The sequence below is a fragment of the Lycium ferocissimum genome, chromosome 3 (genome assembly GCF_029784015.1).
Source record: "Lycium ferocissimum isolate CSIRO_LF1 chromosome 3, AGI_CSIRO_Lferr_CH_V1, whole genome shotgun sequence".
NCBI lineage: Eukaryota > Viridiplantae > Streptophyta > Magnoliopsida > Solanales > Solanaceae > Lycium > Lycium ferocissimum.
The window spans coordinates 59,734,929-59,796,848 of record NC_081344.1 but is presented as its reverse complement, the minus strand read 5'-3'; the positions used below and the strand labels follow the sequence as shown (position 1 = coordinate 59,796,848).

At 36.7% G+C, this 61,920-nt stretch overlaps 1 long non-coding RNA gene across 2 annotated transcripts; it reads right to left on the bottom strand.

The window, feature by feature from the left end:
* Positions 1-2,388: 2,388 nt before the first annotated feature.
* Positions 2,389-27,354, bottom strand: LOC132050321 (uncharacterized). 2 transcript variants are annotated; one of them, XR_009413381.1, is made up of 4 exons: positions 27,045-27,354; positions 5,710-7,169; positions 4,428-5,629; positions 2,389-2,585 (listed from the first exon to the last, which is right to left on the bottom strand). It is a non-coding gene; the product is annotated as an uncharacterized LOC132050321 (long non-coding RNA). The 2 variants fall into 2 exon arrangements; XR_009413380.1 differs by lacking the exon at positions 27,045-27,354 and having other exon boundaries at positions 4,428-4,863; positions 4,969-5,629; positions 5,710-6,750.
* Positions 27,355-61,920: the final 34,566 nt, after the last annotated feature.

The following is a 61,920-nucleotide window of genomic DNA, read 5'->3' as shown; positions in this document are numbered from 1 at the left end:
TTTTGGCTAGTAGCTAAATACCTTTACTAAGGTCATGGAACCCATGACGTGCGTACTGGTGATTGGGGATCGTGAAAGATATACGCATAATGGATTGTTAGTGGTTTATTTGTTCTTCGTTTTCATCATATAGTTAGTGGTTGCAAACATTAGCTAACGCCATAAACTTTAGTTTATTTGGGAAAATAGCTAGGGTTAGGTAAGAACAAATAACAAGAACTCGTGGCTTTAAACCTTATTTAATAATTCACTTAGGAATAAGAGGAATTTACTTGGCATAATTAACCGTTCTTCATGCATACTTTCTTATCTTTGGAAAAAGAATAGAAAGAAATAATCTTTTCTTATTGGGAAATAATTTAGATTCACATAGAGGTTAAGTGCATCCATACGAATAGTCCATTAGAAGTATATCAAGATCGATACCCATGACCATACACTTTATCCTGGATTTGGGGACACAACTTTGGTTCTTTTTTACCCATATATTCACAACTTTAAATTTCACCACTTTTAAATTAGTCCACAAACCAAATCAACTATAAAGCCCTTTTCCGGAATACACCAGACCGCAAGATTAGTATAATACTTGTTTAGTAAACTTTTCACACCATATTCTTATGGGGATTCGACCCCAACCCTCACAGTTACTATATTTGACAACGTCCGCGTTATACCATTAATAGGTGTAATTTGAGCGTATCAATAACCTCGTATCCAAGACTAGAACCGGTAACGCGCGATGAATCTCAATGCACAAAACCACGAGGTGTAACATATACCATGGCTTGCCATCGGGTTCCGCTTCTACATGAGAGCAATAAGCATGTTCTTCTTTTAGAGTTATTTCTAGTGGGTCAATGTGACTGCTTTCAGGATACTGTATCATGGATACTATAGTAACAAAAGTGTTAATGATCTCATTTGGAGCCCTCGACATATGCTTGAAGTCAATCTTCTTGAACTTCTTGCACAACTTCTGAGCGAGGTTCACGTATGGCAATATCTTTGCATTCTTAGTAGCCCATTCGCCTTGTACTTGGTGGATCAACAAATTTGAATCACCTATGACCAATAATTCCAGGATATCCATATCCAGCGCCATTCTGAGGCCTTGAATGCAGGCCTCGTACTCCGCCATATTGTTGGTGCATCGGAATTTGAGCTTCGCAGCCATCAGGTAATGTTACCCTATTTCTGACACCAACACTGCTCCGATTCCTGAACCTTGTAATCGACTGCACGTCGAAGAACAATCTCTATCCTGAATAGGGCTCGGCTATGTCTTTTTCTATCGTCAGTACTGCCTCGTCTGGGAAGTGGGTTCGAAATCATCATCTACTGAACTTTCAGCTAGTAAGTAGGCCAATGTTCGTCCTTTGACGGCCTTTTGTGCATGTATACAATGTCGAATTCATTCAATAGCATTTTCCATTTGGCCAACTTCCCTATAGGCATGGGCTAGCGAAAGATGTACTTCAGTGGATCCATCTTGGATATGAGGTGAGTAGTGTATGAGGACAGGTAGTGCCTCAGCTTTTGGGCTACCCATGTCAAGGCACAACATGTTTTTCCACCAGTGTATGTCTTGCCTTGCAGGTGGTGAACTTCTTGCTCAAATAATAAATTGCTCGCTCTTTCTTGTTGGTTTCATTGTGTTGTCCTAACACACATCCGAAAGCATTAACTGATACTGACAAGTATAGCAACAAGGGGCTCCGCAACACTGGAAATTGAGGCTATGGCAACGCAGGAAAAATCGTTGCCATAAATCTATCAATCGTTTCCACAAATCTGTCAACCGTTGCCACATATCTACCGCAACGGTCTACCGGGCGTCTCATCTGCTCACGTGGCCATAGATCTGCAATGAGGGTTACTGCAATGGTTGGCTAGAACCGTTGCTATAGATACCCCTATAGCAATAGTTATTCTGCCTTTCTAATGCAACAGTTATTCTATGTTAATTGGAACGGTTGTGAACCGTCCCCATAGAGCTTTATGCGATGGTTTTTAGGGCTATTGCAACAATTCTTGAATGTTATCACAATGGGGATTATCCTTACTGCGACGGTTTTTATCTATTGCAACGGTTGTTTTTGGATTAGAAATGATCAACAAAATTCATTGCAACAGTTTTAAACAGCTATCGCGACGGTTTGTGTGACCTATTGCGATGGTTTCCACGACCTATTGCAACGGTTCTCATGTCTTTTTGGACCTGTTGCAATGGCTTAATTGAAAAATCAGCCCTGGTTATAAATTAATAATTACATATATAATAAATAATAATACACTACAAATTATATAAATCACAAACTGAAATTTTTCATAAACATTCATAATCTAAAATATCCAACATTCATAATGCAAAATATCCAACACTCATAATCCAAAATACCCATAAAAGCAAAATGTTCAAACCCCAACTGCTTAGTTAAGTTTTACATTTCAAGAGTTAGGATAAGTTTCAAAATGTACGATAGCAAAAAGATTCTTAGAACATCTAAAGTTTCATAAAAAATCTTCTCAGGTAAGGTCAAGTTCTTCACTGCTTTCTTCTTCCCTTTCTTCATTTTCAACACCTACAAAAGAGAATAAATCATGTAATTTAAAACTTATTACAAAATACAAAGATACAACTGATATTACAACTTATTATAAAGAGATGAAAACCAATTTAAAACTACAATTTAAATAAAGAACAGATACATATCAACTAAATTTCACCAAATGAAGAAAAAGAGACACGTTGTACAATATGCTTAAAACCACAAAATTACACAATCAGCTCTGGGAAGAATTAAAAAATTATTCGAAGATCTTCAATACAACATTCTGCACGGAGAAATGTTTTTCCATTCAGGTTTCGCAAATGATTTGCATTCAAAATCTCTCGAAATGGAACTTACAAAAATTAGGGAGGAACTGGGGGAATAAATCTGACTTGTACCCCCGTGCCTATAGATGGTCGTCAGATCTGTGTTTGAAGTTTGGCTAGTTGTATCTTTGCTAATTGATGCCTTGTGATTTTTTGGGCAGCTGAGTACACTTTGACTAACAGTACCAATAATTAAATAGTAATGGTATAACAGTACCAATCATTTGAAGCTTTCAGCAGAATAGTCATATTAAAATGCAAAGCAAATGAACAACACCAAGACAGCTAGAAGTAAACTCACTACCCATGTTCCCACAAGAAGTTAGTATTTAGGGAGTAGTATTATTATAACTAGTAACCACAAATGTATATAAAATTCATTTGTCTCCACAAACTTGAAGCCATGAATTAGTCAATCTTCAAAGTAGAGTACAAAATACTATTCAACAACTTAATTCCAAACCAATAAGAGTCAATCAACTATATTTCTCCACAGCAACTCAACAACTTAATTCCAAACCAATAAGAGTTAGTCAACTTTATGAATATTCAATTTCCATCTATTTTATTCTTGATCTTCAAATCATCCACATCATGTAGTGAAGCTGCATAACTAAAAATCAAAAGAAAACCTAATGCAGGTGGTGTGCAAAAGCAACAAATAAAATGACATCAACTTAGCATTGAACACTTCCTTTCTTTTTTCAGCTACTGGATTCACTTCATAGACAAATTCCTTAGACATGATATATACTAGTGTTCATCATTTTGTTTTTTAGTTTCAGTTACCGGTTACATGTTCATATACAAATTCTTTAAGACATCATATATATTTTTCATCATTTTTCTTTTTCCAACTACAAATTTCATGTTTATGTACACCTTAAACATCATTTAAACTTTTCGTCTTTTTTTATTTTTTCAGTTGCCTAATTCAGTTCATGCACAAATTAATCAGCTGAACTAACAGATTACCATAAGTTAACACTGCCAGCAAAAGCAATCGATGACACATATATATTGGTGAAAAATAAAAAACTTTAGCACATACAGATCAAAGGTAACAACTCATAACCCAAGAACCAAAAAGAGGAAAAAGAACCCTGAGGTTGTTAATCAACATAATTAAAACTACACCAAATGCTACTCCTACTGTATGCACTTCTCTGTAAGTTATAGACCTTCAGAATTGATGAATCAGATAAATGAAAAAGAACTAGAGAACTGATGGTCCCTTTAAACCTTTACAAACCAACTAGAAAATTGTCGGCAATCCGATGAACTAACAAACAAAAATCAGTCGACATAAGAAAATAAGAAAACTAGTAGCCATAAGATTTCTTCAAGTTTAGGCAACAAAGTAAAAATCTTGAACATAGATATTTAGAAAAATTATCAAACAGATGGCGTGCACAAATCAAGATCACTCAGTTGCTTCAGATAGAGAATAAGAAGAAAAAAAATTGAACAGAGAGAAAAAACTTGTAGAAGTAGAAGCCGAAGGAAGAAGGATGAGAAGAAGAAAGAGATAGGAATAAGTATTGACCTTGACTATTACTACCAGCAGATGGATGATTGATTCGTTGCATAGCAGCTTATGATGTAGAGGAAGCTTCTCCCGGCAAACGAACACTGAATCTTAGCATGCTAGGATGAACTCGTAATTCTGGGTTTAGACGCTAAAGTTGCGCAATGACTCTCATTGTAATACCTTGTTCCATGGTATCCATTTGCGCGTTGAATTCTTCCTGCATACATTGTTGCATCCTCTCTTCCATTTGCTCCATTTTCTTCTACACTTCATCAGTAATAGTTGAAGAGGATCCAAAATCTTCTGCTTTCTGTTTCAAGAGAGTCTTGGTAACCCTAGGTCCCTACAATCTTACTCGACCTGGATGATCAGGTCCCATAACTGATGCATATGCGTCAGCTGGTTGACTGTCATCTTCACTTTCTTGGGTTTCTATTCTCTCTATTTCAGCCTACGAATTAGATTGAAGAGCAGAGAGTTCAAGTAAATTAAACTGATCCAATATTTAAGAACAAGAAAATGACCTTGATAAACTTTGAATTAGAAAATCTCGTACTATTTGGCTTGTCGTATCTTCATCTGTGTCCTTGTATACTCGGCCAGGTTTCCTTTTTCTAGTAGCCACAAAGAATTCCTTACTTGACAAAGCATCAGGAATTTCCTTCTTTTTTTTTCTAGTTACATAAAAGTTAGCATAAAAATCTTCCCAAGTAAAATCAACAAGTTCATAGTAAATGAACAATAAGAGAAAAAATCAAAATTTGTTTTGCCAACAGTGTGTGGATACCTCAACCCGATTCTCTATTTTTTATTTTTTTTTGGATATGTCCTGCAAATAAATGAGTTAGTGAAACAATGTGAACCAAAAATATAAATATGAAGGGAATAAATCAGATATCTTTTGCTTTTTGTTAGCACTGGTTGAGTCTTTAAAATCCTTCTTGTTTCTTTCAGATGTGAATACTACGCTAATTTACAGGAAAAAAAAGTTGTCCATGATTTATAACTTACCTGAAATGTGTCTCGGTGTTCCAATATTCAAGAAGAACCTTAAATTGACATTCTAAAATATTTTTAGGCCTTTTTGCCATTCGAAGTTCATCATTGGCGTAGGCATAGTAGTGTTTCTTCTTCAACTAATTCTTATAAGTTCTCCAAGCTGATTGAATTGAATCCAAAGCCCATTCTTTTGCAACTTCAGGAATGTCATATTTCTCCTACAATTTGGAGCAATTGGGTTAGCACAAAAAAAGTGAAGTATTTTCAACTAAAAATCGGAACATTGAGAACTTCAAACCTTGGTATATTTCTACATATCATCATGTGTCTTCAATTTCTTCCAATGAAGTACATTTAGAGGGCAAAAGGTCCCATTCCTCGCCAATGTTCTGAGAAAGCTACACAACTCTTTTACAATTGCTTCAGTAGGACCAATGGGTTGGTCTAACTCATTTAGCATGATCAGTTTGCGCTCATTTCGTCCATGTACACTTTGCATTTGTGTTCCACCTCTTGTTTTCTTTTCGTGAGTGGAAGGGCCTGCAATAATAAGAACCAAAGTATTTATAATTATGCAAAAGGAATATTATGAATACTTCCAATAAGAAGTTGGAGAAGGAATAACTTTTCTAGGAAAAGAAAATAAATTAGAGAGGGGAAAGCAACAGATCAACCAAACCACGAAATGAAAGAAAAGTATCAATAGCAAAATTGAAGTGGGAAAGAGGAAGGTAGCCACCCCCACCACTTCATTCTAGACAATACAAATATCAGTTTTATAAGTTAAAGAGTAATTATAATTTCAAGTGCATATAGTTGAAATTTATATATTCTTGCCTCGTTCCTCAGATTGGTCATTTGCTTCAAGATTGGTAGAATCATGTGGATCTTGTTGAGTGCGTTTGTTCCTGAACTGCATGCGATGGAGGAGTGGCAGAAAGTTCTAAATCTTGTTGCAATTGTTCCTGTGCTGCTTGTGATGCAGGAATGGTAGAATCCAGCAATATTTGCTGCATTTTCTCATGTACTGTTTGTGTTGCAAGAAAGGTAGAATATGGAGACACTTGTCGCGCTTGTTCCAAAGACTTGAGATCCAGCTGAAATGTATTTTGAGTTCTGCTTCTGCTTGTGATGCTTTTTATTTGACTTTATAACTTGAACAGCTGGAATGTACTTTGAGTTCTTCTTGTGCTTGTGATTCGAAACCTTTCGATTTAGCAAAGATGCAACTGATCCAGGTGGAACGTAGTTTAAGTTCTTCTCTTCCTTGCTTTTTTTTGAACACCCTTCTTGATTCATGATTATTCAAGTCTCTGCAAATAAATGTAGTAACATCAGAAGCTTACTAGTGAAGCCGCGACTCTCTTAAATGATTCACTAGATTTCTTCCAATCACATATTGAAAATCCTGCAAAATTGTAGCATTTTAGAATAACACTCTAAATGAAATAACAAATGAAAAATGATTAATAAGATATAAACAAGAATAATCATAAAATATGTTTGAAACAAAGGTATTTATCAATCACTCAAAATAAAAAATAAAAACAACGACAAGCATATATTTAAAAGAAATTCAAAACTCCCTTGTCTAATCATCTGCCTGCATCTAATCCCAATCAGTATCATCAAAGTCATCCTCCTCTTCCGATGTTTCCATGATTGTATCTTCTGAATGTTGTGCATTAGATGGAATATCAACAACATCAGCAGGCACATCTTTTCTTGACCATCTAAAGTCACCTTGATCTAATTTAGCTGAGGAACCAATGTCATCATTAGGCTCCCTCCAAAATGTGTCTCCTATATTAGGACAATTCTGCGCGCTCTAGATCATACAAATCAACACGGACTTTTATTCTTGCATAACAAACATCTTTCTCAACTGGATCAGCCACATAAAAAACTTAATGAACTTGTGATGCCAACACAAATGATCATCTTTACTGCATAACTTGTTGAAGTATACCCGAGTTAACCCATATTAATCTACTTTATTACTAAACCAATCACATCTAAACAGTACAACACTAAAATGACAAAAATAATCACAACACTAAAATGACAAAAATAATCAATCTCAATGATATCTTGAATAGCTCCATAAAAATAACCTCTCCATCTATGGAATTTTGGTCTCTAGCACTAGTAAAACTATCTGTTGTTGCTGCTAAAGTCACTCCACTATTTTGAGTCTTGCGCGGGGCGTCCCAATTTTTCGTATGAAATTGGTATCCATTAATGAAATATATGCAGTGGATCTCTTGGCCACCACATTAGGCCCAAAAGTACTCTAGGAAAATATTATATCTGAGTCCGTAAGCTAGTTTGTTAGCTAGAAGTATACGGGTTGGGTTCGTATAATTTGGGGAAAAATATTATATCTGGGTCGGGTTGGGTTAAATTGGTGGGTAAAAAATTATTTGGGGGGAAAATGTGCTGAACGTCTAGGATGATGCCACATGACAACCGTTTAACATAAGGGTATAATTGACCTCATAGTATAACGGTAGGGGCATAATTGGCCCTATAGTATAACGAAGGGTATAGATAAACTATTTTCCAAAATTCAGAGGTAATTTTAGCCCTTTTCCGATTTTAAATTCATAGCTTAGATTCCGTAGCTATAGATATAGTGTGTTGTAGTGATTTGCTGGGACTAGGTGAATGCATTCTGTCGATAGCGGCTTCTGCTAGGGCAATTTCCTCCCATTGTTGTTGTGCTTCCTTTCGTTGCTTCTGAATTTCTACTAGACTGGTCCCTTACCAGCTACTGGTTTCCCATTTGCAGATCTGGATTCCACCGGTGTAACTTTGTTTCCTGCTTGCTTTGCCTGACCCGAAGATTGCGAAGGTTGCGATTGAACTCCTTTCGATGTCCCAGCTGTTGCTGTTCCATTAATTGGAGTTCCAATTTGTTCTTGACGAGTTGCTCTTTCACCTTTTTGAGCTGCAGCGAGTGCAGCTTGAGACTCCATCGCCATGATAGCCTTCTGAGATGGACCTCTTGCTCTCTTGCCCATGGCTGGCGCAGGTTATGCTAACTTGCGCCTAGAGAGAGAAACCATCGAGAGAAAGCTTACACAAAGTAATATTCTTCTGCCTAATATATCTCTTTGGTAATCTTGAACTATTAGTCCTTAATCTATGGTCTTCAGTCGGTGGTAGAAGCAGCAAGATATTTTCATATCTCAGTTGATTTTACAATTCCTGAAAGCATCTAATGCTTATTGTATTCTTTGTTTATCCCTAGTTACTTCTGGGAAACTCTGAGTATGGCCCAGAAATTAGTTAATGGGAGCCTATGGAAAATTAGAAGCATTTATGTCTTGAAATGTTTTAGATTAGCCTTGGACTAACCTCTAGAAAAAACATGATGAAGAAGATAGGTTGCTAGGGAAAAACCTTGATATTTTAACTGGTTTTGGGCTAATTGAGTTACACGGCCAACATTTTGATTTTCTACATGACCACTACTGCAGATTTTTACAGAGGAGAACATAATCCGAAGTAAGCTATTGTATAGGGATATGTAAGTAATGTAGGTGGCTTAACAGTTGATTATCAAAAAAGGAAAGTTGCAGGCTTAACTATTATAGTGAGTAAATATCTCAAAAGGTCACTTAAGTTTGTAGAATTATTTAGTAAAGTCATTTAACTTAATTTTGTATCAATAAAATCACTTAACTTATGAATTTTCTTTTACAAAGTCACTTAACTTAATTTTGTATGAATAAAATCACTAACTTAGAGATTTTTATCTTACAAAGTCACTTGACTTAGTTTTGTATCAATAAAATCACTCAACTCATAGATTTTTATCTTACAAAATCTCTTAAGTTAGATTAATTTTCCCACAAAGTCATTATAACCAAAAAAAATAAAAGAGATAATTACATAAACATCCCCTCAAGTTTGGTTATGTGATACTTAGGGCCTGTTTGGAAAGCCACCCAGGTAATTGGAATTGGGTGTAATTGGATGTAATTACACAGTTTGACCTGTTTATTTGACCAGGTAATTACATTAGTGAAATGGTGTAGTGGAGGCGTAATTACACTCTCCAATTCTCAAGGGGGACTGAGAATTGGGTGTAATTACACCCTGTAATTACAGGGTTATCTTTTAGTTTATTTCTTTGTAATTTTATTTTAATTTCTTTTCTTTTTTATTTATTTTTTATTTCTATTATTTAATTTCCTTTTTTATTTTATTTTAATTTCTTTTCTTTTCTAATTTATTTTTTACTTCTGTTATTTAATTTCTTTTTTATTTTTACTTTTTAATTATTTGTATTTTTTAAAATATATTTTTTCTTTTTATAGAGTTTATATTTCATTTCCTTTCTTCTCATTCCCAACCTTTACTTCTTGTGGTTCCATGTAATTGCTCGTATTTTTTAATTTTTTATTTTATTCATTTAGCATAACCGTGTTAATATTATAATTTTTGAAACTATATCTCTTAATATTAGAAAGAATGAGTCATTAACAAATTTGGCATATAATAAGTGACGTTATTAAAGTAGAATTTCATTGTGAATGAGGTTATAGACATACTATATATTTTCCCTTTCTTTTGAATTATGGGAGTATTTACTTATGTTACGTTGAAACTTAATTATGTAACGTTTGAATTTGACATAAGAGTATTATGTTAAAAAAATTCTTTTGGATTTTGAATTTAAGTTATATTTTCGATTTTAAAAATATTTGCTTCAGTACTATTGACTTGTTATTTCACATTGCATGTTGTTTATTTTTCACTTACAGTTGATAGAATTATTGTCAAACATTTGAATAGTGTTATGGCATTATATTTATAAAATATAGAAAATTCAGAAGAAAAAAAAACTAAAAACTTCAAGAAAAATGTTGTCAGTGGGGGGGTAGGGTGCGGGGGGAGGGGGTGGTGTATGGGTTACAGGAGTGGTTGGGGGTGGGCGTGCAAAAAACAAAAAAAAAATGGAGGGTGTGGGGGTGTAGGGGTGCGTGGGGTAATGGGTGGGGTGGGGGGTATGGGGTTGGGTTGGAGTTCGTGAGGGCTGGGGGTGGGAGTGCAAAAAACAAAAAAAAACAAAAAATCAAAAGAAATTTTTTTTTTGGAGGGGGTGGGGGCATAGGTGGGTGGGTGGGAGTGGGGTGGGCGTTGGGAGGTGGGCGTTGGGGTGTGGGGTTGGGTTGGAGTTGGTGAGGCTTGGATGAGTATTATCCGAAAAATGTTTTCTATCAACCAAACGAGCATGAGAAAATAAGTAAGAAATTCACTTATTTTCTATTACCCAAACGAACATGAGAAAATAAGTGAAAATTCACTTATTTTCTAGCTAAACATTTTCCTCCATACCGAACACACCCTTAGTAATAATTGTTCTTGAAAACTACAAATACCTCAATTACAGTATACATATTTAATAAAAAGAAAAATTATATCTTACGACATAAATAAGGGTAGAATAATTTTTTTTTAAAAAAAAAAACCCCCTTTTTAATTAATAATTTTAAGAAGCATGTAAAAGAGAGACACGGTAAATAATTTGAGTGAAAGGAAGTACCATTTATTATACCTTTCGAGAGCGCCTTACGTTATTGCGTTACTTTGTCGTTGCATTTAAATGCAAGAGTTGTGATAAAATTCCTTCTTTGCTTATTACTTGGACTGGTACACGAATTGTCAAAATCAATTTTGCAAATCGTGTGCTTGTACACCATTTGCAAAAAGAATTTTGGCAAATCGTGGACAAGTACACGATTTGTTCTTTAATTTTTTTTAAAAAAACTTCACAGACATAAACGTAGACGGAAATAGTTAATGAAAAATGGGTAAATCGTGTAGCAGTCCACGATTAACCCGTTTTAGTCTATCAGAAATTCCACAACCACTTTTGGAATTTTTGGATAAAAAAAGTGTCATTTTCGCGTCGGACTCCACAAAACTTGGATCAGATTCTTCAAAATTAGAGTCATTAGCAGTAAAAGGGGATCAGATTTTAGTACTTCGAGGTAGCTATTCTTTTTGCTAGAGTTTTTAGCCCGACCCCCCTCATAAGTGTTTTTGTAAATAAATGGAGAAGACAAAATCAACACAAAATGTGGTAGACAAATAATAAGGCTACCATTTACAATTTTTTGTAAACTTAATGATCTATTATATTATGATAAAATTAGTCTATATAACAAAATTATTTTTCTAATTGGATGTCCATTTGAGTAACCACCCAATTTCTTGGGTACTAAGTAATAATTAGTACACTCCACCAGACATAGGCTGACTACCATGTACATCAATTAGTAGATGTTACATGTAAGACTTAGACAAAGGCTTTAAAGTTGTTACATGTAAAACTATTACCGTATCATACCAAATTATTACCAATTGGTGCATAGAAACACTATCATAATAAGGACTAGAACAATTTTTTTTTATCATAACGAGTCCTTTTTATCATGCTTTTTTTCTGAAAAATTAATTCAAATAGCCCGTCACTCCACCGTTTTGCCATAGAACAGACACGTTAACTCCCATTTCTACCTTTTCTTATTGTTATTGTTGTCAGTTTGAGCATTTTTCTTTTTAGCGAAGACATTATACATGTATCATGTAATAACATCACAATATTCTTCGGGAAGTGTAACAGGTGCACTATTTTTATATTTTTAGTCCCTTCAATTTACCCTTTTTAAGTTTCAGTGTCGTTGTAGTCCTTTTATTGTGATCCTTTGTCAATTAAGAAGCTTATATCTTTTAAATTGCAAGGATTTTAATATTATATACACATCGAATATTTTAAATTTAGACGTTTGGGTGAAGAGCTATTTAAATTAATTTTTCAAAAATTAAGCACGATAAAAAAGGACTCGTTATGATGATGTCCAAGTCCTTATCATGGCAGCCTTCGTACGCACCAATCGGTATTAATTTGGTATAATACAGTAACAGCTTTACAGTCTTTATGTAACAGCTACTAATTGATGTACACGACCTATGTCAGGTGAAATGTACTAATTATTACTTAGTACCGAAGAAATTGAATGTTTACTCAAATGGACATCCAATTAGAAATAGTTCTATTATATAGACTAACTAGTAAAATAGCCCGCGCTTTGCGCGGTCATAGAAAAATATACATTTGCTTTTAAGAATTTTTTTACTGAATTTGCTGGCGCGAAATGTCACACCCCTTTTGTTCCACCCGCTTAAAAGGATTTAAAAAGAGTTTTTCCAATTAAAATAACGTTTTGAAAAGGGATTATTTTATTTATTCAAAGTCGCCACTGGGAATTGAGTTTTGGTGTTCCAATTCACCTTATGAATCTCTAATCAAAAGGAAATGACTCTATTTTTATTGGTCTGCGAAAATAAAAGTCCGGGTAATTAAGTGATTGGGAGAAGGTATGAGGCATTCCCCGAGTCCCCTAGTTCTAGCACGGTCACTTTATCAACTTGTGCTGGGCTTAAATTATTTTGGATAACACGTATTTATTAGTTATGCCTATGATTCGCTTAAAATATTGTTGAACTTTTATTAGTCTTAACTAGGGGTGGCAAACGGGTGGGTCGAGTCGGATATGGGTCGGGTCGAAAATGGGTTGACAAAAAACGGATCAGTTATCCGACCCGCCCATATTTAACACGGTTAAAAAATGGGTTACCCGTCGGATAATATGGATATCCATATTATCCAAATTATCCAAAGCTACTTCAAAGATGTTGGCTTCATGTAGCCAATATGGAGAAGATTAATTTATCATTTTGTCCACAAATCCAATCCCAGTACATAGTTGCACCTCAACATTTGTGGGAAAAGTAGAACTTCGAACCTTTTCAATGACACGACCTCAAAGAAAATATTTTTTGGAAAATATCCACCCAACCCCACCCCCCACCACCCACTCCCCAACCAAATCCCAGCCCCACCCAACGATCACCCTCGAACGCACTTCATCTCTTGTGCCCTACCCACCCCAACTCCATCCTATCCCACACCACCGCTCCACCCACCTCACCCACCCCCCTCCCAAAGCGTCTATTTCATATATGACTACTTTGTACTTTGAAGACAACCCCAAAAAGTGACTATGTTTGTAAACTAGCCATTTTTTAAAAGTGACAAAAATGGCTATTTTTGTAAATTGACCATTTTTATAAAGTGACATAAAAATGGTTATTTTTGCAAAAATTTATTTCTTGGAAAACGACCGAAAATGCAAATTTGCAAAAATAAGCAACTTTTTTGTCATTTTTCAAAAAATGGCCACTTTACAAAAGTAGCCATTTTTGTGCCACTTTAAAAAAATGGCTACCTTACAAAATTGACCACTATCTTGGAAATGGCACATTTCGAAAATGGTTATTTTAATACTTTCACAAAGATGCTATTTTAAAAAATGGTTACTTTTGCAAAGCGCTTAGTTTTTAAAGTAACTACTTTCACAAAATGACTATTCATGAAAATTGACTACTTTCAAAAAGTGACTATTTTTAAAAAGTATCTACTTTCACAAAGTGGCTATTTTCTAAAAGTGACTAATTTTACAAAGTGACTATTTTCTTAAGTGAATACTTTTGCAAAACGACTATTTTTGAAAAGTAGCTACTTTTCGCAAGTAATATTTTGAAAAAGCGGCTACTTTTGTAATGTCATTACTTTTGCAAAGTTGCTATTTTTGAAAGTTACTACTTTCACAAAATGTCTAGTTTTGCAAAGTTGAGAGATAGGGGTGGTGGTGGGGAGGTGAGAGGTAGGGTTGGGGGTAGGTGGTGATAGGGGTAGGGGGTGGGCTGGGTGGTTATAGGGGTGGGGAGGGAGGTAGTGGGGGGTGGGGGTAGGAGGGGGTGGTTAAGGAACTTGTTTTCTAGAAAATATTTTTCAAAACATTTTGACCAACCAAACATGGAAAATGGGAAACATTTCTTTCATACCAAACACACTCTATATGTTGTGGGTTTTATCCATTTTACCCATTAATTTACCCATATTTTATGTGGATAATATGGGTTGACTCATATTGGACCCATATTAAATGGATAGGGTATCCAACCCATTTAAAATGGGTTGGATCGGGCGGATAACCATATTTTTAACCCATTTTGCCACCTCTAGTCTTAACTAAGACGCGTAGTTGCGACCTTAGCCTCGACATACATCGGTCAAGACGCGTAAACGTGACCTTAACTTGTGTATCGCACCTAGAATTTTGAGCCTATTCGCCTTTGCTTAAAACATGATGATTATTTGGTCCCTTTTCCATTCTTTAACAATGGGTTTTGAAGCCAATTCGCAACTTATCTCACTCTCTTACCAATGTTTTTACCACTCTTTTCTTTTCGAGTTTGCAATGGGTCTTGAATAAATTCATATCCCATCTCGCTCAAACTCATCATAATTAATTTAGTTAGGCCTTAATATGGATGTTGGCAACATTATCAGACCAATTATTGTTCTATCGTAATTAAACTTAAGTACAAATTGATTCAAACCCTCCACGCATGGCTAATGACGATTACAGATAAAAGTATGTAATGATGCAGCAACGTATACATACAAATCATCCAAAAGAAATCCAATGACCCAAAGCTGAGTAGCAGCTGTTCTTTTTTGTTTTTTTTTTTAATTTCTTAACTACATGACTTTAATGGATAGCCTAGATAAACTACGAAACAAAGCAGCAATCGTTATACTAGTTAATTCTTCACCTAAATCTCAATCTTTATCAACATTCATCTTTTGTACTAATTCTTCTTTTAAAAAAAAAAAAAAAAAAAAAAAAAACGTTACTGTCCTTAAATCATTTCATAGTTAACAAATGTGGGGTCAACTAAACCAATACAAGTATCTCTTATGTTTTTTAAAAACAAAAACAAAAACAAAAAAAAAAATTAAAGTAATATTCGGTCCACTAGCGAATACAAAACAAATTTAGTCTCAAATCCTATTATACCCTCTTTTGCCATTAATGACACATTTGAAAATAGAAACTTCATCATCACACCCCACAGTAATAAATGTGGAAAAAAATTAACATATAAACACAACAAATACCTCATAATTTCAATATACAAAAAAAAAAAAAAAAAAAAAAAAAAAAAAAGCCAAACACTTTACATAAATTATATGAAGCAATTGAGAGATTTTAGAGTTAACAGTGTAAAGGTGGATTTCAACACTCGATTGCAAACCAACATGCATATTCACGTACAAAGAAATAACTTCATATGTATATATTTAATGAAGGAGTTGTTGAACAAATGAGAATGAGATTGAAATTGAACCTCAAATGTCTCTGCAAATCAAAACAGCGATCTTAGATGACTAAACGAAGCTCAACCGGAAAACCTTTGAACTCGGCGGAAACCTCAAACGAAAACCTCGTACTCGAATAAAACATTTTCGAAACACCTACATTGCACTAAGTATTTTTCCTCTCAATCTTTTTTGTTGCTCACTATTTTGCTCTATTTTTACTGTTTTTCTCTGCTTTTTTTTTTCTTCTTCTGATGTGTTTGGATTGTGTACGTAGGGTGTTTATATAGGGTAGTATGTGTGTGTGTGGAAGAGTTTGAGTTGGAGTGGGAGACTGGGAAATAATTATGGTTGAAGGGTTTAAGGGATAATTATGGTTGAGGGGTTTAAGGGATAGGGATTAGGACTAGGTTTGGTTGGGGTAAAACAGAAAAGTAAAACATTTGAGTGCTGGGACGTGCATGGGGGATTTAGGTTTGCTTTGGGTAGTTTAAGGTTGGGGTTTAATGACGTGAGGAAGTGAGTATTGTTGTCTGCTGAGAATTTTTAGGAGGGGTATAAGGTTGCTGGTTGTGGAATAAGGTGGGGACATGTAGGTTTGATTATGGGTAGTTAGGATTTGTGGCCCTTTTTTTTAAAAAAAAAAAAAAAGATAAAACATGAAAAATACATGAAAATTAGCCAATTTTTTTTAGACAATAAATATAGCAGAATTTAAATAGTTATACTAAAATAAATATAACTAAGAAGATAATTAAATCTTTAGCTTATTTATCAAATCATAAATTAGAAGAACACATATTTTTTGTAAATTATCTTCTTTTAGTTCAAGTGAGTATATGGATGGAATGATGAGTTGGAGAATCGAAATGTCCTTTCGAGGTTTTAACCGTGGCTCCTGTTATTACATAAAAAGAATGAAAAATACAATAAAAGACGAAATGAAATACAAGATCCTATCTGCTCTACTTGTCTTGAGCCTTCCTTTAGACCTTCACTTGGATCTTCAGTTATCACCTCACCTTCTTTCAGTGGGTACCTTGATCTCAAAGTTTGATCTTGAAGTTAGAATTTGAGACTTGAACTTGCAACTTGGAATGAGTTGTTGATGTTCTTCCAAATGACAGTTCGTAGAATATTCTTGAATTTTTTCTTGAATAGAGGTTGAGAAGATGTATCTTGAGATGTTGGGTCTCCTTATGTGACAAAACTGACTCTAATTGCCTTCGAGATTGAACATTCTTCTTTCTCTGACAAAATATGGAACTTCATTCTTGAATATCATCACGCTTGCGGGCGAACTTGCAAGCCATCAAAGACAAACAAAAACGAACAAAATTTTTCTGCCCCAGTTTGTACTAGGAAAATTTTGTGAGTGTTAGCAAAATCATAAACCACTTGGGACTATACTTGGAGGAGTCAACCCGAAATTTAAAAATATGACCGTATTCGGAGGCAGCCAACCTAAAATTTAAAATTATGATTGTATTTGGAGGTAGTCAACCTGAAATTTAAAACACGACTATGTTTAGAGGTAGTCAACCTGACATTTAAAAATATGACTTTATTGTGAGGCAGTCAACCTGAAATTTAAAACATGACTATGTTTGGAGGTGGTCAACACACATTTAAAAATATGACTTTATTCTGAGGCAGTCAACCTAAAAATATGACTTTATTTGGAGGTAGTCAACCTATGAAAATATGACTTTATTTGGAGGTAGTCAACCTATGAAAATATGACTTTATTCGGAGGTAGTCAAACTATGAAAATATGACTTTATTCGGAGGTAGTTAACCCCAAAAAAATACGTGATCGTATTCTTTAGTCAACTTTGAAAGCGACTAAATTATGAGGTAGTCAACCTAAAAGCATGAGAAAAGCAGGGATTTTTGTTCTCTAAAATGCAACCAGGGAATGTCGTACCCTGTGAAGGCATGAAAAGAAAAAAGTAGGGGTTTTTGTTCCCTAAAATGCAACCAGGGATTGTCGTACCCTGTGAAGGCATGAAAAAAAAGTAGGGGTTTTTGTTCCCTGAAATGCAACCAGGAATTGTCGTACCATGTGAAATCATGAAAAAAAAAATTAGGGGTTTTTGTTCCCGAAAATGCAACCAGAGATTGTCGTACCCGATGAAGGCATGAAAAAAAAAGTAGGGATTTTTGTTCCCTAAAATGCAACCAGAGAGTGTCGTACCCTGTGAAGTCATGAAAAAAAAGTAGGGGGTTTTTGTTCCCTAAAATGCAACCAGGGAGTGTCGTACCCTGTGAAGTCATGAAAAAAGGTAGGGGTTTTATTTCCCTAAAATGAAACCAGAAAATGTCGTACCCTGTGAAATCATGAAAAAAGTAGTGGTTTTTGTTCCCTAAAATACAACCAGGGGATGTTGTACCCTGTGAAGTCATGAAAAAAAGTAGGGGTTTTTGTTTCCTAAAATGCAACCAGGGATTGTTGTACCCTGTGAAGACATGAAATAAGATTTAGGGGTTCTCATTCCCTAAAATGCAACCAGGGAGTGTCGTACCCTGTGAAGTCATGAAGAAAGGTAGGGGTTTTATTTCCCTAAAATGCAACCAGGGAATGTTGTACCCTGTGAAGTCATGAAAAAAGTAGGGGTTTTAGTTCCCTAAAGTCCAACCAGGAGATGTTGTACCCTGTGAAGTCATGAAAAAAGATTTAGGGGTTTTAGTTCCCTAAAATGCAACCAGGGAATGTTATACTTTGTGAAGTCATGAAAGAAAAAAAGTAAGGGTTTTTAGTTCCCTAAAATGCAACCAAGGAATGTTGTACCCTGCGAAGGCATGGAGGAAAAAAAAGTAGGGGTTTTTGTTCCCTAAAATGCAACCAGGGAATGTCGTACCCTGTGAAGCATGAATAAAGTAGGGGTTTTTGTTCCCTAAAATGCAACCAGGGGATGTTGTACCCTGTGAAGTCATGAAAAAAAGTAGGGATTTTTTTTCCTAAAATGCAACCAGGGATTGTTGTACCCTGTGAAGTCATGAAATAAGATTTAGGGGTTCTCGTTCCCTAAAATGCAACCAGGGAGTGTCGTACCCTGTGAAGTCATGAAAAAAAGTAGGGGTTTTAGTTCCCTAAAATGCAACCAGGGGATGTTGTACCCTGTGAAGGCATGAAAAAAGGTAGGGGTTTTAGTTCCCCAAAGTCCAACCAGGGGATGTTGTACCTTGTAAAGTCATGAAAAAGATTTAGGGGTTTTAGTTCCCTAAAATGCAGCCAGAGGATGTTGTACCCTGTGAAGTCATGAAAGAAAAAAAGTAGGGGTTTTTAGTTCTCTAAAATGCAACCAAGGAATGTCGTGCCCTGCGAAGGCATGAAGGAAAACAAAAGTAGGGGTTTTTGTTCCGGTAAAATGCAATCAGGGAATCTCGTACCCTGTGAAGCATGAATAAAATAGTTTTTTTTTTGTTTTTTTTTTAAATGCCCAGTTTTTGAAACTGAGGAACTTCGGAACTCTTTTTTTTGGGGGGGATTTTTCTTAATTGAAATTTCTAAAATACACTGTCCCAATTTTGAAACTGAGGAACTTTGAAATTCTTTTTAATATTTTTTTTTTTTTTTTGAAATGATTTTTTTTTTCAAAAAAAAAATGTCCCAGTTTTGATCTTTTGGGGATATGAGAATTATTATTGAGTGAAACCGAGCCCCATTGTAGGACTGCTTACGTATCCTGCCTTAGCAAGAATCAGGTCGAACGTAGTTCATAAAAAGCTAAGATTTTTTATTTTATTTTTTTGCTTCTATTTTTTCTTTTTCTTTTTTCCCTTTTCTTTTTCAAAAGGGTGTCTCTTATAAGGAGCACCAGAGGATGAAGACAAAAAAAATCAATTCATCGGTTTAGCATATCTTGATTTTAGTTGGCACCAACTATTAGTATTATGCATCGGAAATTGCCATTAATTACTCTTGGACGAACCGACTGTCAACTTAGAAGTGAGTCCTATAGTTTCTTATGGTACCTCAAACATACCTAAGTATTGACAAGATCTATTTATCTTATATCAACTAGAGGTTTTGAATTCTTCCTATCCTCATGTTTCAAGTGCCCTTACCACAAGTAAAGTCCTAATTCACACTCAATAGAAGCATTTAGATCTTAGGACGTTCAAGAAGTAAACTCACACTCAGAAGGATATTCAATGCATGCAATTGAGATACCATATGCTTGGCCTTCATGTAAGTATGCACTAATGTGAGAACACTCAGAATGGGATCAAGTAGGACTTGTTATTGGCTTGTAATATAGGCTTATAGATGGATAGGACATTTATTTGGGATAATGTGACTATTTTCCCCTTGAGCATACATTATACTTCAATTTTATTTGCATTTTCGCACTTGATCATCATTTGCTTTGCTGCTGATTTTTTTTTTTTAAACTTTTCTCCTTTCTTTTTTGTTTTGAGCTTTCCTCCATTTTTGGAGCTTTTCTTCTTCTTTTTCACAGCTCTTCTTTTGTCATTGTAATTTACTTGGACTTTTGCATTTTCACCTTTCCACTTTGCCAGCTTAGATTTTGTTAGTGCGCTCAGGGAGGTGGGGCCAAAAGAGGGATAGTGCACTTATGCACTCAAAAGGATATAGGCTAAATTGTGGTTTATCCAAAGAAAAGGTTTTAGGCTCAAAAGGGTAACACTAGGGATCACATGTCATTTGGTAGACTTGAAAGACACAATCGGGTCAAAGAAAGCCTACAATCCTTTCTCAAACCAAGTGTTGCTCAATATTTCGCCTCAACAAACATTCCGGCCAAGTTCTAGATCAACAAAGCAATGTTATTGAATTTTCAATCTAAGGCTCACCACACAATGCACATGAAACGATGAGGTAAGATTCATTTTAACCCTAACTTTTAGCAAAATAATTTCTCAAGTGTCACTTAGGTATAATCAAGAGGTACCAAAAGAATATATGGTTCACAACAAAGTTGGTCCTCTCTATCATCCTCATTCTTTTAACACTTATTTTTTTTTATCAAGCACACTTCTAAAATATGTTGGTACCTACCGAGTCAAGATATTTTTTTGTTCATTTTTTTGTGGGACCGAACCGTAAAGAAGAGTTGCCTACGTATCTTGTTGAAACAAGAATCAAGTCAGACGTTGTTGAAACAAGAATCAAGTCAGACGTAGTTCATGATGAGAATGGAGAAACTTGTTTTTTTTTTCCTTGAATTTTCTCTTCTTTTTTTATTTTTATTTTTTATCTTTAAAAGAAAAGAAAGCCTTTTTTTCTATAATTTTCCAAGGAATGAATAAATAAAAGAAAATATTTTTGGTATTTTTCAAATGTTGGAATTTTCTACAAAGAATAATCCTAAAAATAAGGTAATTTTTTTTTTTTTTTTGGATTTTTTTGAATAAGGAAGACACTTTTCTTTTTTTCATAATTGAATAAGGATCACCGAACCCAAGAAGGGCTGCCTACGTATCTGATCGATGTGAGAATCAGGTGCGCGTAGTTCGTGAAGATAATGGAAACGTATTATTTTCTTGAATTTCTCTTCTTTTTTTTCTTTATAAGAAAAGAAATTTTCTTTTTCAATATTTGAAGGAATGAACAAAGAAGGAATAAAAGAAAATATTTTTGGTATTTTTTAGTGTTTGAATTTTCTACAAAGAGTAACCCTAAAAAATAAGGTAAAATCTTTTTGGATTTTTTGAATAAGGAATAAAACTCTTTTTTTTTTAAGAATATTTGAATAATGATCACCGAACTCGAGAAGGGGTGCTTACGTATCTCATCGAGATGAGAATCAGGTGTGTGTAGTTCGTGATGACTACTACAATAAAGGATTAGTTTTAAAAAAAAATTATTTTTAAAAAAAGACTCGTTTTTTTGTTTCTTGGGACTTTGTTGTGAAAAGATAAAAGACTAGACTCTTTCTGGTTTTTTATTAAAAAAAAAAATGGGTATATAATAAATCTCTTTCTTTGTTTTACTAATCACCCTAAAATGCAATCAACAATGAACAACCATTCCAAATAATATTGCAAATAGCACATATGATGCACATGTTGGTCAAGAGAAATAGGTACCTGTCTTAGACGGACTCAACCCCTGTGCCGAGCCCCACTAGGTCAAATGCAAGTAATGCAAACAAAGCGCGGCCTACTGGGGATACCATGTCTGTGTTTCATTTCTACTAAGGTTAAACCTGATGGAGAAAGGTATCTATACTGGCTGTAATATGAGCGGACGACTCGAGTCGGGCGAGGGACAACATACAAGTAGCAGCGCTTTCCGGCTTTGTTGTTGGTCCTTCCCATACTAAACATGTGTAATTATAAATCCTTCACCAGGGACCAAAGGCCCACTAGCTTTATCTCAACAGAAGTGGGGTGCGTAGTCGCAATTACCATTTTTGTGGCAAAAATGTATTATTGAAGACTCAGATGGGGTGCGCGAAAGAAGAAAAATTTATTGCAGTTCAATAATATCAAAGCAGTAAATAAGTAGGCATAGAGCACATTAGTCCCATATATACAAAATATCCAAGAAATAAAGAAAGCCAAATGCAAGTCAATATATAAAGCTCAAATTCTGGTTATCCCCAGTGGAGTCGCCATCTGTCACACCACTTTTTTTTCACCCCGCTTAAAAGGATTTAAAAAGAGTTTTTCCAATTAAAATAACGTTTTGAAAAGGGATTATTTTATTTATTCAAAGTCGCCACTGGGAATTGAGTTTTGGTGTTCCAAGTCACCTTATGAATCCCTAATCAAGAAGAAATGACTCTATTTTTATTGGTCTGCGAAAACAAAAGTATGGGAAAGAAATTCTGTTGATCGGGGAGAAGGTATGAGGCATTCTCCGAGTCCCCTGGTTCTAACACGGTTGCTTTATCAACTTGTGTTGGGCTTAAATTATTTTGGATAACATGTATTTATTAGTTATGCCTATGATTCGCTTAAAATATTGTTGAACTTTTATTAGTCTTAACTAAGACGTGTAGTTGCGACCTCAGCCTCGACATACATAGTTCAAGACGCGTAAACGCGACCTTAACTTGTGTATCACACCTAGAATTTTGAGCCTATTCGCCTTTGCTTAAAACATGATGATTATTTGGTCCCTTTTCCATTCTTTTACAATGGGTTTTGAAGCCAATTCGCAACTTATCTCACTCCCTTACCAATGTTTTTACCACTCTTTTCTTTTCGAGTTTGCAATGGGTCTTGAATAAATTCATATCTCATCTCGCTTAAACTCATCATAATTAATTTAGTTAGGCCTTAATATGGATGTTGGCAACATTATCAGACCAATTATTGTTCTACCGTAAATTAAACTTAAGTACAAATTGGTTCAAACCCTCCACGCATGGCTAACGACGATTATAGATAAAAGTATGCAATGATGCATCAACGTATACATACAAATCATCCAAAAGAAATCCAATGACCCAAAGCTGAGTAGCGGTTGTTCTTTTTTTTTTTTAATTTCTTAACTACATGACTTTAATGGATAGCCTAGATAAACTACGAAACAAAGCAGCAATCATTATACTAGTTAATTCTTCACCTAAACCTCAATCTTTATCAACATTCATCTTTTGTACTAATTCTTCTTTTTTCAAAAAAAAAAACAAAAACAAAAGAACGTTACTGTCCTTAAATCATTTCATAGTTAACAAATGTGGGGTCAACTAAACCAATACAAGTATCTCTTATGTTTTTTAAAAACAAAAAAAAAAAAAAAAAAAAAAAAAACAATTAAAGTAATTATTCGGTCCACTAGCGAATACAAAACAAATTTAGTCCCAAATCCTATTATACCCTCTTTTGCCATTAATGACACATTTGAAAATAAAAACTTCATCATCACACCCCACAGTAATAAACGTGGAAAAAAATTAACATATCAACAAAACAAATACCTCATAATTTCAATATATATAAAAAAAAAAAAAAAAGCCAAACACTTTACATAAATTATATGAAGCAATTGAGAGATTTTAGAGTTAACAGTGTAAAGGTGGATTTCAACACTCAGTTGCAAACCAACATGCATATTCACGTACAAAGAAATAACTTCATATGTATATATTTAATAAAGGAGTTGTTGAACAAATGAGAATGAGATTGAAATTGAACCTCAAATGTCTCTGCAAATCAAAACAGCGATCTTAGATGACTAAACGAAGCTCAACCGGAAAACCTTTGAACTCGGCGGAAACCTCAAACGAAAACCTCGTACTCGAATAAAACCTTTTCGAAACACCTAAATTGCTCTAAGTATTTTTCCTCTCTATATTTTTTGTTGCTCACTGGTTTGCTCTATTTTTACTGTTTTCTCTGGGTTTTTTTTCTCTACTGCTTCTGATGTGTTTGCATTGTGTACGTAGGGTGTTTATATAGGGTAATGTGTGTGTGTGTGGAAGAGTTTGAGTTGGAGTGGGAGACGGGGAAATAATTATGGTCGAGGGGTTTAAGGGATAATTATGGTCGAGGGGTCTAAGGGATAGGGATTAGGATTGGGTTTGGTTGGGGTAAAATAGAAAAGTAAAACGTGGGAGTGCTGGGACGTGCATGGGGGATTTAGGTTTGCTTTGGGTAGTTTAAGGTTGGGGTTTAATGACGTGGGGAAGTGGGTATTGTTGTTTGCTGAGAATTTTTAGGAGGGGTATAAGGTTGCTGGTTGTGGAATAAGGTGGGGGGACGTGTAGGTTTGATTATGGGTAGTTAGGATTTGTAGCCCTTTTTTAAAAAAAAAGATCAAACATGAAAAATATAAAGACATGAAAATTAGCCAATTTTTTTAGACAATAAATATAGCAGAATTCAAATAGTTATACTAAAATAAATATAACTAAAAAGATAATTAAATCTTTAGCTTATTTATCAAATCATAAATTAGAAGAACACATATTTTTGTAAATTATTTTTTTTTCCCTGAAAAATAAATGACGAAACTTATCCTAAAATGTGACTCTATTTTTGTAGTTTTCAAATTTTAAAAGTAAGACTTAATAAAAATGAAATAAAAATTAAAATATTTAATTAAACCTAAAAGAAATATTTAAACGCCAAAAATGATGTAAAAATTTATGTTTGGTCAAAAATTAGGTGTTTACACGAAATGAAATGCATCAATAAATTCATTTTTTTTTTTTGTAGATTCCATCAAAATAGGAAAAAAAAATAAAAATCTCAGGTATATCCATACAAATATTAATTTTATCCATACAAATTTTTGCAACCTTATGTGTTTTACTTTGTTTTTTGCTTTCTTTTTTCTTACTCTTTTCTACCGTTCTTTTTATTACCTTTTTTCCTAAAGATAAAAGAAAGGGTAAACTGACTTTGTCTTTTAAGTCTAGGAAACTATATCAACAATCTTTCATCAAAACTATTGTAAGCATAAGTTGCAAAAATATAGAACACGAAAAAAAACAACTTTTGAAACGCCAAACAATTATTAGGTGCTCTTGACTGTAAAACCTATAATCCATCTATAACTTACATCCATGAACCAAGTAATCACCATGTGTTCAAAGGTAAAAGCCTTTTAGCACACGGTGTTATACCAAGTCAATAGATGCATAACGTATTTGCATATAGAAGTTTAACATGATTAATTAACATGCATTATCTCCTCATTAAATCACTTAATTATATAAGTTGCGTAATTTGGTGTAAACACCGGGTGGATATATAAGTACTTAGAGATTGCAAATATGTATTTTCGAATACCACAATGATTGCTTATTCAATACATTTGAAATCTGCGATAGAAACATAATTGGAGCACATGAGTTTGTGATCTGCTAAATTATAAAGATACCTGTACGATATACTCACACCTTGCACCTATAGGAAAGCATAAGACTATCATTAGTTCAAATAAACAAACTAAAAGGATTTATACTTTATAAGTATTTAGCTGAAAACAAAAAAGAGATGAAATCCACTTACCCGTATGAAAGCAAAGCCAAAAGATAAGTTTATATATAGAGTTGAGTTCAACATTTGATGGTAAAAAATCCTTTGGAATTCCACAATTAAGGATGGAGTCTTTCCATTTTCTAGACTAATTGAAGGAAAGAATGTGTTCGTGCTAAAATTTCTGCATGGGCTGTAACGGTTATCTGGGTTTTAAAAGGCAAAGCAAAGGTGAATCTTTATGGGCATGCAAGTAAGTACTCAAAAATTAATGAGCAAGTAACTGCAAAACGTAAATAAGAAATGACAACGTAAATTCTTTCCATATGGCCTGCTTGGAAGGAAAAAAGGATATAATAGAAAAATTAGTTTGCTGCCTTAAGTGATATGCCATTTATTTGTTACAAAACGTTTCATTCATCGAAGTAAATACTTAAACACATTTCACATAATAAAGAAAGTTTAATGAGTGATTAGTATGCTTTTTTTACTTAGCATATAAATGTGAAAAAATAGGAAAAATGCCAAAAAAAAAAAAAAAAGAGAAAAAAAATAAATAGGAATGGTGGCCATAGAGAGGTGCCACATCACCTTGTCTATGCCTAGTTTTATATTATATATAAATATAAATTTATCATAATATAATAAATCATTGAGTTAATAAAAAAAAAATTGTAATAGCCTCATTATTTCTCATTTGTTGGAAAATTGTCTACCACATTTTGTGTTGATTTTGTTATTTTTTTTTTCCGGTTATTTGCGACACCACTTATGAGAATGAGAAAAAATTCTAGCAAAAAGAAGAGCTACATTAAAGCATTAAAATCTGATCTCCTTTTACTGCTAATGACTCTAATTTTGAAGAATCTGCATAGGCTGATATGGGATTCCTTCTTCTTTTGGATTCCAATGGTGTGCTATAATGACACCTGGACGGGGAGCTACAGTGGGCATTTGAGGAGAGAGACGATGGTATATCAGAAGTGGGACTAAAGGCAAGAATCGATATTAATCTCTCCGTCCCTTTTTTATTAGTCATGTATTGACTTGACACACTGTTTAAGAAGTTACAAATGATAATAATCTTACTATATTACTCCTAATTATTACTAAATCATTTAATAATTGAAATTAATCAAACATACTTTATTTATTAGTCATGTATTGACTTGACACACTGTTTAAGAAGTTACAAATGATAATAATCTTACTATATTACTCCTAATTATTACTAAATCATTTAATAATTGAAATTAATCAAACATACTTTAAAAATTGTGTAGCTGATAATTTCTTGAAGTTTCTAACTAAATTAATAAGAAAGGTAAAACAAGTATGAAATGGTAAATTATCTAAATTTTTTAAATTGAACAAGTAAAACTGAACATCTATTTTTTTTTTAATATATATGAGTATGATAAGTAAAAATGGAGGAGGGAGTAAAATACAAGCACACAATTACACAAATAAAGAAAGAAAGATAGAACCTGGATGGTAATTGGGGATGGCAAGTGCTATTTGTTTCTTCGACTGTTACTGGTGTTGCAGGTGGTTGTGGGAGTCATTGGCATCAGTGACTGCTTTGGCCGTTGCTTGAGTGGGGTCGCCGGCGCTGGAGAAATCCGGCTACGACTGCTCGCTGCTTTGGGAGGGGCCACTGTCACTTGCACTGGTGGGCTGCTCGCTTCTTTGGGGGACAGAGAAGTGGGTGGAGAGTGATACCTGCGAGGGGGTCTCCGGAGAAGGTGACACGACCGAGAAAAAGGATGGGAGGTGTAGCCGTTATCGGAGGAGAGTGAAAAGTCAAAAAGCAGGATCTTAATAGCAGCCCATTAAACATAAGCAAGTGAATAATGAATCTTTTTTTTTTTTTTTGCGCGGATTATCCTTCTTTTGGGGTAGTCTTTAATTTTTAGCCCTCAAATTGGTGATCTTTAATTTTTGTCATTCGCCTAAATACCCCGAGATTCCGAGTTCGAACCTCATCTCATTAATAAAAAGAAGAAATTTCGCAAGGTAGAAGTTTGGATTCGCAAGGCAGAATTCTACCTGAAGGTGAAATTTTGCCTTAAGGCAGAGTTTTGGCCAAAACTCTACCTTAAGATAGAAGTTGCTAAGGCATAGTTTGTGTCGCAACCCGAACCGGAGGGCCACGACTGACACCCAAGACCCTACTCGGCTGAGTGCCATACTACCATTCCATTCATAAGTCCCAACCTTTTGTGAATCTTAAATTTATGAAATGACGCTTCCGTCGGGTAAAACATGAAGAACTTTTTAATAGAACTCTTTCATCAAGTCAGGGACTTCTCCCTTATCGTTAATTCAAAGAAAACCTTTAGTCACAATAACATCTTTAAAACAATGCATATGAACACATCGACCTACATGGCCGCTTTACACAACTGTCGACATCTCGACGCACTATCCACAGGACACTATCTGCAAAAGTCTCTAACATAAACGAGATACCATAGCATAAGTTGGGCCAGGGCCCCAACATACCCATAATGCATCTGACTCGAGGACATACATAGGCACTCTGACTCGGCAACACTCCGAACAGAAATAGAGTTCACCAATCCAGCTGATAGCCTGGGAACATCCTATGGCAAGTGTCCTCTACTCATCTGTCTGCACTTATGTGGCATGAAACACAGCGCCCTCAGGCAAAGGGACGTCAGTACGAATAATGTACTGAGTATGTAAGGCAGAACTGAAACAATATATCTCGACTCAGATGATAAAAAATTAACAGACTCAATTTGTACCTATAACCAATACTGAGAATCATGTATGTGTATATGGACTTTTAAACATCATGTGTATATATATAATGGATACCTTCACCCTGCTCGCAGCCCCTTCGGGCATAATAGCAAAATGGCCCCATCGGGCAGCCCCTTCGGGCATCATAATCATCGTATACCAGCTGATCAGGTGGTTCGCGCATAAAACGCCATATCCCTTTTCCCCTTCCCCATAAAATCATGTAGTACATAAGTATGCAAATGCATGATAATCTTTCTAAAACATCAAAGACTCCCTGCGGAGCAACTTTTAGTTCAAAATGGAAACTTCTTCCCCTTTTCATTTGTCTCCTTCGAGACCTAAAAATCAAATACGAAATGCATATGAATAAAGAAGCCTTATGAATGTCCCCTTCGGGATTTAGACACCATTATGAAAACGTACAACTTATGGATGCCCCTTCGGGACTTAGAAAGTCAAGAAACTCAGGATATGAACAACACCAATACCAACATAAGAACGTGAACTCCTATATCTAGGAGTGGATTCATTATGGATATCATTACGTTTCGCACTTGTCATAGATCATGCCAAAAGGAAAGAAGCAATAGCCTTAACATACCTTTTTGGTCTCCTACTACTTAACGCTTATCCTTCCAAGCTCGTAAATCTACATTCAAGAGAATTCATACTACTGTTAGGCTTATCGTCATATGCTTTTCTTAAGTCTTCAAATTAAACCTCTTTAGAATCTGCCAAAATTCGAGCAACATCTCCCCTGTTTATATCCCTAGCCTGAAATCACAATACCAACAACCAACACAACAACAACAGTAACACCAACAAAGATCATCATCAATACCAAAATATTCCATAAAACATCCTACACGATGTTTATCAATATACAATAACAATATACACTTCTTTTCTTCCCAATCAAGGAGAATAATCTTATCAACACACCAACAACATTAGATACCATCCATATACATGGAAATTAGCCCAACAATACGGCTACAACATGCTCAAAATAGTCCATAAACTCAACAACTACAACACAACACTTTATGACCTTTCCTCCATAACTATTTTCACTTTTAAGACTTGCTAAACCTTCAAATCAACTCAACATAAGATATAGGATGAAGAACATGCCTTATACTTGAAGAAATTTAGCCACACCAACTTTCTTCAAGACCAAACTCACCACAACATCAAGTAGAAATAAGAACAATCACTTTTCATGAATTAGTTTGGTGTAATCTTGTTGAATTATTGATTTAAGAGGCTATAAGTGTTTAAGAGAAGTGTATGGATGTGTCTAGAACTCTCAAGAAGTGTAAATGATGAAAAAATTGGAATAATAGGGTATTTATACCCTTTGAAAGTCGATTCCACCGACTTTCCAAGTGGGGCCCGCGGGGAAGCCATTCTGCAGCTTAGAGGCTTATCTTAAAATGCCCATAACTCCCTACTCCGATGTCGCTTTGATGAACGGTTTGTTGCGTTGGAAACTAGACTTCCTGAACTTCAATTTAGGCTTTTGTTTTACTTCAAAACTCCTGATATACTAGGAGATATACCCCTCTAAAGTTGACCCAAAATTTCTGTCCAAAATTCTGCCAACTTTTTCCAAAATTTCTACAAACTTATTTTTTTTGATTTTCTTGATCCCGGAACCTTGAGACACTTACTTAACACTTGTTAACCTTATAAGGGTTCCATGACCTCTCCCAGCTTACGTTAGTTTACTTACAACGCAAACGACGCGAAGATCTTTTCGAGGTGTAACAGTTTGCCTGTAAAACCCTACCTTAAGGCAGAGTGAGTAAGAGTTTGAGGCAGAGTTTGTCTTAAGGTAGAGTTTTGCAGGCAAACTATGCCCGATGGGGCAGACTTTGTAAGCAACCTCTGCCTAGCGATTTGTTTTTAATTTTGGCCTGAGCAGGGGTTCGAACCCGGAACCCTGAGGTTTTAGGCGAAGGAAAAAAGTTAAATACTTTCATTTTGATGGGAAAAAATGAAAGACCACCCCAAAATAAGGGCATTACTGTGAATTGCCCGTAATGAATTAGTTTAAGAGACCTTTCCCAGAATTTCTCTTAACACGAGTCTTTTTTGGTGGTTTATGAAATTATGTTTATATTCTTGTTTTGATTTTTTTTAAGTCATGGACCATATCAAACTCATAAATTTTGTGTTTGTCATTGAATTCTTTAATTCTCTTAGAACAAATCTTTTGCTAATTAAAAAATTCATTTATGAAATTCACTAAACAAATGGGTACATTAATAAGAGAAAAATAGTCAATTCATATTTCTTACATTAATGATAATGCGTTAAAATTATTATAAAGAAATCAAAACAAAAACAAAAAAGTAAATGTAGTACCGTAAACCACAATGAAGATTAGTATTCCTTCAAATTATGTTGTTTCATTGTTGACACCTAATTTTTGACCTCACATAATTTATTTTAATCACCCAGAATCCTTGGGTATTAAATGGAGTGAAATATGCCAAAATGATTTTATAAAATTATTTAGATAATATTTCACCATTCTCATTTGGTAAAATAAATTCTATAAATATTATAAATCATCTGGAAATTAATTTTCATATTATTGCAACAATTATGGTACTTGCAAAAATCAAAAGCATTATAACAATTATCTTGTTTAATTAGTTGCCCAAATTAGCAAGTATTTTACTCCGTTTAACTCAAGAAAATTGATTAATTAATATAAATAATCATTTTGCCCCTCAACTTTAATTTCTGCATAAACAAATCATATTGACAATTTTCAAATTAATCATAATTAATTTAAACAATTAATTATGGTTATATTTGTAAATTTTTTTATTATGTGTTTAATTACGGCTACAATTGAAATAATCAATGATTAGTCTAATTCCGGCCTTAATTGAAATAGCCAAAATTCTTGGGTTTAGATTAATTAAGGTCATAATTGCAAAATTGGTGTTTAAGTGTTTTAGTCCAGTTGCGGCTACGATTGAAATAGTCAATTTCATGACATAAGTTATTAAGGTCATTTTTACGATTTGATTCTTGCCTAATTAGTTTAAAACTAGCCATATTTTAGATGTCCAATTTAAAGATGTTTCTTTAATACGGCTATTTGTTAAAATTTGCATATACAACCCTCCATATATACATATGTTTACGGCTATATACATGTGTATATGTATACATACACGTATATCACATATACACACATATATATAGGCTGCCCCTTATTATTTTTGTGTCAGCCGAGTCCAGCACAACTATCCTTAAAGAGGGGGGTAATACCCTTCCTCTCTGCATTTCATACCAAACAGACACTAAGGGCCTTTTCTCTCGATAATGGGTCGTGAAACCCTAGCCGCCACCCCTCCACTTCCCTCTCTCCTATGTCATCTATGCCGGAAACGGCAAAGAAAAGAAGGGCCTGTTTGTTTTTGGACCGTGCATGGTCGAGAATGGCAAGAGCATTAATTGCTCTGCCATTTCTCACCCTCTTTCCACCAAACTCAACCCAAACGAGGTATTACCACTCCCTATCTCTTGCTTTTCTGCAAAATCAACGTTTGTTAGTACGTATTTTTAATGGGTTTTGTCTTGAGGTGAGTTTGAATCATAAAACCCCATTAGTCTGACTGTAACCATAAGGATCCAACCCTTTATTTGTTGCATGCATCGATCTGAGCCTTACTATTACTTGTTTGTGAGGAACAAGTCCAAATTCGAGACTTGTCCCACATCGGTGAATTAGGGCTTTTTGCGAATTTGGGGTTCTATCCAATTCACCATTTGAAGTAGAGGTTTTTTTTTGGGGAGATTTACCACAAAAAACTCGAAATACTTAGTTTTGGCATACCTTTGCTTCGAAATTTAAATTTTCAAGTTAAGTATAATTTTTAAATATTTTTACTTTTTCTATGTTGGTGTGGCTGAGTGTTGGGATTAAGGAGCAATGAGATCTATCCAAGTTCAATCTCGATTAGTGCTGCACAAGAGAAAGGTAAATAATCTTCCTTTTTTCCTTTTTATTTCTCATTTTTAGTCTCATATCATGTTTATGTTTTTTTTTGCTTAGCTCAGAGAATGTTTTGTGTTAGCTGTTAGATTATGTGATTTATTTTTGTCCATAGATAGTTTAGTTTAGTCTAGTTATTTGATTTTTTGCCTGGTCATGGAGTAGTATTAATTGCTCACCAGTTTGGTATGATCATGTTTTGTTATTAGCCTAACGTTTATTAAATATAATTTAGATTTCAACCAAATTCTATTGCTTTGTGCTCTTACTCTGCTTGTGCAGTTTAAATACACACTTACGATCATGTGAAGTAACTGCTTGATGGGTTTATGTTTGGTTTGAACACTACGTGGTTATTAAGCTGTGTACTCCAATTTAGGCTAAGTTAATATTGTCTAACTGTTGTTATAATATGACTGAATCTTTTCACTTAGCTTAAGATTAGGAGAAAGCACATGTGAATTAGTTTGATTATGTCATGGTATATGCAGGGAAGCTGATAGAAACAGGGGTTTAAAAAAAGTTTAGATTTAGTATAAAACCATGTTAAAGATCTCTCATATGTTAGTTGAAGTCTAAATAGGCATATATTAGTCCAAATGGAGGATCTAAATTTGAACTTTAGCTCTGTTAATATATTGAACTGATGATTTAGCCAAATTTTATCAAACTTGCCCAGATTAAGTTAGCTATATGCCTAGGTGGTACATGATTTTTTCATTCAACCTGTTTATGTCTTTTGACCTATAAGTATTTACATTGATGTACCTCTATGTTAATTGAGTCTACCCCATGCCTGTAAATGTTTTGACAACTCTGATGATAATTGTCACACATCAATAATGTCTTAAGTCTATAAATGGAAATCTGAATGAAATAAAACACTCTACTTGACCTTCTTTCTTAACTCTTGAACACTGTGGTTTGTAGATACATGTCTCTTTGTCCATGAATTGCCATTTAAATTTGTTCAAGTGATTGATCACTCGCCCCCCCCCCCCCCCTTTTTTTTTTCTTTTCTTCTCTAAACCATGTTTCTGTTCTGAGGACTTAGCTTGTAGACCTAAACATTCTGTTATCAACCTGCAAACACCATTTCATGAAAAATATAGCTTGGGAATAGGTTAAAATATTGATAGGGGACCAGTTTGTTCTACATAGCTTAATGTTTATTGTACTTGGCCTCATGTATTGCTTTTTTTTTTTTTTTTTTTTTCTGAACTATGAAGTTTGAGTTGGTGTTGTGGCATTATGTGTTGGTTCTGTAATACTGGGGGTTGATAATGAAGGTACCCCTTGGGGATTTATTCAAAGCATAGGTGTGACTTACCCAGGACTTAGAAAATAGTGGACAAGCTTTGAGTTTCTAGTCAAACTCAGCTTGTCATCCTCCTTCTAAGTTGCTGGGGTTCCCCTATATAAGAATAAACCTTATGGGATCCCTTTTAATATCAAATGGATAAGCAAACATGTATGCTTATGTTCTGAATTTCCTCTTTTTACTTGGTTTAAATTGTGTTGTCCAGTTTTGTACTTCAAAGATATTCTGATTCTACCAATATGAAACCTGTATATTATACATTTAGTTTTAAGTGGGCAGTTACCTTGTCTTGCCTTTGTTTGTTGCTGTCCATTTGAAACATTGAAGTATTAAATCCATTTATATGATTCTCTTGGTCGTTTTATTCTTAATGGGTTGATTTTTTTTTTTTTTTTAATATACCAAGTGATATACCCGTATACGTATGGTATACTCACTTCTGGACACTTACTGAGTGTATAGAAGACAGTATACTCAGTGTATATGAGGTTTATCATGTTGGCTAGTATGGGCTGATTGTTTGGATTCTGGGCTAGGCCTCCCTCCGTTATAATTGTTGACTTTAGTTTATTTTGCTAAGTGTGGGCTGTACTTAGCCCAATTTGTTTGCCTCTATTTCAAGCTCATTTGGGCTTGCATATTTTACCTATGTACTTTCATAATTATATGTTTAATTGCTAAGTCAATTACTAATCCTTATCATTTTTATTGTGATTACATGGTTCCTCCTGGGCCACTTGGGCCGCATCCTTGCATGAAACCTGTTGGGCCAAAGGCCCAACTGCCTTCTTTTATCGAGTCCGATGGAGGAGAAATGGAAGCTAATATGTTGAAGGACCAATCATGGGTGAAAATGACACTGATGGGCTTGGATAGGCCCATCAGCCGAAATTTACCTTACTTCTCTCCTACTTTGCATTATATATATCTTGCTTGTATATATGTTGTATATGTAAACAACACTTGTATATTGGAATCCCTATGGATGTTAGAACTTAGGACAACATTTAGAGTTTTAGGAACGTCGCCTAAACATTTTTTCAAAGTTCGAATAACTTAAATCATTGCATGAAATGGAACTTAATCCAATTTTTAACTAAGTTTAAAACTGGACTTGTTTTAAATAAAGGCAAAAGGGTTTCAAAATTGATTAAGTGGTAAAACGATTCGGGCCTTCCGCCCCTTCATGAAAATTAGTATCTTGAAATAATTGGACTGTTTTGGGCCTTAAGCCCACTGATGAAACCAGACTGCTCCCAGAATTAAAAAAAATGAAATTTCAATGAATAGCCTAATGTTGTTTAAATGGTAGATTTGTTTTCGATGAAAAACACCCGAAATACTTTTGAGAAAAATATGGGTCTTTTGTTAAAGTTAAGGTTTTTATCTTGTTTGAAATAAAACGGACTGCTTTTGGCTTGGACTAAAAGGGATTTTTGAGATTATTTGGGCCAAAGGATTCAAAGACTTGTGGACTAAGAGCAAAAAGGGATATTTGGGCCGGAAAGCCCAACATTAAATTTGGATTACTTGAACTTCTGACTTGGATACATTTCTGAAAAAGGACTTTGGGCCTGGAAGCCCAACATTGCACGGACTGAAATAAGAGGAATGTTTTAGACCAAAATCGAGATACGATGGACTTTGGGACTTGGAAATATGGTTTGACCTTATGGGCTTCAAAAAAATGATAAAATTTGGACTTAATAAAACTTTCATTTTTTCTTATATATATATATGTATATATATATATATATATATATATATATATATAGAGAGAGAGAGAGAGAGAGAGAGAGAGAGAGAGAGAGAGAGAGAGAGAGAGAGAGGGAGAATACTCCATATTTTCTTATAATAAAATAAAAATCCGCAAGAACTAAACTCATCTTATTAGGACTAGAATAGTAGCGACTCTACTTGAGAAATCCCGGAAAAGGTCCTAGTCGAAGATAAAGCTAGTTGAACACATACGTGGATTTTCAAACCCAAAATCCCCTTTTCTAAGGAGACTTTTTGCCGAAATTTTTCTCGGATTAATGATATGAATGAATGACAGCTTTGCAAGAAAGAAAATAGTTTAACAAATACTCACAATTTATCACACATTGAAGCTCGTAGGTCAACTGTATTCTACGCTAGGGTGCGTAAAACCTTCCTTAGGAGGATCACCAGAACCCTTACCTTAAACTCTGGTTTAAAAGGATTTTTCTCTTGTTTTGATAAACCCTTTTACCCGGTTTTCCTAATTTCGATTATAAAATTAGGTAGCGACTCTAAAAACATAAAGTCCAAATAGAGTCAATAACCTCATAGTAGCTTTTATGCGCCCGCGTAAAAGTGAACCGTAACAATCACTTGACTAGGCACGGGGGTTAAGAAAGAAATGAAGATTTTTGAAATTTGTGGTCCAAAACAAGCCTTAGATATTTGTGTGACTGTAAATCATCTCATTACAGGTAAAAGAAAATTTTAAAGTTAAATTGTTTCTAAATATAAAAATGTGATATTATTTTTTGGACATACTAGAAAGGAAAGTGTGCCATATAAATTGACATAGAGGTATATATTATGAGGCGAAACATTGAGGGGTTTCGGAATTATCCCAAAAGTAATTAATTTATTTTAGAGTGTCATGTCATATTCCCATTACAAAATATAAAAATTCGGGGAAAATTACTTTTTAGTTGAGCAAAATTGGATGACTTTATATGACAAAAAAATTAAAACAAATGATTTTTGCGTCATAAATTTTAAAGTTGGATGACTTTTATGTGGTATAAAATAGAAAAGTTATTTTTGTGTAATAACCTTTAAAGTTGAATGACTTTTATGTAACAAAAAATAAAGTGACTTTTATGTGATAACCTCAAAGCTGAATGAGGTTTAGGAAAGTCGCCTAAACATTTTTTCTAACATTTAGAGTTTTAGGAAAGTCGCCTAAACATTTTTTCAAAGTTCGAATAACTTAAATCTTTGCATGAAATGGAACTTAATCCAATTTTTAACTAAGTTTAAAACTGGACTAGCGTTTTAAATAAAGGCAAAATGGTTTCAAATTTGATTAAGTGGTAAACGAATTTGGGCCTTCCGCCCCTTCGTGAAAATTAGTATCTTGAAATAATTTGTTACATCCCGTATTTTTGGACCAGGAAATTGAACCATCCAACATGGGCGATTTTACCGAGGCCGTAGGATTTGGTTATATTCAAGCATGAAAATCAAGAACTAGGTGTATACAAGGAAAGAAGTCCCAAAATGATTTAAGATGGAAAATTGTGACGACGATGATTGCAAATAATATTTTTTGTGTGCCAAAAGAGACTATGGGCCAATGCTATATCTTATGATTACGGTAATGAGTATATGAAGTGCATTAAAAATGATTACTATTTAAGTAAATTGAGATCAAGAAATTAATTATGTGTGTACTTGATTAAGTCCGAGATTGTAGTGGAAGACAAGAAATTAATTATGATTATTGGATAAATATTATACGGACAAAATCATGTAAATCGTTGACAATTGGCAACAACTGAGTTATACATGCACAAAAGAGTGAAATACGATAAAAATAAAGTGTAGCTACGTGGACTACACGTATGAAACGATATTTGATGACAAATGAAAGGGGTGCTCAACAAATGACACATGTAAATAATGGAGGGCCCGCTTAAAACACTTATACACCCTTATGTTGACGTGCTATCTTGAGAAAGAAGGGCTGCACGTTTTTATATACGTGTATATATTCCACTTTATTTGGATAAAGGCTGTATAAGGAGTGAAATGTGTAGCAACCAAACATATTTATAACAACCTCTTTACTTGAGATGTATAAAAGATATGCACCTCCTGTATTGGGAAAAATATACATGTGGCAGCAAAAAGTGTCAAATTGCTATCATGGGAGCAACAGAAATACAAAGAACGACATGGAGTTTTTGCGTAGTGCTTTTATCTCGTTATTCCATTTTGTCGTGTTGTTGAATTCGGACATTCTTCGAAGTGAAGTAAGGTGGAAGAAGAGTACTTCTTTGCATATAAGGTAAGAAATCCTATCTCCTAGATGTATTTGATTTATCCAATTCGTATCTACATGGCTAGATGAAAGAAATACGAAAATTATATCGGAAATCAGATAAATTGGTGTTGTAGTTCGGTGGACTGTTTTGGGAGGTTGTTCTTATGAAATTATATGACTGGAAATTAATTGAATAACTTGGAGGTGTTTTTGTTGTTGTTAATATTGTTGGGAAAATTTCGGAATGAAGATGGGGTTTAAAACTATTGTTTAATTGACAAGCCGAGCTTGCCGCTCGTCGCATTATTGTTTGAATTATTGAAACTATTTGCATATTGTTGAGGGGCTGGATCGATGGGATTAATTGTTGATGTTGTTAATATGGTTGTTGGTATTGTTGTTGATGATTTGGCCGAGTTGAATTCTCGGGATTTGTTGAATTTATAAAGGAAATGCTGTCTGAATTTCTATAAATGACGTGCTAGCTTAGGGTTGGCTTCCTAAGTACCTATAGCTAATGTTTGGTATCTACTACCGTTGTTGTAGATCTTGGGAAGCCTAAGTTTGGATTAGCTTAAGAAGTGGACAAGGTATGTTAAGGCTATCCCTTTCTTTCATTTTGGCATGATCCTTATCATATGAATGAACACAGTGAGCAAGCGAGTTCCAAAGACTCTATTCTTAGATAGTGTAGAGATATTTGTATCCTTGACCTCCTATGTTTTATGTCCATATCTCCCAGTTACTTATCATACTAGCTTCTTATGTCACCAGAGGAGTTCAGAGTATCCTTTTCCGAGTCTTACATGCATTTATATATATTATATTATATATGGATTGGGCTGTACATTCCTCGGCACTATTTTATATATATGGATCGGGCCGTACGTTCCTCGGCACAATTATATTATATATAGATCGGGCTATACGTTCCTTGACACTATTATATTATATATGGATCGAGCTGTACGTTCCACAAAGACTATCAGTTATATTATAACCTATGCCTATCATACGCCACAGAGTCAGTTTCGGTCATATAGAGTTACGCGTATATTCTCGTATGTTAGCCACGTATGCATTCAAATATTGAGACCGGTTTCATGATTCATCCGTACTTGATGTTCTTATGCCTTACATACTTCCTGGACATTATTCGTCGATGTCCCTTTGCACGGGGGTTGTGTTCATGCCACATAGCCCTGCATTGTTTTGCAGAAAGATTATATAGGAGACGGAATTCGTAGGGTATTCCCGTGCTATCGGGCTGATTGGTAAACTCCATTTCATTCGGAGTATGGCCGAGTCAGAGTATTTCTTTATGATTTGAGTCAGATGCATTATGGGTATGTTGGGGCCCTGTCCCAAATTATGTTTTGATATCATGTTCTACATTAGAGACTTTTGCAGACAGAGTCATGTATACAATATGCCAATCTTGTAAGCGGCTATGTAAGCCGACATATCATTTTGCATTACTTTACGGATTCATATTATTACAGATTTTACTTGATTTAGGAAAGACGAAAAGAATGTTTTGAAAAGCTTTCATTATGCATATCATTTCATAATTAAGAGTCCAGTAAGATTATCAGTATAACGAGAACCAACGGGTTCGCTCGGCTCAAAGTAAGGGTCGGGTGCCCATCATGCCCTATCAGAATTGGGGTGTGATATAATTGGACTATTTTGGGCCTTAAGCCCACTGATGAAACTTATCGCTCCCAAAATTTAAAAAAAAATGAAATTTTAATGAATAGCCTAATGTTGTTTAAATGGTGGATTTGTTTTCGATGAAAAACACCCCGAATACTTTTGAGAAAAATATGGGTCTTTTATTAAAGTTAAGGTTTTTATCTCTTTTGAAATAAAAACGGACTGCTTTTGACTTGGACTAAAAGGGATTTTTGAGATTATTTGGGCCAAAGGATTCAAAGACTTGTGGACTAAGAGCAAAAAGGGATATTTCGGTCTGGAAGCCCAACATTAAATTTGGATTGCTTGAACTTCTGACTTGGATACATTTTACGAAAAAGGACTTTGGGCCTGGAAGCCCAACATTACACGGACTGAAATAAGAGGAATGTGTTTGGACCAAGATTGAGGTATGATGGACTTTGGACTTGGAATATGGTTTGACCTTATGGGCTTCAAAAATGATAAAATTTGGACTTAATAAAACTTTCCTTTTCTTATATATATATATATATATATATATATATAGGAAAATATTCCGTAAGAACTAAACTCATCTTATTAGGACTAGAATAGTAGAGACTCTACTCGGGAGAAATCCCGGGTGTGTCCTAGCCCGGCAATAATTCCAATGCAGGAATTCTAATTCGACGGGAAAAGAAAGGGAAATGATGAAGAGATATGTCAAATAGAAAAGGAAGATGACGATGAGAAAAACAAAAGGTTAATGGAGGAGTCTACGGCGGAAGCGAAAGGGTCACAAGAGGGGTGGAAAGTCAAAGTGGAAAGGTTAAGGGATGAGAAGATCAAAATAAGGGAAAGCTCCTCCTCAATATGTTTGATCCCTTTCCAAGCCTTCCTCTTCGTCAATGATTATGGGGTGAGTTGAACGCTTACGTGGATTTTCAAATCCAAAAACCCCTTTTCTAAGGACAGTTTTTACTGAAATTTTTCTCGGATTAATGATATGAATGAATGACAGCTTTGCAAGAAAGAAAACATTTTAGCAAATACTCACAATTTATCACACATTGAATCTCGTAGGTCAACCGTATTCTATGGACCTTTAATGTTAGGGTGCGTAAAATCTTCCCTGGGGGATCACCAGAATCCTTACCTCGAACTTTGGTTTAAAAGGATTTTTCTCTTGTTTTGATAAACCTTTTTACCCGGTTTTCCTAATTTTCATTATAAAATTAGGTGGCGACTCTAAAAATATAAAATTCGAATAGAGTCAACAACCTCGTAGTAGCTTTTATGCTCCCGCGTAAAAGTGAACCGTAACCGATGCCGACTCTGCTGGGGATTTTCTAGGTTCTAACCATAAGTGTTTCAATATAATGTGATTTTAACTGTATTATTTGCTTATGTGTTTAAAATTCAGCAATTTTGAACTGTCATGCATTCATATCATAAAACTTTGTCACTCCTGGCAAAAAGCATGGTTTCAAAGGGGACACGCGGGATCGCGGTCTAACCTTTACTAAAGAACCCAAAATACCCTTTCTTTGGAACACGTTGAATGTTATATTGGTGTGCGGTCACCCAACGACCAATAACGGTTCACCCCGAGTAGTCCGCTCGGGTCCAAGGTCAATTCGAAAAGCTCACTCTTGTATATGCCTAGGTTAAAGCTAAGTGTGACGACCCAATTTGTGAGTCGTGGTGGCACCTACACTATCCCTCCGAGTAGGCGAACCACATTACTATTAACAAGTTAAATAAGCGAAAAATTGAATAAGAATAAGTTATCAAGTCTTAAATACTTATCCTAACTAGAAATGTCACGACAACCCCAAAATCTGGTCAAGGGTACAAGAGCGCTAAACATAGTCCGGAATACAAGTCTGAAAATACCCAAAGACTACATATTGTCTGTCGAATACAAAAACAGAAATAAATAAAGGAGGTCCTTCAGGGGCCACGAATGACCAAGTAGCTCACCCTAAATGACTGAAAGATGTCACCCTCGCGTATCAACCATGGAGTGTAGAACTGGAGCCTGGATCGTACTAAGCACTCAACAAAAGTGTAGCAAGAATAGTATCAGTACAACACTAGTACCGGTAAGCATCATAGGCCAACAATGATTAGATAACGTATGAAGAAGTGGAAACTAACAAGTAGCACATAGAGCAAACAGGTATGGTCACGTATCATATACAAGTAAAGTGTAAAGGAATCATGAAATCAACCATGACAGATATAGTTCACCAGATGATCAGTCAAATATATAAGTGAATGAATGCAATGCAATGCAACAGTCACCTCTCTCACTCCACTCTCGTACACACATGCTAAGGGAAGTGCCTCAAAGCCATGACTCATGGGGGACCCGCGAAGTCCATGTACCACTCGTGCTCTCCGGCACAAACCTCGGAGGCTATCAATCACTCTCAATCTCCGGCAAATACCATTGTTTGTGCAAAAAGACAATAGGACTTGATTTCATTCTACCAAAATAATATAATAGAAGTTAATGTATAGGTATATAACTCACTACCCCATCTACCGAAACTTGAGAAATCAGCATATCCAAATATAGGGCTTTATTACTTGAAGCCTTCGATTGTTTGCTGTTGATGCCGTCCAGTCGCTTTTGCTCTAATTTATTTTTAATGTTCTACTTTGGCATGTCAAACCCTACTTATAAATATGGGTAATGTAATGTAGGGTACTAAATTACTTGCAGACTTAGCCCATTAATCACCAACTAAATCAATTGTCCAAAATAACCTTTTACTCAACTACTATGCCAAAGGTGAAAATTACCCACTTAGTCGGTTACATTATTCACCAGCTTATACCTTATACGTGTGAAACTCATATTCCTATATATATATACTATTCACACACATTAAATAAATATATTTCAAAAATTACCCGCCAATTAAATCATCGTGCCACCAATGTCCCGCAAGTCAAGAATACCTTTTAAAACTACGAAAAGGGTATTTTAGCAAAAATGAGTTCAAAAGTGCTAAACGACCAAACGGGTCGTTACACTAAGCCAAATCCAAATATGAAGTAGACCGCGTGGTTTGGATATTTTAGACGTATCTAAACCCGATGGGAGGACTCCCCCGTGTCAAGTACGGTCTATGACCCGAAAAACACTACATATCATATTATGTGCTATTTGGAAACATGTAATGTGCCTATGAATGGAACCATTATTTAGTGAGGGGGGGGGGGGGGGGGGAATTAACCTTAAACTTATGTTTTGTAGATGTCGATCAACTTGAATTTTGATATGGTTTTAACTACACTAGAGTTGCTGCGTATTTGGTGGGGCCAAATGTCACCGGATGAGAAAAAGGGGATCTCATGTCATTTAGGAAATCTGACATCCATCGTGACTATGACGGGTTTCAAGGAATTAATAGAAGTAATTATCGGGTTTTGGGACAGAAATAGGATGGTTTTCTGATTTGGGGACGACGCCGAGATGACGCCTACCTTAGAGGAGTTCAAGGAAATGTTGACTAGCGTAGGCTCGGGATTGAAAAGAAGGAAGAAACTCGACCAAAATGACTTAATCCCAAAAAAACGCTCCTGCTCCCAAATTTGCAAAGTGCATTCCTTAAACTATGCCGATTGGGCCCATGGTCCAACCATACCCTTTAGAGAGTTATACAAATGGTTTGAAAGCCCAAGTGGAATTGTGGAACATCCTGGGGAGTTCAAAACTTATGCCGAATGGACGACCACCAGACCTTTAGCTTTCACCATTTGCTTTCTGGGAACCATGATTTTTCCCAAAGATTGGTCATTAGCCATAGACACCTGAGTCATTTCAGTCACCCATGCCATCTTCTACGGCATAACCCAACAAGAGGAAACTAAATACTTTGACCTAACCCCAATCGTCCTAGCCGATTTGTACCGAGCCTTGAGCCTCTGCCGAAACCATTGCAAATACTTCCAAGGTTGTAACTTACTCCTACAATGGTGGATCCTTAAGCATATGATCAAAGTTAAGGGTGAATAGCACTTAAGTAAACCAGCCGAAAGGGATAGCCTTCTGGATTTTTGCCTAAACTTTGGGGAACAAAACAGACAAAGTTGGAAATTCACCTTTTTTCGGGTTGAAAGACGAAAGCGTTCAATGGATGTTCCACAACTTCGTGTCCGATAAAGTTATGGTTAAGGGTAAAAGTGTCCATTCTTACGGCTTATGGGAATTCGAGGGATTCGCCCTTATGCGCCTGCTAGGGTCTTGAGACAATTTGGGAGGATCCAAGTTGTACCCCAAGTCGGAGGCATGGGAGATTTTATCATTAACTATGACATCGATAGACCGCCGAGGGCTTTGGATTGCATACGAGAATGGAAGGGTCACATGATTTGGGGTCCGGGTACCTTAGCCGAAGATAGGTTTCTTCCGGGTTGTGATGTGGAGTATAAAGATTGGTTGAGGGCCGACTTACAAGGTACACTTCCTCCCAGACCTATTATCTATAGTTATGTGCAAGATAAGGATTTGCAAGCCGAGATTTGAGCCCGTTTGGTTCAGAGGAGAGCTGAGAACAAAGATGCCAAGTATTTAGAGAAGATTGAGCATGACAAAACTGTCATAGAGAGTCTGAGACATGAGTTGGAGCTTACTAATGACTGTTTGGTTGAGCTTGATGATCGGATGAAGAAGACTTTAGATGATGTTGCTCCACTGACTTTCACACCACCGGAGGACGCTTTTGCTGATTTACTTTATGCACTATCTTTATGTTATCTTTTGTACCCTTTCGGGGAAGAATATTATTATTAGTGATTATGGGGCAATGGTTTGATTCAAATGGCACATTTATGTTTCAAACGATTAGTGTGTTTAGGAACTCGAGTAGTGTAATTTTATAAACTGCTTTGTGTGACTTACTTGCTTTCATATGTTTCGCCTAAATGCTTAATTGATCTCAAGTACCGTCCACTCTCCTAAAGAAAAACAATGAACAAATATACCCGTACTAAGTGTAGCAACCTTCTCAGAATCTGAAGATGAACACTAAGAACCCACCAGAGCTGGAAGTTATGAGAAAGAATGAGGTTTCGCTTCGCCGAAAGATTCAAGACCTCGAAAAGCAAATCCGAGCAGTCAAGGCCAAGATTAAAGAGGCTGATGAGTTAATGGATTCGGCAAAAATTCCACCTAAGGAACCAATTGAAACTCAAGGAGAGAATATCCTGGTTAAGGGAAGAGAAATCCTTCCCGATAATGGAGGAGTCCAAGGAGGAGGAAATTGAATCGGACCCGCAAGAGCCCACCTGGCCATCAAGGGAAGCTGCCTCCGCTGCGCCATTAAGCCCAAAAAAGGAAGGAAGTTCTGTTGCGCCATCAAGTCCCAGGGGAGAACCGGAGCAACGAATAGAGTATTTCTGACCAGCTTCACCCGAATGGTAGGCTATTGCGCTCAAGGCATTAGATTGTCCCTACCGCGACTCGCCTAAGCACGTAACAAGTGAAGAGATGATGATCAAGTTTTGAAGCAAAGGGATAGTCAGTATCAGCTTCGACAGGCTGCCACTGTGTGCTCCGGCTTTCGCACACAAGAGATGCCCTTATCACCGGGATCAAGTAGGGCACACCATCAATGAATATTTTACCTTCAAGAAAAGGCTCATCAAGCTGATAGATAGGAAAAGCATCACCAAGAGTGGGGCCCACAGTCACTTTTGATCCACGACAACATCTCCCCAACCGAAGAGATTACGCTGAAAACTCATATTTGGTGTTATGACTTTACGGTATTTAAGGACTGTTATGCCAGCATCTTGCAGAAGTTGGTCAACATCGGGAAGATTAGCCCTATCAGAACCAGAAGGGCTCAAACGAAAGGGGTTGGCTGCCGCAAAACATGTCTGTACCATTCTGGGGCTTTGGGGCACGACATAGAAAAATGTGAGGCATTCAAGTTTGAGGTGGAGAACTTGGTCCACAAAGGCGCCATTTGGTTGGTGCTCCCGCCTCAATATTAGAATTTAGGGCCTTTAGGGCCGGGAAAGGGTTGAACGAACAAACAACCTGTTTTGACCTCAAAAGAAAGGTCACCTTTTGGGTAGTCTTAGGGGATCCCATTTTTTGTACTTAATACAGATTTGTCCCTCTATTTTGTGTAAATGGAACTGCGCCGACCTGATGTCCCGAGGAGGGATATGCAGGAAGCCCCTATCGGGCCTGGTCACGAGTAGGTTTTAAGGTAGGGAGTCTTATCTTATGTAAACCGAACTACGGAAGGGCCTGATTTCCTGCAGAGGGATACGTAGGCAGTCTACATAAGACTCGGTCCCTATATATTATAAATATTATATTTTTCTCACTTAACAAAGCCCAAGTACCCAAGACCCGGTACAAGAGATCAATTGAGCATTTAAATCAAACATATGATTATTTATGTGCTAAGTGTTTTTAACCATCATCTATGTGTGATATCTTGATTATCTTTTTATTGCCTAACGAACTAACTCTGTTTACCTTTGAGTTATTCTTTTCTTATAGAAAGAGAGGTTGACTCGTGTTCACACTGGCATACTTTACCAGATCCAAAGCTGCAATAGCATCCTTATCCCAACAAGACAAAGGCAAAGCAAAAATGATTGGTACTTTCGAGAACGAAACTACTCCTACTGACATTGCTTTCAGAGAATCGCCTCTGCGCGAACTGCCTGAGTCATCACCTACTGAAGACGTTATGAAAATGATGTTTGAGAAAATCGCCCATCTTCAAGAGGAAGTGGCGCAAAACAAAGCTGCTAATGCTGCTCGAGAGGCCCCTGCTGAAGAAAGAAGGCCTCCACTATATTCTTTCCATCTCTATATTCGCCATTACTCGACAACTTTCCCACCCCGTCCATTGTGACCACCATACCATTTACCCCAATCGACGGGCACATTGGTGCCTCGCACCACACCCACCACCACGTAACACTACCCAAATTCCCGAAACCGCTCACTCTATCCCCTCTTACCCAACACCACAAAACACCCATCCCTAAGATCACTATACAACCAAGCATCATCTCGCTACCAACCGCAAAAACTACCCCTACCCACTGAACTCACCCTGCTATTTCCTTCCACACACCCGTCACCCCAAATGCACCTTTTCATGTGATCAAGAAATTGATCACTACAAGGAGATGGAAAAGGTGTGAAACGCCGAGCAGGAAAAACAAGAAGAAAGCTTGAACGAAAGATGACCGCAACGTTGGAACGGTCCATGAGATCCACCCTCATTGGCACGGGCATGAGCTATGACAACTTATGTATGCATCCAAATTTAGATTTGACCGAAGGCTTCAAGGTACAGTGTTTTGAGCTATTTAATAAGACAGGTAATCCGAAAGCACACCAACGGGCCTACTATGACTAATTAGTCGGTGTTCGAGACAAACAAGAGCTCATTATGAGGCTGTTCAGCTGAAGTTTGACCGGAGAATCCTTAGAGTGGTTCACGACGCAAGACATATGCCGTTGGATCACATGGGAAGACATAGTTGCGGCCTTCATGGAAAGATTCCATTTTAACATGGAAACGGTACAGGACAAGTACTATTTGGGAAAGGTCAAACAGAAATCCACCGAGAACTTCCACGAATACGCAAGTAGGTGGAGAACGGAAGCTGCCCAGATACAACTGCCAATGGCAACGAAGAATTAGTGTCAGTCTTCATCCGTTCGCAAGAAGTGGACTTCTATGACAGAATGTTTTCCATGGCCGGAAGACCGTTCTCTGAACTGGTCAAAATGGGAGAGGCCATAGAAGATGGTCTCAAAACAGGCCGAATCATAAGTGTGACCGGAAAGTCTGTTGGGTTAAACTCAATTAGGTTTATAAAGAAGAAGAAGAAAGACGTGACAAGCATATCCCACAGTCCTAGCCCAAAACCCAAAAGAAGGGAAGAATTCCCGATGGAAGCATATGCTTCACCTCCCCCAAATACTTACATACCCGCTCCTTACAATACGGTGCCCGTATATTACGCGCAGCCGACCTTCCAATCACCACCCCCAAATTACCAAACCCCATAAAATACCTTCCAATCACCTCCCCCGAATTACCAAGTTCCACAGCCAAATTATCAAACTCCCCACCCGCTTACCGTCCTTCACAAAATAACCAATCCAATACCTACCAAAATTAGCCACCACTAAATACCTATAATGCGCTACTTCAGAACTTCAAAAAGAAGCCTGCCTAGGTGCTCACTCCATTAATGGAATCACAGACTAATTTGTTCAAAAGATTGAGCCCGGCAGGGATGATCCAAATGCTTCCCCCAAAGGTTGTCGACCCAAAGAACCGGTTTTATCGAGTTGACCAGACATGTGCTTACCATTCTAATGGCATAGGACATAGTACTGAAGATTGCATCAATCTCAAGTATAAGATACAAGACATGATTGATCGGAAAGAGATCGTGCTCCAAACCGCTCCTCCAAATGTAAAGACCAATCCCCTGCCAAACCATAGCAACAACGTGATTCATATGATAGAAAGAGAATATGTGAAAGAGCTTGAGCGCACAGTGGCATCACTTTCTCTACAAGAAAGCCCACAATTCAAAGTACTAATCCTTGCGCCAGTCGTTGCGCATGTGGCCCAAGTAATCCTTGTACCGCCTCGAAAAGAATTTGTGTTCCAAGTCGTGACCATCAATCTCAAGTATAAGATACAAGTCATGATGGACCGAAAGGAGATCGTGCTCCAAACCGCTCCTCCAAATGTAAACATCAATCCCCTGCCAAACCATGGCAACAACGTGATTCATATAATAGAAAGAGAATATGTGAAAGTGCTTGAGCGCACAGTGGCGTCACTTTCTCTATAAGAATGCCCATGATACAAAGTACTAATCCCTGCGCCAGTCGTTGCACATGTGGCCTAAGTAACCCCTGTACCGCCTCGAAAAGAATTTGTGGTCCAAGTCGCAGCCATCAATCTCAAGTATAAGATACCAGACATGATTGACCAGAAGGAGATCGTGCTCCAAACCACTCCTCCAAATGCAAAGACCAAACCCCTGCCAAACCATGGCAACAACGTGATTCATATAATAGAAAGAGAAAATGTGAAAGAGCTTGAGCACACAGTGGCGTCACTTTCTCTACAAGAACGCTCACGATTCAAAGTACTAATCCCTGCGCCAGTCGTTGCGCATGTGGCCCAAGTAACCCCTGTACCGCCTCAAAAAGAATTTGTGGTCCAAGTCGTGGCCGCCCATGGAATCATGAGATCGGGAAGGTGCTATACTCCCGAAGATTTAGTCCAAGGGGCACCCCGAAGAGAGGGAAATCAGAAAAAGGCAATTACTGAGGGTGAGGCTGAAGATTTTTGGTGCCGGATGCAACTTAAAGAATAGTCCATTGTGGAGAACCTTAAGAAAATACCGGCCTAAATCTCGGTGTTGGAACTTTCACAAAGTTCACCCCAGCACCGCTTGGCTTTGATGAAAGTATAGGAGGAAACCCACGTCCCAGTTGAGACGAGTAGTGAAAATCTGGCCAAAGTGGTCGCCCATGTTATGGAAGAACACCAAATTACCTTCACGGAAAAAGAGTTGCCCAAGGAAGGCACGAATCACAACAAAGCACTGCCTATCACTGTCATGTGTCGCAACAAAGTAGTGACTCGTGTGCTGATCGACTAGCGCAGCTGGGATATGACCTTGGAAAGATTCGTCAGAGCCACACTAATATAAGAGCATTTGACGGAGGCCGATGCGATGCCACCGGAGTAGTTGATCTGGACATTCAAATAGGTCCAGCAGAATTCATTACCGAGTTTCAGGTTATGGAAATACCTGCCAACTACAATTTACTCTTAGGGAGGCCATGGATCCAAGTGGCAGGAATGGTACCATCTTCACTTCACCAGTCTCTAAAATTCATCTGGAAGGAACAAGAGGTGATAATCCATGAAGAAGAAAGCATGCACAATTACCCCGATAATTCCGTGCATCATCGAAGCGGCACCCAAAGGAACGGATTTCCATGTAATGGAACTTGTAGGGGCTGCCCACAAAATAGAATACCCCGAGACTCCTATGCCGACAGTATATAAGATGATTGCTTCAACTATGCTCTTGAACGGGTTCGAACCCGGGAAAGGTCTGGGAAAGAATTTGCATGGCATCACTGAGCCAATTCCCCTTCCCCAAGACAATTTTCATTTCGGACTGGGATATGTCCCAACTGAAGATGAGATACCTACCAAGAAGAGGCAAGAGGTCGCGGATCTCTGCAAACCCATCCCAAACCTGTACCAGTCATTTCCTAACCGAATGCCTATGCCGGGCGATACTGACATTAAAGAAGGGATAGGGATGCTATTCCGAGAAGAAGATTTCTCAGTCATCTTAGAAGAATATGCAGAACCGCCCACCATCAAAGATGTAGATTCGGCTAGCAGCTATCTAATTAGTCCTCTACCCTGCTACTGGCCCTTCAGTAGAGAAAGATAAAACTATTTTGAAAATAGGGAGAATCGGTCGAGGCCCGATTACTCACTTTTTATCGCATCGGTCAAGGCCCGATTACTCACTTTTTATCGCTCTATGTACCTCGTAATGTTTTCAAAAAATGAAAATGGATTGATGTTGATCTAAGCTAGGACCACAGTTTGTACTTTTATCAATCTAAATTGACGAAAGCCTTGATTTAATCAAAACAATTTTATTTATTACGCATGCAAGTTTTGTACTAACATACTTTGCCTTTGATTTTCAATAATAAAAATGATAAAACAACCCTAAATGTCATGACATGTTGCGAAACTAATGTGTCAAGCAGCGTAGAGGAAGAAGAGTACGAGGAATACAACGAGACCACCGTGTTACCCGAAGGTCTCGTGGAAGAGGTAGAGCAGTTAGAAAGTGAGCGGAAACTGAACATGGACGAAACAGAAGCCATAAATCTAGGTGACAAAGAGAATGTCAAAGAAACAAGGATAAGTGCGCACCTAGAGGCACCTTTAAAAGAAGAATTGATAAACCTACTAAAGGAGTACGTGGATATCTTCGCATGGTCATACGCTGACATGCCAGGGCTAAGTACCAGCGTAGTATCCCACAGGTTACCTATCAATGCGGGTTTCGCTCCTGTAAAATAGAAAACCCGACAATTCAAGCCAGACCTCAGTATCCGCATCAAGGACGAGGTAGAAAAGCAAATCAAGTCCGGGATAGTAGAAGTAACCTCATACCCCACCTGGTTTGCCAACATAGTTTCGGTACCCAAAAAGGATGGAAAGATAAGGATTTGTGTGGATTATCGAGATTTCAACAAAGCCAGTCCAAAGGATAATTTCCCACTGACAAACATCCACATAGATAACTGTGGAAGCACGAGCTACAGTCATTTGTGGATTGTTTCGCCGGTTATCACCAAATCCTGATGGATAGAGAGGATGCGGAGAAAACAGCCTTCATCACTCCATGAGGAGTGTACCATCATAGAGTAAAGCCCTTTGGCCTCAAAAATGCCAGCGCAACCTACATGAGCCATGACTACCATTTTCCACTATATGATTCATAGAGAAATTGAAGTATACGTGAACGATGTCATTATCAAGTCAATGGAAAATTTGGAGCATACTACTCATTTGAGGAAATTCTTCGATAGGCTCCGAAAGTTCAACTTGAAATTGAACCCGACTAAATGTACGTTTGGGGTACCGATCGAAAAATTACTGGGGTTCATAGTCAGCCGAAGGGGCATAGAGCTAGACTCGACAAAGATCAAAGCAATCCAAGAATTATCTCCTCCCAAAACCAAGAAAGAAGTCATGAGCTTCCTAGGAAGGTTAAATTACATTGGACGATTCATAGCTCAATCCACCATCATTGTGGAGCCCATCCTCAAGCTTTTGAAGAAAGACGCTCCCACAAAATGGACAAAAGAGTGCCAAGAGGCATTTGATACTATCAAGAGATACCTGTCCAATCCACCAGTCTTGGTACCACCAAAGCCCAGGAGCCCACTGTTGCTATATTTATCGGTTGCTAAAAATGCCTTTCGTTATGTATTAGGACAACACAATGAAGAACGGAAAAAGGAACGTGCCATTTACTACCTAAGCAAAAAATTCACTACCAGTGAGACAAGATATACGCTAGTGGAGAAAACCTGCTGCGCTTTAACATGGGTGGCCCAGAAATTGAGACATTATTTGTCTTCCTATACCACCCACCTCATATCCAAGATGGATCCATTGAGGTATATCTTCCGTCAGCCCATGCCCATCGAAAAATTGGCCAAATGGAAAATGTTGTTGAGCGAATTCGACATTGTATACATAGCCCAAAAGGCCGTCAAAGGACAAGCCTTGGCCGACCTGCTAGCTGAAAGCCCAGTGGATGAAGAGCTCAAACCCCTGGTCACTCATTTCCCAGACGAACGGGCATTGGCCTTAAAAGAGAAAGTAATGGAACCATACACATGCTGGAAATTATTCTTTGATGGAGCAGTCAACTACAAAGGTTCCTGAATAGGAGCAGTTCTAATATCAGAAAATATGCAACGTTACCCAATGGCCGCGAAGCTCAAATTCCATTGTACCAATAACATAGCTGAATACAAGGCCCGCATTCTAGGTCTCAGGATGGCACTGGATATGGACATCACTGAATTGTTGGTCATTGGAGATTCCTACCTACTAATTCATCAAGTACAAGGCGAGTGGGCCACCAAAAATGAAAAGATCTTGCCGTACGTGAACTTGGCACAAAGACTGATTGAGTTCTGACATACTCTAAGAGCTTAAAATAAGTTCGCCAACGCGCTGGCCATAATAGCGTTAATAATCCAACATCCTGAAAGCTGTCACATCGACTACTGAGGATAAGCTTGAAAAAAGAGCATGCCCATTGTTGCCACGTAGAAGCAGAGCCAGATGGCAAGCCGTGGTATATTGACATCAAAATATACTTGGAGAAATGGGAATACCCCGAAGGAGTCACGAATGGACAAAAGAAAACCATTAGAAGAATGGCAAATGGTTTCTTCCTGAACAAAGAAGTGTTGTACAAACGAATGCCGGACTTGGGTCTGCTTCGATGTGTAGATGCCGGCGAAGCCACCAAACTTCTAGAAGAAGTACATGCTGGGACATGTGGACCCCATATGAATGGATTTGTACTGGCCAAGAAGATTCTCCGAGCTGGATATTATTGGATGACCATGGAAAATGATTGCTGCAAATATGTGCAAAGGTGCCATCAATGCCAAATCCACGGTGATCTAATCAAGGTTCCACCAAGTGAGCTTAATGCTATGAGCTCACCATGGCCTTTCGTCGCCTGGGGCATGGACGTCATTGGACCCATCGAACCCGCAGCCTCAAACGGGCATCGATTCATTTTAGTCGCCATCGACTACTTCACCAAATGGGTGGAAGCAATATCACACAAGTCAGTAACAAAGAAAGTGGTAGCCGATTTCGTGCGAAACAATATCATATGCCGATTCGGCATACCCGAGTCCATCATAACTGACAATGGGGCCAATCTGAATAGCCATCTGATGAAGGATATCTGTGAGCAATTCAAGATCACTCACCGAAACTCAACAGCCTACCGGCCACAAATGAACGGAGCCGTAGAAGCAGCCAACAAGAATATCAAGAGGATATTGAGGAAAATGACTGACAATTACAAAGGTTGGCACGAGCAATTGCCTTATGCTTTACTGGGATACCGTACTACGGCCAGAACTTCAACAGGAGCAACTCCATACCTACTGGTCTATGGTACTGAAGCGGTTATACCTGCCGAGGTCGAGATACCTTCCTTAAGGATCATCCAAGAAGCAGAATTGGACAATGCTGAATGGGTTTGAGCTCGATATGAGCAATTGGCTTTAATTGACGAGAAAAGGATGGTTGCCGTATGTCACGGTCAACTATATCGACAAAGGATGGAAAGAGCCTTCAATAAACGAGTCAGGACTCGACTTTTCCAAATTGAGCAGATGGTGCTCCAAAGAATGTTCTCGCATTAAGATAAATACAAAGGGAAATTCGCTCCCAACTAGAAAAGTCCTTATGTGGTCCCCAAAGTACTCTCCGGAAGAGCGGTAGTACTAGCAGAAATGGACGAACAAGAGTGGCCAAAGTCAATCAATTCAGACGCAATCAAGCGCTACTATACGTGAAGATAAGTTGTTCAGTCTGTAATAATACTTTTGCTTGTAATCGTTATGTTATTTGCTTATATTAGCTATTTCCTTTTGTTTGTAATCGTTTTGTAATAGATAGGAAAAACAAAACAACTTTTGTAATATGAACTACGCAATGACCTGACTTCCCCATAGTGGGATACGTAGGCAGTCCATTTGGGACCCGGTCGCATTATTAGTAAAAATCCAAAAACTCATTTACTTTTATTCCGAACTACGTTCGACCTGATTCCTGCTGCGACAGGATACGTAGGCGCTCTTTGAGCTCGGTCGCACCAAAAGAAAAATCCAAGAAACCCCTAGGAAGCCTCAGAGATAGGACTTCACGAAGGACGCAAGGATTGCCACACACCCAACTGGGGCAAAAATTTTTAGAGGATCTTAAAAAATTCGCGCCATCAATCCACTACAAAGAGTCAGCTAACCCAGAGTTTCAAATTGGGCAGAAATTATGAGAAGATCTCAAAATTTCTCATTTATTCAACACTGTAAATTGGGGCAGAAATTTTGAGGGGACCTCAAAATTTCCCGCAACTCGAAAGATTCGGCACGAGAGTTCGTCGATCAAGATTTAAACTGGGGCAAATTTTTGAGAAAAGGTCTCAAAAATTCCGCGCAAGGAAGCAAAGAACCCCAATCACGGAAGAAGGGATCTCCCTCATTCAAAGCACATGTCATGACAATTAACCTTACAGCTTTCAAAACAACGCATTTATTTCCCTACAAATAGATATCTTTATGGTAACTTTACAAAAATGATTTTCTGCATAATGAAAATAAATTCATCTTTCGAATACCGGAGCCGAAGGGGTTTCGAGTCCAGAAAGCCGAAGATGCGACAGCGCCGGCGACACGAATCAACTTTAAATAGGAAAAAACTAACCCATTTCTGATGCAGGTCCCAAGGATATCGGAGGACTATCCTTTTCCTAACTTTGCTTCATATGCAAGAAATGGTTAGCCAAAAGAAGGTCAAGACCGCTGTCGAGATCAGGCTTTCAGAAAAATACCTAGCCACAAGGGCTACAAAAGGATTTGAATGCCACAAGGGCAAATACCCAGCCACGAGGGCTACAAAATGATTTTAAATGCCACAAGGGCAAAATACCTAGCCACGAGGGCTATAAAAAAGATTTGAATGCACAAGGAAAACATCTAGCCATAAGGGCTATAAAGGACAAAATGACGGGAAAAAATATCCAGCCATGGGCTCATAGTAGAACAACACGGCATATCTAGCCACGAGTAGTCACGAGGGTCACCCAAAGGGCAAATAACTAGTATAAAGGATGAAAGAGAAATTTAGCCGATTTATCATTCACATCACCCCAAAGGGCCATATCTATCATTCGCATCACTTCTTCTTATTTGCCATGAGGTCCATTGCATATCTATTTTTCTGTTGCCGAGAGGGCCATCACTTCTTCTTATTTTCCATGAGGGCCATTGCATATCTATTTTCCTGTTGCCAAGAGGGCCATCACTTCTTCTTATTTGCCATGAGGGCCATTGCATATCTATTTTCCTGTTGCCGAGAGGGCCATCACTTCTTCTTATTTACCATGAGGGCCATTGCATATCTATTTTCCTTCTATTTGAGAGGGCCATTCTTCTTATTTGCAAAGAGGGCCATCATTCATATCTATATTTTACAAACAGCCAAGAGGGGCATTCATTCAAGCATTGACAAGAAGACTATCTAATCAGAATATCACCCAAAGGCCACTAAAAGAAAATCAAATATCAAGGCTAATTCCGACCAATCGGTTGCAATCTTCGCCCTGACATATCAAAGCAATGTAAATCCGGCTCTTAAGTCGCATTATTCGCTTAAAAAATGAGAGAACGATGTAAATCCAGTCACGCGACCACAGTATTCTTCTCAAACCAACCAATGTAAATTTGATCAAGTGACCAACCAATGTATTCATCTGCGAAGAAGTTGACCCAAGGCATGCGGAGCAAATGTGAAACTTTTTCTTACACAGCCGGTCGAGATAGGGTGCCCATGAGAGTCAAGCTCTCCGGCCAGGACTTGGAAGATCGCTCCCGCTTATGCTCAGCCACACCAATTGCTTGTTTGTTTGTTTTTACTTGCTGGTTTTTAAATTTTTTCGCAAATCGGTTGGACACACACCGATACACACACAAAGGCATTCCCGCATAAGGGATACCCTTTTCTTCCGATCGAGTCAAACTACAAGTAACTTGATTCCCAAGACCAGGGATATGTAGGCGGACTCAGAACCAGAGAGTCAGTCACACTCCAATCAATCACACCGGACTTGGTCTCATAACGGGAAAATCCAAAATTTGCTTAAATTCGCATTTTTTGAAGCATAAATTAAGTCGAACTACAAGTGGCCTGAATTTTCATGTAACTGAGATATGTAGGAAACCCAAAAACCAGGGTCCGGCCACATATTTTGAAAATTGCATAAAAGCGAGAGGTAATATGGAGATGGGTCGATCAAAAATCAAGGTTTGTCAAATTTCGTTGTTCATAGATGGCTTTGCCATCCCCGAACACCGAAGTGGCAGTTGTTGACATCCCATAATTTGTTTTAATCACCCAGAATCCTTGGGTATTAAATGGAGTGAAATATGTATTTTTAGAAGCCAAAATAATTTTATAAAATGATTTAGATAATATTTTACCATTCTCATTTGGTAAAATAACTTCTGTAAATATTATAAATCATCTGGAAATTAATTTACATGTCATTGCAACAATTATGGTACTTGCCAAAACAAAAAATAGTTATAACAATTATCTTGTTTAATTAGTTGCCCAAATTAGCAAGTATTTTACTCCCTTTAACTCAAGGAAATGGATTAATTAAAATAAATAATCATTTTACCCCTCAACTTTAATTTCTGCATAAACAAATCATATTGACAATTTTCAAATTAATCATAATTAATTTAAACAATTAATTATGGTTGTATTTGTAAATTTGCTTATAATGTGTTTAATTATGGCTACAATTGAAATAATCAATGATTAGTCTGATTCCAGCCTTAATTGAAATAGCCAAAATTCTTTGATTTAGATTAATTAAGGTCATAATTGCAAAATTGGCCTTTAAGTGTTTTAGTCTTGTTGCGGCTACGATTGAAATAGCCAATTTCATGACTTAACTTGATTAAGGTATTTTTACAATTTGATTCTTGTATAATTAGTTTAAAAGTGGCCATCTTTTAGATGTCCAATTTAAAGACGTTTCTTTAATACGGCTATTTGTCAAAATCTGCATATACAACCCTCCATATATACGTATGTATACGGCTATATACATGTGTGTGCGTATACACACAGGTATATCACATATACACACATACATATGGGTTGCCCCTTATTATTTTTGTGTCAGCCGAGTCCAGGCCCAAAAGGGACCTTACCCGGCCCAACTATCCATTAAAAAGAGGGGGGGGGGGGGGTAATACCCCGCCTCCCTTCATTTCATACCAAAAAGACCCTAAAGACTTTTTCTCTCTCAATGGGTCGTGAAACCCTAGCCGCCACCCCTCCCCTTCCCTCTCTCCTACGTCGTCTATGCTGAAAACGACAAAGAAAGGAAGGGCCCACTTTAGTTTTGGACCTTGCATGGTCGAGAATGGCAAGAGCATTAATTGCTCTGCCATTTCTCACCCTCTTTCCACCAAACTCAACCCAAACGAGGTAACACCCCCCTATCTCTTACTTTTCTACAAAAATCGATGTTTGTTAGTACGTATTTTTAATGGGTTTTGTCTTGAGGTGAGTTGGAATCCTTAAACCCCATTGGTCCGATTGTGACCATAAGGATCCGTTGAGTTCTGGTTGCAAATTCAGCCCTTTATTTGTTGCATGCATCGATCTAAGCCTTACGATTACTTGTTTGTGAGGAACAAGTCCAAATTCGAGACTTGTCCCACATCGGTGAATTAGGGCTTTTTTGCGAATTTGAATTCACCATTTGAAGAAGAGGTTTTTTTTGGCGATATTTACCACAAAAAACTCGAAATACTTAGTTTTGGCATACCTTTGCTTTGAAACTTAAATTTTCGAGTTAAGTATAATTTTTAAATATTTTTTACTTTTTCTGTGTTGGTGTGGCTAAGTGTTGGGATTAAGAAGCAATGAGAACTATCCAAGTTCAATCTCGATTAATGCTGCACAAGAGAAAGGTAAATAATCTTCCTTTTTTCCTTTTTATTTCGCATTTTTTGTCTCATATCATGTTTACGTTTTTTTTTTCTTAGCTCAGAGAATGTTTTGTGTTAGTTGTTAGATTATGTGATTTTTTTCCCCATAGATAGTTTAGTTTAGTCTGGTTATTTGATTTTTTGCCTCATCATGAAGTAGTATTAATTGATCACCAGTTTGGTATGATCATGTTTTGTTATTAGCCTAATGTTTATTAAATTTAATTTAGATTTCAACCAAATTCTATTGCTTTGTGCTCTTACTCTGCTTGTCCAGTTTAAATACATACTTAAGATCATGTGAAGTAACTGCTTGATGGGTATTAAGTTGTGTATTCCAATTTAGGATAAGTTAATATTGTCTAAATGTTGTTATAATGTTACTGAACCTTTTCACTTAGCTTAAGGTTATGAGAAAGCACATGTGAATCAGTTTGATTATGTCAAGGTATAGGCAGTGAAGCTGATAGAAATAGGGGTTTAAAAAGAGTTTAGATTTAGTATAAAACCCTGCTAAAGATCTCTCATATGTTAGTTGAAGTCTAAATAGGCATGTGTTAGTCCAAATGGGAGGATCTAAATTTGAACTTTAGATCTGTTAATATAATGAACTGATGATTTAGCCAAATTCTATCAAACTTGCCCAGATTAAGTTAGCTATATGCCTATGTGGTACATGGTTTTTTCATTCAACCTGTTTATGTCTTTTGACCTATAAGTATTTACATTCATGTACCTCTATGTTAATTGAGTCTACCCCATGCAGGTAAATGTTTTGGCTACTCTGATGATAATTGTGTCACATCAATAATGTCTTAAGTCTATAAATGGAAATCTGAATGAAATAAAACTGTCTACTTGACCTTTTTTCTTAACTCTTGAACACTGTGGTTTGTAGATACATGTCTCTTTGTCCATGAATTGCCATTTAAATTTGTTCAAGTGATTCAGTTTGCTTTCCCCCTTTGTCTTTTTTTTTTCTTTTCTTCTCTAAACCATGTTTCTGTTTTGAGGACTTAGCTTATAGACCTAAACATTCTGTTATCAACCTGCAAACGCCATTTCATGAAAAATATAGCTTGGGAATAGGTTAAATTATTGATAGGGGACCAGTTTGTTCTACATAGCTTAATGTTTATTGTACTTGGCCTCATGTATTTTTTTCTTCTTCCTCGAACTATGAAGTTTAAGTTGGTGTTGTGGCATTATGTGTTGGTTCCGTAATCTTTTGGGGTTGATAATGAAGGTACCCTTGGGATTTATTCAAAGCATAGGTGTGACTTATCCAGGACTTAGAAGAGAGTGGACAAGCTTTGACTTTCTAGTCAAACTCAGCTTGTCATCCTCCTTCTAAGTTGCTGGGGTTCCCCTAAATAAGAATAAACCTTATGGGATCCCTTTTAATATCAAATGGATAAGCAAACATGTATGCTCATATTCGAATTTCCTCTTTTTACTTGGTTTAAATTGTCTTGTCCGATTTTTGTACTTCAAAGATATTCTGATTCTACCAACATAAGACTTGTATATTATACATTTAGTTTTAAGTGGGCAGTTACTTTGTCTTGCCTTTGTTTGTTGCTGTCAATTTGAAACTTTGAAGTATTAAATCCATTTATATGATTCTCTTGGCTGTTTTATTCTTAATGGGTTGATTCTTTTTTTTTTTTTTAATATACCAAGTGATATACCCGGGTATACAGGGTATACTCACTTCTGGACACTCACTGAGTGTATAGAAGACAGTATACTCAGTGTATATGAGGTATATCATGTTGGTTAGTGTGGGCTGATTATTTGGATTCTTGGCCAGGCCTCCCTCCGTCATAATTGTTGACTTTAGTTTATTTTGCTAAGTGTGGGTTGTACTTAGCCCAATTTGTTTGCCTTTGTTTCAAGCTCATTTGGGCTTGCATATTTTACCTATGCTCTTTCATAATTATATGTTTAATTGCCTAAGTTAGTTACTAATCCTTATCATTTTTATTGTGATTACATGGTTCCTCCCGGGCCACTTGGGCCGCATCCTTGCATGAAACCTGTTGGGCCAAAGGCCCAACTGCCTTCTTTTATCGAGTCCGATGGAGGAGAAATGGAAGCTAATATGTTGAAGGCCCATTCATGGGTGAAAATGACACTGATGGGCTTGGGTATGCCCATCAGCCGAAATTTCCCTTACTTCTCTCCTACTTTGCATTGTATATATCTTGCTTGTATATATGTTGTATATGTAAACAACACTTGTATATTGGAACCCCTATGGATGTTAGAACTTAGGACAATATTTAGAGTTTTAGGAACGTCGCCTAAACATTTTTTCAAAGTTCGAATAACTTAAATCATTGCATGAAATGGAACTTAATCCAATTTTTAACTAAGTTTAAAACTGGACTTGTTTTAAATAAAGGCAAAAGGGTTTCAAAATTGATTAAGTGGTAAAACGATTCGGGCCTTCCGCCCCTTCATGAAAATTAGTATCTTGAAATAATTGGACATTTTGGGCCTTAAGCCCACCGATGAAACCGTATTTATCCCCGAATTAAAAAAAATGAAATTTCAATGAATAGCCTAATGTTGTTTAAATGGTAGATTTGTTTTCGATGAAAAACACCCGAAATACTTTTGAGAAAAATATGGGTCTTTTGTTAAAGTTAAGGTTTTTATCTTGTTTGAAATAAAACGGACTGCTTTTGGCTTGGACTAAAAGGGATTTTTGAGATTATTTGGGCCAAAGGATTCAAAGACTTGTGGACTAAGAGCAAAAGGGATATTTGGGCCGGAAAGCCCAACATTAAATTTGGATTACTTGAACTTCGACTTGGATACATTTCGAAAAAGGACTTTGGGCTGGAAGCCCAACATTACACGATCGAAATAAGAGGAATGTTTTAGACCAAGATTGAGGTATGATGAACTTTGGACTTGAAATATGGTTTGACCTTGTGGGCTTCAAAAATGATAAAAGTTCGACTTAATAAAACTTTCTTTTTTTCTTATATATATATATATATATATATATATATATATATATATAGAGAGAGAGAGAGAGAGAGAGAGAGAGAGAGAGAGGAGAATACTCCATATTTTCTTATAATAAAATAAAAATCCGCAAGAACTAAACTCATCTTATTAGGACTAGAATAGTAGCGACTCTACTTGGGAGAAATCCCGGGTGTGTCCTAGTCCGGCAATAAAGCTAGTTGAACACATACGTGGATTTTCAAACCCAAAATCCCCTTTTCTAAGGAGACTTTTTGCCGAAATTTTTCTCGGATTAATGATATGAATGAATGACAGCTTTGCAAGACAGAAAATAGTTTAACAAATACTCACAATTTATCACACATTGAAGCTCGTAGGTCAACTGTATTCTACGCTAGGGTGCGTAAAACCTTCCTTAGGGGGATCACCAGAACTCTTACCTTAAACTCTGGTTTAAAAGGATTTTTCTCTTGTTTTGATAAACCCTTTTTACCTGGTTTTCCTAATTTCGATTATAAAATTAGGTAGCGACTCTAAAAACATAAAGTCCAAATAGAGTCAATAACCTCATAGTAGCTTTTATGCGCCCGCGTAAAAGTGAACCGTAACAATCACTTGACTAGGCACGGGGTTAAGAAAGAAAGGAAGACTTTTTGAAATTTGTGGTCCAAAACAAGCCTTAGATATTTGTGTGACTGTAAATCATCTCATTACAGGTAAAAGAAAATTTTAAAGTTAAATTGTTTCTAAATATAAAAATGTGATATTATTTTTTGGACATACTAGAAAGGAAAGTGTGCCATATAAATTGGCATAGAGGGAGTATATATTATGAGGCGAAACATTGAGGGGGGTTTCTGGAATTATCCCAAAAGTAATTAATTTATTTTAGAGTGTCATGTCATATTCCCATTACAAAATATAAAAATTCAGGGGAAAATTACTTTTTAGTTGAGCAAAATTGGATGACTTTATATGACAAAAAATTAAAACAAATGATTTTTGCGTCATAAATTTTAAAGTTGGATGACTTTTATGTGGTATAAAATAGAAAAGTTATTTTTGTGTAATAACCTTTAAAGTTGAATGACTTTTATGTAACAAAAAATAAAGTGACTTTTATGTGATAACCTCAAAGCTGAATGACCACCAATGAGATTTGCTTGAATTCAAAACATCCAAAATTAGCAGCAAGA